We start from the raw sequence: 72089 nt of genomic DNA on the forward strand, positions 1-72089 counted from the left end.
CGTAACAAATGCTCCATTAATAACATTTGTACTAGCTCCATCTAAAATGGCTGTTATTTGAAAATTACAAATGATCTCCTTTACGGCAGCTTGCACTATCTCTCTCATTGCAGTTTTACACTTCTCTGATTCAACACAGAGTTTGTCTTTCATTTCTCTATCCTCGTTTTATCTTATATGTAGTTTCAAGTCTTCTTTATAAGAACCTGATGCTGTTCTGTAATTATTTCTATATCCCAACTATAAGTGTAGAGTCTGTTAGTGTTCTGTTTCGAACATGTAACATGGTTCTGCAGTTCTGTAACCCACACTCGAGCGTGCAGTGTGGCCGTTCTTAGTTTGTCAGATTTGAGGTAGATGGAAGTGGCTCAGTTTGTACGTCCACTACCCTTATTTCATGAGATTGTTGTTGTTGCCAGTGATTTGGTGTATTCTGGGATACACAGTTATTCCATATGCTGTTCCAACTATACATTCCACCAGGAGATGATCCATTATTTTTTGGCCATCTGCCTGGTTGCTGGTTCAGACTCCAGGTATTACCCTGGAAATTCCTTCATCATTTTGACCTTCATTATAATTCTTGCTATAATTACATAAACGATTTTCTTTCCTATACCTCTCGGTGTTCTGGTAGGAATGGTTCAGTTTATTACTATTTGCAGGTTGAAAGTATCCATTTCCTCTATTATTTGGAGACAGACACTGATTAATGTAGGGGTATTGTCTATCTTGTGTCTGTCCACCACCATTGAAAGTACCACAGTTCCACTTACCACTCTCGTTATGGGAGTTACCAATGGCACAATTCGGACCATGTGTGTTCTGATTACATTGAGTCACCTTCATACCCTTCCTGCATAAGGTCTATGGAATTGATGATGGACAGGAACTTTTCATGTCATTGTTCAGTATAGTTAACAGTTTCTCCTGTACAGATACCGGTAACCTGGACTTCAATATCTTGATTACATTTTTCGGTCACATACAGTCATTCGAGTACTTTGTCTAATTAATCTATCTCTCCAAAGTATTTTCACAAAGAACCTTTATTTTGTGAGTACATCTCTGAGTTATATAGTTTCTTGCATAAATGTTCCTGCATCACAGTGGTCGAAAATTTGTCTAAAGATGCACATTTGAATTGTTCGAATGTATCACACCACTCTGCTGTCTCCATAACCCACAATGTGGCATCGTTATGTGTAAGGGCACTACAAACGGTATCTTTTGACCTTCACTCCACAATCTAAAGATGACATCGGTAACGACGTAATGAAAACTACTAAATGTATTGATTTCCTATCTTGAATAAAAACTGAGTGTTACCTATGCTTTATGAGGATTTCTTCATCAAAGAGATTCGCCTGTTGACTAGCTCTATAATTTGCTGCTAGCGAATAACCATTTGATGCATTGGATTGTGACACATATTCCTGTGTCAGTAAAATAATTTGATTATTCCCAAAACACACTTCTCTATCATAATCCACTGATGGCTGATCCATGTTAACATGTGTCATGCTAAGCATTTCATTTTTAAGTTTCTTTGTTTGTTAAGTAATATGTAGAAACACTGAAGCTAGAGTTTCAACACTTTCTGTTGTATCTGATGTGATTTGTGCAACAGTGTGCACTGCCACTGGTAATTCCTGCTTTAATTTGGCTACAATTTGCTCATCTTTTTGTGGCAGCCACTGGTTAAATTGAGTGGTGACTTTTTGTTTGCAATTCTCAAACTCTGATTCAGTCTCCATTCTAGATTGCAGTGATAAATTTTGTACTTTCTCTGAAGTATTTCTTAGAGCTAACTTAAGACTCGATTGTGTCATCTGCACTCAACACAAATCTTCACCGATCTTGTTAACATTTTGTGGAACCTTATCATAATCGCGATTCTATTAAGTCAATACATTATATCGCTTAGTTTCGAACTGTGCTGCAAACTGACTTAGCATCTGCTGTGTTCTCTCAGCTTGCTGTTCCATGAACAACTTCAATGTATCATCTATTCGCAAAGCTTACGCAACTGAAAGGGTGGCTAATGCATGATTAACTTTCTCATGCTGTTGTTGCAACTAAGACTGTAAGGTTTTTTCTATCTTTTCTCCTTGCTGCTTTGCAGAAGCATGTAACGTAGATTTCATGTCATTGTCCTGAATTTTCGCATGTTCTTGAATTCTCCAGAACAAACTTTCGAAAGGATCTGTAGACAAGGTAGTCTCTTGCTTAGCCTGTACCTGCATTTCGGAATCAGGTGGAGGCGTATTTGGTACAAATCCAAACTGATCTAAACTTTCTTGTTCAGAATCACTTAAATTCTCATCGTCGCTAACGTTCTCTTGGCTGGTTTGTGCATCCGGATCCATCTTCGGATGTGTGCCGACTTTTTTCATAACCCAAGCAAAGTAAAATCTCTTAATATCTTCATGTGCACCCTTTCTTAGATTTAACACTCGACAAAACTCTCAAAGCTAACAGATAAAAATTATGATAATGCTTCATGCAGTCAGATTCTTTATTCTTCCCTAACCATTTCCGAAAGCAAACTAAAGTTGCATAGCGCCATCTTGCAACACATCGTATTTCACTACTAAAACCCTGTACTTTACACACTTTTTCAGCAAAACCCCTATGAAAAAAGGATCGTGAGTCACTATAGTTTCTGGAATACGATATCTTGTGATAGAACTCAACGACAATCTCCTTGCCTTAAGCCGAATTCTTTAAGTTCAGTCGTTTTTGTGTTCGATCTTACTCTGGGCTACACTTCATATTCTCTGGTTCCAGAAGTCTGTACAAAAAGAAGCAAACAATCATTAACAATTTCCATAAATATAGATTTTCCATACACACATATAAACAAACCCTAATTTCTTCAGTCCTGTCACGCTCGCCACTTACAATGCATTGGATGATCGATTATACACTGTGACTGAGAAAGATAAATATCTCTGTAAATGAGTGACCTGAAGTCTAATAATGTTCATCAAAGCCAGTATTTTAGCTTCATAAAATCCAACTATTACTATGCAAATGCAATTGATACCTTATTTACAATAATGTAAAAGTACTCCAACTATTTTGACCGTAAAGAGCGAAGATATGTTTCATACTTCACAACACTGAAAGCTGAATGCTTCCTATTTCGAGCTGAAATTAATTTCAGATATATTATGATGTGAATTTAGATTAAAAATTTATTACGTTACATTCAGCGTTGCTCAAGCCAATGTTAACCCGAGCTGCAGCTAATGTGGTCTGAAATTAATTTGTAAAACAAAGATAAAATTTGATCGTGAATTATTTTTACTCCTCGCAAGGTCAGTGATTAGGGGTTGCCATTTAACATAAAATGGATTTCTGAATAATTAGAAAACAAAGAATCACCAAACCACATAAACAATCACCCACACAACTACTGGCCACATTTACTAAGGATAAGGTAGTGGAAAGGTTCCTGAAATACGTATGCAGACTTTAAATAACAATTATCATTTAATAAAAAACGTGAACGCTTACATTACATTGTCTTACAATTGCAGTACGTAACAAATCTGATAATCCAGTAGTCTAGAAATCTGATAATGGGAATATCTGGGTCTCTGAATATCTGATAACATGAATACCTGATAATAATACAAATGAATCTCCAAATATCTAAGTGACTGAAACTCGGAGAATAGAATAGAACAGACAAAATTAATAAGACTACTGGGCCATGAATAGTCTGCTGAGGATGTTCTATTCCTCACTGAGAATAGACAATCATTCATCACTGGCCATAGTTTTCACATGTGCTGTGTGAGAGAATTAGTCTTATTATTGAGTATTACTAAAAAAAAAAAAAGGAGGCGTCGCAGACGCTATTAGTTACGTAAGGAAAAAAATTAATCGTTTAGTGAAACAGACTGTCTGTTCCCTCGTAAATATTGTTTGATATGCCTGTAAGTAGGGCCTATATATTTTCACCAGCAGGCAGATATCGATGTTTTAACGTGTTATTTCACTCTCAGCACTGTGCCACACAATTGATCAAGAGCGTGCGTTATTATGTTTACTTTGTCCATTAATGAACTTTATCATTGGTATTTCCTCAGTTCCGAAAATATACTACAACTTTTTATTTCATAGATCATATTTCGTAACCTCATTTTCACCGTTCGGAGCTAGGCTTCAGCGAACTGACGTGATGTGACGCGACGTCCAATGTAAATGCACCCTCGCATGGTGGTGACGTGATGTGACGTGCCGTGACGGTACGTTTACGTCTCGTGTGAATCGCCCTTTACTAATTTTTAGTATCAATTACAACAGTTCTTTTGTTTAACTTTCCTTCTTATGTATTTTAATGGTAGGATGCACTTATTTTTCATTTTGGCTGTGCAGTCCATTTTTAATTCATTTTTTCGTAACAGTGTCTAACGACTGAATTAATGATCACTTTAATTTCTCCTGTTGTTGCTTAATAGGTTGCAACTTTTAACTATTGATGAGTAATGTTTTAAAAGACTATGTCTTTTATCTTGAAATTACTCTCTTGTAGGATGATAGCCGCTGGATTTGCTACCATATATTGTTTTCGTTTGGTTCAGATGCTACACAGTTGATGTGTCAGATTTGTATTAGAATCTCAGGCAAAGAACAATCGATTGATATAGATATAGCTATTCGCGAAACACACTGACGTCGGCATCCTTGTGATGCAAATCGCACACTTTAAATGTGATGATACAAGTCTTTTAATTACTGTCATCCCCTAATTAACCTAGAGAACTGTCGATCACTTTCTACAGTAATATCTCCATCCCTTCAGGCTATAAGTCCTTGGTAACAACGAGGCAGATCTCCGCGTCGATAACATGTGGAGCTAGGATGACATGTGACTGTAGTTCCGTTTAAGATTTTTCAGTGCTCTTTGCTTTGTTTATGTTATATTCGTGCAGCCGAAGTAGTGACACCTGTTGACGTAGTTTTGATTCAAAATGAACAATTATAGACGTGTGTTATTTAAATTAGTTATCACTGTCATATTTGCTTTGGTTTTCTTCGGTTTACCTTTGGGTTGTTCGGCACATGAGGGCGATAGCCACGGCCATAGCCATGACTTATCGCAAGAATACTTCGAAGAAAGGCCATCTTACAAATATTCGAGAGAGGCCAACTTGCAAGCGGAAGAATTTGATCCCGAGGAACGTTTCCATAGAACAAAGTTATTGCAGGACATGTATACACTATGGGTGCAAGCTCTATGCTCAACGTTACTGATAAGTGCTGCACCGTTTCTGATACTATTATTTGTCCCGTTAGACAACAGTAAGGAAAGGGAGCCAATGCTTAAGATACTGCTGAGCTTCGCGTCCGGTAGTTTGTTAGGTGATGCATTCCTGCATCTCATCCCCCATGCCCTTTCGCCTCACACACACGGCGAAAGCGATGGTGACGATCACGAGTCACACAGTCATTCTCATGATCATTCCCATAGCCATAGTCATACAGAGGGGGGAGGAGAACCACACGTACATGATACCAGTGTCGGTTTGTGGGTTTTGCTAGGCATAATAACTTTCCTAATTGTCGAAAAATTCGTACGTTTAGTTAAAGGCGGGCATGGGCACACACACCACGTAGCACACAAAGAAAAACCGAAAATCCAGAAAAAGACAGAGTCAGATAATCAGAAAGTAGCCAAGAATGAAGGTGCTGGAGACAGAAGTAAAGAGAATGATAAGAAAATAAAAAAAGACAAACATGATATCAACGAGAAACGAGTAATAGATCAACATTCATCAGACGGTAAGTTTAATATTCCTTCCTGTATTAGTGCCGGCACTGCGGTCGAGCGGTTCTAGGCGCTTCAGTCCAGAACTGCGCTGCTGCTAAGGTCGCAGGTTCGACTAGGGCATGTGTGTGATTAGGTTTAAGTAGTACTAAGTCTAGGGGACTGATGACCTCAGATGTTAAATCCCATCGTGCTTAGAGCCATTTGAACATTTTTTTCTCTACAAGTGAAGTATTTTGAAACGCGCCCCCCCCTGACGAATGCTATCCTTCTACTGGGTAGCAGTATTTGTGAATTGTAAATAATGGTGACGACATGAGTTACACATTGATGATAATGTAGAATTTCTAATCTTAAGTAACTTCACCAATATGGGTAGCTGTATATGATGAGTGCTGCTGTCATTGAGTTACTTTCATGGATTCCTGTTAGCTGTATATGCATTCCATTCACTTTGCTGACACCTTACGCCTTTACACACACAGGTTGTTGTTATTTTGCAATTGGGTTTTGTATTAGGTGTTAGCAGTTACTTGTACCCAGTACTGCTACTGAAACCATATGCTGCTGATTTCAGTAGGCTATGTATATCATTAAAATATGTTTATATACATAAATGAGTACTGCTTTGAGCAGCTATTTGAGTTTTTTGATGAAGTAACGGACTTGGAAACATACAAAATGATAGTTTACGGACCTCCAACAGGAAATACATCAGATATACTTCATTAGGCAGTTAGAAAGGGTACTGGTAAGGCTTAGTCAAGGTCACTGTCTGTGGAGATTTCAATGTTGATTTCATCTCGAATAACACAGGTATTACAGATAGCTCACTTTGATTTGTTTTCCACAGTAACATTCTCAACAAGAATAGGAGGCTGTATTGCAACACTGCTTATAATTTAGTTCTAAATGCAGCTGTCTTTGATGAACAAGGTGTGAGCCCCATAGCAGTTACATTGTTAATTCACAGTCAAATGTGTGAATGAGAAAAGCTTGGTTTCACAGAATTATAAATGATGTTACTATTCAGAGAATGTGAAAGATGAAAATAGGGAATGAGAAGGAATGACATGTGGTACATGAGAATTCTGATTTCTTGCTAAAAGTATTCTTACAAGACTGTGTGTCCAGTTTACCTTTGGAACAGGTTAAGGACCATTACAGTGGAAGGCAAGAGAAAGGCAAGCTAATACTGTGGAATGGGTTAGTTAGTTTCATGTTCCATGGATAATTTTGCACAATAAATTTTAATGATGTGGGACGAGTCAATTTTACATTCAAATTAATTGTATTAATTTGTAAATATGGCTACATGCTGAACATTTATAAGTGTTTTTAAAATTTTATTTTACATTTTAAAATGTGCAGATGTGAGTTATTAATTCCTACCCACCACCCTTTACACATTACAATAATAGGAATTCTTCTACAGAATAGGAGGAGAAAGTTTTTCAGTTTGTTTCCAAATTTTACTTTGTCAGACAAACATTTTGTATCTCCAGGTAAGTGTTCAGAATTTTGCTGTAGCATTGTGTGCCCGTTTTGTTCTAAAGACAACCTGAAAAATGAGTAATGAATGTCATTTTTCTTTCTGTTATCCTTATGTACATCATTGTTCCTATTGAACCGTAATTGAGTATTTACAACAAAGTTCGTGAGGGAATAAATATAATATGAAGCAGTGGTCAGAATGTCCAACTCCTTTAACAGATGTCTACAAGGTGATTGTGGGTGAGCACATTTTTGTGTAATGAAGACTTACTGCCTTAAAGATGACTTACCCAAGAACATTATTCTGTATGCCAGTACCAAATGAAAATATATAGAATTGGTCAACTTTCTGATTTCTCTCTCCCCAAGATATGCCATGATTTTAAGTGAAAATGTGGTTGAACTAAGTTTCAAAATATGCTGCTTCCAGTTCAAATGCTCATTAATATGAACACATGAGAATTTTGAAGTTTCCACACTATTTATTATTTCTTTACCATGTGTCATGCTTATCACTGATGTAGTAACACTTGATGTGCAGAAATGAGTAGTTACGTCTTTAAAACTGAGGGTGAGACCATTCACAGAAAACTAGTTAGTGATATTGCTAAGGGCATTGGGACAATTTCTTCTGTTTCTGTATGTATGCTTGGATTGATTGCAATCCTAGTGCCATCTGCAAAAAGAACTAATTCTGCTTATATATTAGATGGAAGATCGTTTACACGTATGAGGAAAAATAGTGGACCCAAGATTGAGCCTTGGGAACCCCATACCTAATTTCTCCCCAGTCAGAATTACTTCCCTGGGCTATACTGGTTGAATTACTAAGTACAACTTTCTGATATACAATTCAAAATTTCTCAGTGGGGGTCTATATACAGTTAAAATTAAAAGTGAGCTATTTTTCAGTATTAATTTACAAGCACACACTTCTGTGTGCTGACCACTACAAAAGCTACTTGTCTCAATATTTCTGAACATGTGTTCCATTGAAATATATGTAACAACTGCTTTTCCCATACTAGTTCTGCATGAATTAGCTGCTAGAATGTAATATTTTATATGTAACTTAGGAGAGTAACTTGCACCAGGAAGAGATCACTTTATTTCACACAGAAGAGAGGCTATAATTATGACTTAAAAGTTGCACTACAGACAGTATTGAAAAATCCCTCACCATGTCATCAAACAGGGAAAAAAAACATACAAAGCGCACGCAAAAAATTCCTAAAGTCCAAGCACAAAGCAAAGCCACTGTGGAGTATTATTAGGTATGAAACAAATGAACAGAGTAAGGTAAATAACATTCAGTTTTTCTAATACAAGTAATAGCTTGGCTTGATGTTAATTTGAATTAAGGTTCACTAAATTTAATAAATTCTACCTAACAGTAACTGGAAACACAGGGCTATCAAAGGTAGATCCATTGGATGGGCACTGCATTCTCCACTACCAGAAAACAGTTTTGCAAAATCAATTATTTATTGAATTCTAGAAATCATTAGACCACTGAATACAACACTCTCTTCTGGTTATGATGCTATTCTGAACAAAGTACTAAAGTCATATACTGACTTTGTTGTGTACCCTTTATGTTTCCTTTGTTACAAGTGAATGAGTCAAGGTGCTTTTCCGGAAAAATGGAAGTTTGCAGTGAAACACCAATTTATAAGCATGGAGTTAATTATGTTACATATTTCCCTCCTTCCCTTGTTTTCAGAAGTTATTTGAAAACTAGATTACAACAGTATATCGAACCACCATACTGAGAATAACCTCTCAGTTTAGTTTTCATAAATGCAGAAGCACTGCGTTGTTGATAGGTACACAAACAAAAGGTACAGAGCTCTGCTAGCTTTCAGAATGAACTTCCTTTTCCAAGCTGGAAGGAAAAACAAACAAACAACCCCCCCCCCCCCCCCCACACACACACACACTCTTTGTCTTCCTACATTGTGCTTAGTTGACTCCTTGCTGGCTCACGATGAGTGTACTGAGATGAGGTGGGTGTGGTGTGGTGTGGAGGATGGAGAGAGAGGTGGGAAGCAGGGAGGGGGTTGGGGGCAAGTGTCTAGTGGCTTGTGGGAGAGTGGGAGCCATCTGTGGGCTATGTAGGGGTGCAGGTAGAGGGGGCAGGTATGTGCTGTAAGGATAGCTCCCATGTAAGCAACCCAGAAAAGCTGATGGTGGTGGGGAGGATCCAGATGGCATGGGTTTTGAAGTGCCATTGCAACCTCACATGTTGTGCTCTGCTGCACGATGTTCCACAGGTTGGTTCACCTTGTTTTTGGCAACATTTTGGTGGTGGCCATTCATTGCAGTTTGACGGTTGGTTGTTAAACCAGTGTAAAAAAACTGTGCAGTGGTTGCAGCAGAGCCGGTATATAACATGACTGGTTTCATAGGTGGCCCTGCCTCTGATGAGGTAGAATTACCCTGTGACGGACTGGAGTAGATGGTGCTGGGTGGGTGGTTTGGGGAGATCTGGGTCTTCCACCAACATCTGATCCCTGTGACAGGGTATGGGGGGTGTGAGTGGCATAGTGATGGACTAGGACGTTGCGCAGGTTGGGTGGGTGGTGGAACACATTCCTGTCATGGTGGTGTTGGGTGACAAGGGGGTCACTCCTTTGTGGATGGTTCTCGGAATGGATGTGAGGATCAGGTGTGTGTGAGGATGTGGCACAGGAAATTTATTTGTGAATTAGGTTTGGAGGGTATTATCTGTCTGCCAAGGCTTTTTGTGAGGCCTTCAGCATACTGGGCGAGGGAGTTGTCATCACTGCAGAAGCATCTACAACTGGTGGAGGGATTTTTTGGTGTTGAAGGGGTGACACAGCTGTCAAAGTGCAGTTACTATTATTGATTGGTGGATTTAATATGGACTAACGTGTGGATGGAGCCATCTCAGAGGAGGAGATCGACATCTAGGAAGGTGGTACGATGGGTGGAGGAGGACAACACCTGGCTTCATCCACACCTCGGTCCACATCGGACCCACCTATCACCAACAGTAACTGCACTTTGACAGCTACCATCCCTTCAACTCCAAAGAATCCCTCCCATACAGCCTGGCCACACGTGTGTTTGTTACTGTCTGCAGTTTTTGTAGTTAATAGATTTAATTAGTATAAATTAACGCTCAGCATCCGCTGCCCAGTTTGTCAGCTGTTATCCCATACCCTACTGTATGAAATCATGTGCTCAGCCGTCTGCCACCTGCCCCTCTACCTGCACCCCTAGCTAGCCCATAGACGGCTCCCCACTCTCCCACAAGCTGCTAGATACTTGTCCCCAACCTGCTCCCTGCTTCCCACCTCTCTCCGTTCCTCACCCCACCCTGTCCCACACCCACATTCACCCCAGTACACTCACCGTAGTGCAGGAAATAGCTGGCAGTCGACTGAGCACAATGTAGGGAGTTGTGTGTGTGTTTTTCCTAGAAGCTTGAGAAAGGAAGTTCATACTGAAAATGAGCAAAGCTCTGTACCTTTTGTTTGTGTACCTATTGTCGACGCAGCACTTTGGCCTTTTGGTGAGTCATCTCCTTTATTCCTAAATAATTCATAATTCTCAACCAGAACATTGTGTACATTATCATCTCTCCTGGGAAAGACATATGGGTCATTCCATCTCAAATCAGCTGACAGTCTGAACCTTGATATCCCAGATTTGGATGATTTTTTTTTCAGGTAATGTACCCACTAACACTAGTTTAAATTTGAAATTCCAAATTTTTCTGAACTTTGGTTTTTGAGTTTCAAGGATTTAAAAATAAAAAAAACTCAGTTTTTGATCAATTGATGATTGTTTTAAAATGCTGTAGCTCAAAAACTATACAACCTAGAGAGCTCAAACTTGCACTATTGTTTTCCCCTATAAATTCCCTTCAATTTGATATGTAACATGACTATGCTACCTAAATTTGAAAATTTTAAACTATTCAAAAAAAAAACATTTTTTGAAATTTCCAAAATAGGTACCCTAGGATTTTTTTATAAAAATTATATGTGTTGTCCAGTCTGACTGACTACATGCATGCAAAATTTCAAGATGGGATCTCAATGGGTTCTTGTATAAAATAATATTTTACTACCGCAGTACACACTAGTGAGGTTAAAAGCAGACTATTTCTGGACTATGAATACTAAGGTAGGCCTATGTAATTCTAACAAACTTAAATTATTATGTTAGCCTTTTTAAGAAATCCGAGGGTACGTATTTTGGAAATTTCGAAACATGTTTTTTTGGACTAGTTTAAAATTTTCATATTTGGGTAGCATAGTCATGTTACATATCAAATTGAAGGGACTTTTTAGAGGAAAACAATGGTGCAAATTTGAGCTCTCTAGGTTGTATAGTTTTTGAGCTACAGCATTTTAAAACAATCATCGATTGATCATAAATGGAGTTTTTTTTTATTTTTAAACCCTTGAAACTCAAAAACCAAAGATCAGAAAAATTTGAAATCTCAAATTTAAACTAGAGTTAGTGGGTACATTATCTGGGGAAAAAAAAAAAAAAAACCTCATCCAAATCTGAGAGGTCATGGTTTAAATCATGTAGTACAATTGATTGATTTGACATGGAATGACCCATATATGGTCAGACAAAAAAGTTTGTTAGAAAATTATCCTGTTCATATTTTCTGTAGTCTTGCCAGTGCGTGTGGTAGTATAGGTCATAAACTCCAAATAAATTAGTAAGGCTTTAAAGGCATTCTGCTTCATCGATGAAGACATGTATTAACAATAAAAAACAGAGGATCACTTTAACAAATGTTACAGTAGGAGTAAGACTGAATTTTAGAGTGGGAATACATTAAATACATTGTCTTGCAAGATCTTGTGTTTGACCCAGTCCTGTTTTAGGATTCTTAAAAAACTGTGTCTATGTTTAATATGCTGACTCAAATGCATCCATACCAGAAACACCAAGGATAATAGAATGAGCTTGCAACTGATTCACAGCAATCAGTTTAACTCTTTAATACTACAAAGACTTATACTGTGAATTTCCGAACAAAGAAAAACTTACAGGTACCAGTAGTAGAGATCAAAGAGCACACTGGATAAGGTGTCATGTTTTGAGTTTCCTTGATATCCAGGTGGATAATAAACTGAGATGGCACTGACATGTAGATAAGTTCATCTAAATGCTCTGCCTAGCCTGCTGTACATCTACATCTATTATCTGCAAACCACCTTGAGGTGCATGGCAGAGCATACGTCCCATTGTACTAGTTACTAGGGTTTCTTCCTGTTCCATTCACTTATGGAGTGTGTGGAAAGAATGCTTATTTGAATGCCTCTGTGCATGCAGTAATTATTCTAATCATCTCCTCACAATCCCTGTGTGAGCTGTACGTAGGGTGTTTCAGTATATCCCTTGAGTAATCATTAAAAGCTGGTTCTTGAAACTTTGTTAATAGACTTTCTTGGAATAGTTTATGTATGTCTTCAAGAGTTTGCCATTTTGGTTCCTTGTGTGTCGCTGTGACACTCCCATGGATTAAACAAACCTGTGACCATTCGTGTTGCCCTTCCCTGTATACGGTCAATATTCCCTGTTAGTCCTATCTGGTATGGGTCCCACACACTTAAGCAATATTCTAGGATGGATTGTGCAAGTGATTTGTAAGTAATCTCTTTTGTAGACTGATTGCACTCCCATAGTGTTCTACCAATAAACCGAAGTTTACCACCTGCTTTACCCATGACTAAACCGTTGTGACCATTCTATTTCATGTCCTGACAAAGTGTTAGATCCAGGTGTTTGTATGAGGTTGCCGATTCCAACAGTTATCTGACAGAATATTTACGTGACTTCTCTCAGATAGCACTTCACTATAGATAATGGCATCATCTGCAAAAAGCCTGATTTTACTATTAATCCTGTATGCAAGGCCATTAATATACAACATGAACACAAAGGGTACCCACACACTTACCTGGGGCATACCAGAAGTTACTTCTACATCTGACGATGACTAGGCTGGCATTGATGAGGTCATTCTGTTCAAGATACATCATTATATTTGAGCTCAGAATTATTCTAAGATTCTACAACTAATTGATGTTAATGATATTGGACAGTAATTTTGTGGATCACTTCTACTACCCTTCTTCTTAGACAGGCGTGACCTGTGCCTCTTTCCAAGAACTGAGCATGGTTTTTTGTTCAAGGGATCTATGATAAATTACAGTGAGAAGAGGGGCGAACTCAGCCACAAATTTAGTATAGAATCTGACGGGGATTCCATCGGGGCCTGGAGCTTTGTTCATTTCTGATGATTTCAGCTGTTTTTCAACACCCCTGACAGTAATACTTACTTCATTCATCTTTTCAATGGTTGAGTTTTAAATTGGGTAATTTCTCCAGAGTTAAGCATTTCAGCTTTTGTTTTGCTACTCTCAATTTCAGTTCCTGTCTCATTCGCTAGGGACTGGGCTCTAACTTTGGTGCCACTTTAGCTTTCACATAAAACCAGAATTTCTTTGCCTTGGAAATCTCTCTTCTTTTTACCTGTGGGTTGGATTGCTAGTGTGCTTGCATTGTTTCATTCAGTGCTGTCCTATGGCTTAATCTTTAAGGGCACAGTAGCTAAAGTTCACACAGTATTTATTGTACAGAAGGATGCAGTACAAATACTTTGTAAATTCAATACCTGAACATCTTGCACAATCTTCTTCAGGGGCCAAGGGATTCTTGCACCTACATGCCAAACACATTCTCCCTCATGTTTTTGGTTAATAACAAGATTGAATTTAGAATGAAGTGCCCTTTTGACAACCACAATACTAATTTCCATATAGATTATGCATCTCTATGTAGTGATGGGAACACTGGTTTCTCATGCAAAAATCTAACATGTTGCTAGCAGACATCAGACTGGAAACTGAAAACCATCAGACATTCAAGAATGAAAAAGGATACCTAGGCAGCCACTTCTCCAACAGTTCATGAGAATAGAACTAGGGATGTAAATTCTGTTAACTCTAATGTTTGTACTAAATGGAACTTTACTTTTCCATTAAATGTATATAGGCAGTTGGAAGTGTTCTTCGCAAAGTTACATAAATGATTTGTGTGAAATACTAAATAAAAAAAAAAAGCAAGTAAGTTGAGGGGAGGAGTGGTTGTTGTTTTTCACTAAGTGTACATGTAGGCCTACATATATAAATTTATTTAATTTTTATTTGCCGTCATATGTAAGATTTAATGTCTAGTGACTATAACAAAGCTATTACACAAAAAAGAAACTTGCAGTACTTTTATTGGAGTGTGAGACCAGAGAAGCTATCTGTTTATCCACATCTCTGACTTGCCTTAATAGATTTCTGTTAACCATACAAACTGTTTAGTAAATTAAAAGCATTTTTTGTCTTTTTTGGTACTCAGTTGACTAATTCATCTGTTCTGTTCATGAAACACCCTGTATACACCCACAGAATCATTTGATATTCTTTTATAAGTTTTCTTGTCATCTCATATGTTTCCTCCTCATTTCCTTGATCTTAAACTGTAGTGGTAACCCTTCGTATTGATCCCTATCTTCTTTCTCTGCAATGATCTCTGGGTTTCCATATCTTAAATTTCCATCTCTCACCGAGAGATGAAATTCTAGCTCGCATGATCCTGTCTTACTTGTTCAACATAACACATAATTATACCTCCGACTGTGTCATATTGGCTTTTGTCCCTCAATGTGCACCTTCCTTCAGTTGTCAGGTATCAGTGCATCACACCCTCCATGATAATAGCTCTGGCGTTCCAAGCCATTCGGTCACATACATCATTAATGTGTTGTAATCCATTACAGGTTCATTGGGTATGATCTGTGACTGGAGTGGTTTAACCACCGGGTTGGATGGATATCATCCATCAGTAGTCTTTCCTCAGTGTTAGGAAATATTTCATAAACATGTCTTTCGGTATTGCTGCTATTCCAAGCTTCCTGCCACTCTTTTATTAACTTGTGCTATATTTGTAATTTGCTATAAGTGTAATCACCCACAATGTCACAGAACTTTTCTCTGTGACAGCTTTGGAGATAGTATGCCACTCCTCTTTATACAGGCTGACAATTATTGAATTATATGAAATGAAATCAGCATAACTTCTGAACAGTTTGTGTTAGGACTTTCAAACTGCACGGTTAGCAGTGGGGCATGATGGGAATTAGTATGCTCGATATGGTTTGGTTTAGTAATGAAGCCAATTTCATTTGGATGGGTTCATCAATAAGCAAAGTTGGTGGGTTTGGGGAACTGAGAATTCGCTTTTCACAATCGAGAAGTCTCTTCACCCTTAACAGGTGGCTGTGTGGTGTGTAATGTCCAGTCATGGAATAATCAATGCGATATTCCTGGATGGCACAGTGACTACCGAACGGTACATGAAGGTTTTGGAAGCTAATTTCATATACGTTATCCAAAGTGACCCTGATTTCGACAAGATTTGGTTCATGCAAGATGGAACTTGACCCTATTGAAGCAAGAGAGTGTTTGATATCCTGGAGGAGCACTTTGGGGACCACATTCTGGCTCTGGAGGACCCAGAGACACGGACGTGGGCCTCAATTGCCCCTCATAGTCTGCTGATATGAGCGCATGCAACTCCTTTTTCTGGGATTATATTAAAGAAAAGATGTACAGCAAAAAGCCCAAAACCGTTGCCGAGCTGAAAATAGCCATTCGGGAGGTTATTGACAGCGTCGATGTTCCTACACTTCAGCAGGTCATGCAGAATTTCGCTATTTGGCTGCACTACATCATTGCCAATGATGGCAGGCGTATTGAACGTGTCATAACCTAAATACAGATATCTGTAGTGACGTTTACATGTTGAAGAAAGTGTGTGCACGCTGTAGTGCGTGACTAATTTACAGTGTTTCCCTATAGTTCAGTAATTGTCACCCTGTATTATGACATATTCAGTTGATTTTATTCCTAAAATCACAATGAGAAGCATTTCCTGGTGTTGTATGCTTTGGTAAGCCATAGCAAGACCCCTCTCTGTACCTGCACCTTTACCAGCATTGCCACCATCTGTCTATGAGCGAAAACACTACATCCTTATGCCACGATGCCAGTGAGAATGTACTCTTAATCTATTTGGATTAGCTGTAAAGGCAGTCTAAATTTATTTTGGGCTATATGTATGACTTTTTGCATTATGGCTGAGGCTCTGGTGCTTACATTTTTAAGCTGAGCCAGGAAGCCTTTGCTTTTCATCTAACGTGATGCCTTAATAACTACCTTTTTCTACTCTTCAGAGGCTTCTTGTTCAATCCTAATTGTAGGGTTTCTCATTGTAGATAATTTCCCATTTATTAATTAATTAATACAAATAACTGTTTCAGAGGGTATCATAGATCAACTTTAGTTTTGCTTCTTTTCATTTAACTATAATTGCTCCTGTACTTCCTTCATCCTTTGAGAGTGTCATTCCTTTTCTTCCTGTATCCACTTTCTTCCTTGTACAGACCTCTATCCTGTCTTTTGTGTTGCTTCTCTATAAAGTAGTGTATTGGTTATACCCAATGTAATTTTAGTGTTCCACACATCTTTGTCAATTTCAGTGAACCGTGTGGTTTGGACTTGCAGCTGTTTAGTAAGTTGGTCAGCTTGCTTAGTCTGTATATGTGTCTTTTAAACTGTAGTCTTCTTTTTCTTATTACAACAGTTAGCTTTTCCATTTTCAAACAGAACTTTCTGATTGATATTAATTTATATTCAACATTAATATTACTTCTAGGCCCCCAATATTTTTGTTAGAATTCTTCTTTTAACTTTTTCCAGTTTTTTAAGATCCCCAAACCTTGTTACAGTGTTGCAGGCCTTACCACTTGTTGATAGTGTCTTAATTTTATGTTCTAGGACAAAGTTTGTCATATATGTTTCTGTCATATGGAACGCACTTTCCATTTTATGTGCTCTTCTATGGCTATCCTTTCTTCTGTATTGCTTGTTATCCTTTCTCCTAGATCTTTAAAACTGTTTTAGGTGTTGTGTTATTTTGAATTCTAAGATTTAAGCTGAAATTATGATATTTGACATGAAGTGTTTTTCAAATTGTGTTTTTAGTCCTATATTATCTGCTTGTGTCTGTAGTTCTATGATTTGTTTTATGGCACTATCCAGTGAATCAGTAATTATTGCCAAGTCATGTGCAAAAGCTATAAAATTTTTTTCTTGGTTTCTTCCTAACAGAACACTCATAGTATTGATGGATTTCTTCCTTTCTCTCACTAGCTTCTGCAATATGCAGCTGAAAAGTAGAGATGATAAACCATCTCCCTGTTGTAATACTGATTTTATTTCAAAGGGTTTTGACAGTTTTCCAGAAATTTTACTCTCGATTTTGTGTTTGTTAAAGTTCCTTTGATTACTTCTGTTGTTTTATTGTTGAGTCCAAATTCCTTTATAATGTTGTTTAATGCTTTTCTACCAATTGAGTTAGCCGTGCGGGATTAGCCGAGCGGTCTAAGGCGCTGCAGTCATGGACGTTGCAGCTGATCCCGGTGGAGGTTCGAGTTCTCTCTCGGGCATGGGTGTGTGTGTTAGTCCTTAGGATGATTTAGGTTAAGTAGTGTGTAAGCTTAGGGACTGATGACATTAGCAGTTAAGTCCCATAAGATTTCACACACAATTTTTTTTTACCAATTGAGTTATATTGTCGCAAAAGAAGGTGAGTAGCCCCATCACTGTGGTGTAGCGGTTATGATACTAGACCTGTTGCATGGAGGGTTCTGAGTTCAAAACTCACCTGAACTGTAAAATATTAATTTCTATATTCGGTTTGAGGACATTCTAGAAGTATCCACAAATATCAAGAATCACTGTACTGGAATGTCCTGTAACTGTATATATACCGTATGTGTTCTCACCGGAGGCAGTTCGCTCTGCGGTCTTGTATGTGCAAGTGCTGAATAAACCTTTGTTAAGTGCAGTTAGTATTTGTCATTCATCTAATTACACCTTCTTCCACATGACATTATTCTGGTGGAGATACTGGGTATGCATCACTTCAAGGAACTCTGCAAATGACATCTTTCCACATTTTTCTTTCATATACTTTTTAAGTTCCTGAATTGTTGGGCTCATACCCAGCGATCTCATTATAATAGTTAACTCATCAAAAGTACAAATCTGTCCACTTCATGCGAACAGGTAGAAGCATTCACGAAATTCACCTATATCCTGCTGCCGGAAATATCGAGCCATATCGCTATTAAAGGGAGAGAAGGAAACATAGTAGGTGAATATGGATTGGGGGGAAGGAATGAAAGAGGAAGCTGCCTTGTAGAATTTTGCACAGAGCATAACTTAATCATAGCTAACACTTGGTTCAAGAATCATAAAAGAAGGTTGTATACCTGGAAGAATCCTGGAGATACTAGAAGGTATCAGATAGATTATATAATGGTAAGACAGAGATTTAGGAACCAGGTTTTAAATTGTAAGACATTTCCTGGGGCAGATGTGGATTCTGACCACAATCTATTGGTTATGAACTGCAGATTGAAACTGAAGAAACTGCAAAAAGGTGGGAATTTAAGGAGATGGGACCTGGATAAACTGAAAGAACCAGAGGTTGTAGAGAGTTTCAGGGAGAGCATAAGGGAACAATTGACAGGAATGGGGGAAAGAAATACAGTAGAAGAAGAATGGGTAGCTCTGAGGGATGAAGTAGTGAAGGCAGCAGACGATCAAGTAGGTAAAAAGACGAGGGCTAATAGAAATCCTCGGGTAACAGAAGAGATATTGAATTTAATTGATGAAAGGAGAAAATATAAAAATGCAGTAAATGAAGCAGGCAAAAAGGAATACAAACGTCTCAAAAATGAGATCAACAGGAAGTGCAAAATGGCTAAGCAGGGATGGCTAGAGGACAAATGTAAGGATGTAGAGGCTTGTCTCACTAGGGGTAAGATAGATACTGCCTACAGGAAAATTAAAGAGACCTTTGGAGAGAAGAGAACCACTTGTATGAATATCAAGAGCTCAGATGGCAACCCAGTTCTAAGCAAAGAAGGGAAGGCAGAAAGGTGGAAAGAGTATATAGAGGATTTATACAAGGGCGATGTACTTGAGGACAATATAATGGAAATGGAAGAGGATGTAGATGAAGACGAAATGGGAGATAAGATACTGCGTGAAGAGTTTGACAGAGCACTGAAAGAGCTGAGTCGAAACAAGGCCCCGGGAGTAGACAACATTCCATTAGAACTACTGATGGCCTCGGGACAGCCAGTCATGACAAAACTCTACCGTCTGGTGAGCACGATGTATGAGACAGGCGAAATACCCTCAGACTTCAAGAAGAATATAATAATTCCAATCCCAAAGAAAGCAGGTGTTGGCAGATGTGAAAATTACCGAACTATCAGTTTAATAAGTCACAGCTGCAAAATACTAACGCGAATTCTTTACAGACGAATGGAAAAACTGGTAGAAGCCGACCTCGGGGAAGATCAGTTTGGATTCCGTAGAAATGTTGGAACACGTGAGGCAATACTGACCTTACGACTTATCTTAGAAGAAAGATTAAGAAAAGGCAAACCTACGTTTCTAGCATTTGTACGTTTAGAGAAAGCTTTTGACAATGTTAACTGGAATACTCTCTTTCAAATTCTGAAGGTGGCAGGGGTAAAATACAGGGAGCGAAAGGCTATTTACAATTTGTACAGAAACCAGATGGCAGTTATAAGAGTCGAGGGGCATGAAAGGGAAGCAGTGGTTGGGAAAGGAGTGAGATAGGGTTGTAGCCTCTCCCCGTGTTATTCAATCTGTATATTGAGCAAGCAGTAAAGGAAACAAAAGAAAAATTCGGAGTAGGTATTAAAATTCATGGAGAAGAAGTAAAAACTTTGAGGTTCGCCGATGACATTGTAATTCTGTCAGAGACAGCAAAGGACTTGGAAGAGCAGTTGAACGGAATGGACAGTGTCTTGAAAGGAGGATATAAGATGAACATCAACAAAAGCAAAACGAGGATAATGGAATGTCGAATTAAGTCGGGTGATGCTGAGGGAGTTAGATTAGGAAATGAGACACTTAAAGTAGTAAAGGAGTTTTGCTATTTAGGGAGTAAAATAACTGATGATGGTCGAAGTAGAGAGGATATAAAATGTAGACTGGCAATGGCAAGGAAAGCGTTTCTCAAGAAGAGAAATTTGTTAACATCGAGTATAGATTTAAGTGTCAGGAAGTCGTTTCTGAAAGTATTTGTATGGAGTGTAGCCATGTATGGAAGTGAAACATGGACGATAACTAGTTTGGACAAGAAGAGAATAGAAGCTTTCGAAATGTGGTGCTACAGAAGAATGCTGAAGATAAGGTGGGTAGATCACATAACTAATGAGGAGGTATTGAATAGGGTTGGGGAGAAGAGAAGTTTGTGGCACAACTTGGCTAGAAGAAGGGATCGGTTGGTAGGACATGTTTTGAGGCATCAAGGGATCACAAATTTAGCATTGGAGGGTAAAAATCGTAGAGGGAGACCAAGAGATGAATACACTAAGCAGATTCAGAAGGATGTAGGTTGCAGTAGGTACTGGGAGATGAAGAAGCTTGCACAGGATAGAGTAGCATGGAGAGCTGCATCAAACCAGTCTCAGGACTGAAGACCACAACAACAACATCGCTATTAACAGCTGTTTCAAACAATATGCCAACAAATGTCAAATGGCGACTATTCAGATAAACGGATCTTATCTAGCTTATAAACTTTCCACAAGTAACATAGTAAGTGTTCTAACACGGTGGTGAATAAAACATGTCCATGGTTGAGAAAAACTTAGCCCCCTTCAGACAATCTAGTGTATCGTCAATTCGTAGAAGAGGGTAAACATCCTTTTTAATTATCTTATTATCCTGTAATCAACACAAAAGCACGAACTGCCACCCCTCTTCCTGACAAGAACCACTGGTGACGACCATGGGCTCTGCGAAAGCTGAATATGTCATTCTCTATCATTTTATCTACCTCGTCATGAATTATTTGACATTCCTTTGCTGACACACGGTATGCTCTCTGGCTTATTGGTTGATGGTCTCAAGTGCTAATCTTTTTGCTTCATCGTCGATTTGTCTAATTTCCTCTTCACCTGTGGATTGAAGCATGCAGAGAACTCTTGAAGAATGGCAAGTAGCTTCTTCTGTTGTTCCTTAGTGAGATCTGTGATAGTCGAGCTAGAAGATCTTGTCTCGTAGTGATAGTGCTAATTTCGCCCCCAGGCTCAGCAGGGGAAGTTTCTATGATGTTCAGCTGCTCTGCAATTAATGGCTTAGCGTTTCCTATGCACATGTGTCTTGGAAGGATCTGTGGTTCTCAGCGACAGTTAACTATCCATAATTCACTGAATCTGTTTTTAAATGAGACGACAGAGGCTGGGATGACCAAGTTATTCTTCAGTATTGTGCCTCTCTTACTTTCTACTACAAGATCCTTGGGTTGATGCATGGCATGACACGTGACAGTTACCTTTCTAGCGCTGACTGCAGGAATGATCAGTTCATCCAGCACACAGTCTCCACACACTCAGATGCGCATCTTCCCGTCCACAGTATCTCATCTTGTCTAGCATAATTTTTGAGCGAATGCAATCTATAATTGCCTGAGAAGCTTTCAAAAAGTCCCATCTGAGAATGACTTCATGACTACACTCTTGTAAGATGATGAATTGTAAGGGCTGTGTGTGGCCACTTAGACCATCACGGATGGTACATCTTCCTGTAGGTATTACATATTTCCCATTAGCTCCCTTCAGCAGAGATGTTTTATTGTCGACGAATACGGTTTTCTGCAACTGGCAACGGTACCTCTCCGAAATGACTGAATATGATGCTCCAGAGACCACAAGAGCTTGGGCTGGTCGGCCATCTATGAGGATATCGACGTAGTTTCCGATCATTTTTGTAGTGATCGACGGCAGAGGATTTTTCTCTTCAGCAGCCTCAACTCCAAGGAAGGTCGCACCCTTTAGTTTTCCAGGTTGCGGTGGCTAGGTGATTGGCTGGAGCTTCTAAACGGCGATGGAGACCTTGATCGGCATCTTGGGAAGCGTCCTCCCCAGCGGCTAGCTTGCGGCGATGGTGACCTTGATCGGCACCTTGGGAAGCGTCCTCCCCAGCGGCTAGCTTGCGGTGATGGTGACCTTCATTGTCCTGCACCCACATCTTGCTCATCTTCCTTGTCCCGGAGTTGGCATCGGCTGAGATCGGTTTGCTGTCTCCTGGTGCAGGCGTCATCAAATATCCGCCACCTTTCTCGACAATAGCACACCACATGTCCCGGTCATCCACAGTGGAAACACACTGGTTGGTTATCCTGAGTTCTCCAGATATGTCTTCCTTGGTGCCCAAACAGGTTCCTCATGCAGCATTGTAGGAACATAACTTCACCTGGGTCTCAACTTTTTCACCGTTTTAAAGGGAAATGAAGGACGAGAGATTGGGTTCAATGTCTGTCCCACTTCCTTCCTTATGACCTCTTGAAGTGTCTCGGTTTTCCGCTCGCCTTGCAATCCAAGTGCCTTCTGAACTTCCTCTCTCACGATCTGACGAACATCTGACAAATCAGTTTATTTCTCCATCACAGACATCAATACGACGCTTGGAACCCGTTCAAACTTCTTGCATGTAATTCTTTTTTGATGCATTGTCTTTACATACTGGCACCATTTTGTGGAGTTGTATGCTATTGAAATCTCCTTCAGGAGTAGTGCTTGATACACATCCTCGGCAACACCCTTCATGAGATGTGCAAGCTTATCTTCCTCCTCCATTCTAGGATCCACTATTTTACACAGCTCCAAGACATCTTGAATGTAGGATGCTGTAGTTTCTCCTGGATGCTGTGCCCTGCACTTTAATTTATCTTCAGCCTTGCACTTCTGTTGTTGTATCACCGAAATACTCGCACAGTTCCGCCTGGAATACTTCGCAGCTTGCGAACTTCTCCTCGTTGTTCTCATACCATTTCTTGACAGTGCCCTCCAAGTAGAAAAATACGTTAGCCAAGCACACCGTGTCATCTCACTTGTTAAATTTGGCTATACATTCATATACCTTCAGCCACTTGTTTGGATCTTGGCCATCGTCACCAGAGAACTCGAAAGGTCTTATTAAGGCATTTAGTAAGTCGGTTAGTTTGCAGATGGTAGGCAGTGGGTATGGGATTGGTGCTGTTCTGGTGCGAATTTTGGATGGAAAAGAGAAGATTATAGCCTATGCTTCTAGGACACTTATAAAAGCCGAGAGAAACTACTGAACTACAGAAAGAGAATGTCTTGCTGTAATCTGGGCCATGTGCAAATTTCGACAGTATCTCTATGGAAGGCCATTCACAGTTCTTACAGATCATCATTCACTTTGTTGATTGACAGGCCTTAAGGACCCAACAGAACGACTTGCCAGGTGGGCACTACATCTTCAAGAGTATGACGTTACTATAGTGTACAAAAGTGGAAGAATTACTAAAGTGTACAAAAGTGGAAGAAAACACCAAGATGCCAACTGTCTCTCAAGAAACCCTGTGCAAGACTATCAAGGCTTTGATGAAGATAGTGACTGTCTCACTGCACTCCAGGATCTCACTGCTGAGCAGGAGGAGGATGCCAAGATATCTCAAATTATATGCTTGCCTTAAATCGGTCAGAGGATGTGAAAGGACAATTTAAGGTAGTTAATGGATTACTTTGCAAGAAAAACTTTGATCCGTTTGGAAAGAGGTGGCTACCAGTGATTCCTAAACACATGTGCTTGGGTGTTCTATAGAAATTCCATAAAGACACCACATGATTTACGCCATTTTTCTTGGTGCTTGGGCGTGAAGCGACTACGATCATGGACAGTGTTTTTCTGTTACATCCTGATGATGTGGACGATGACTACATTGGCCAGGTGTTAACCAGAACTGAGGAAGCTCGGCAGCTAGCTCGACTCCGCACACTGCAGGCTCAAGAAAACGTTCGCCGAAGGTATGACGTGAGCCACTGCCCTGTTGTCTACCAGCTTGGTGACAGCGTCTGGATCTTCACTCCTGTTCGGAAGCTTGGTCTCTTTGAGAAGCTCCTCAGGCACTACTTTGGACCTTATAAGGTTGTAAGACAGTTGTCTGATGTTGCTTACGAAGTTGAAGCTTTCGACCCCGACACAAGACGACGAAAAATCAGATATATGGTTCACATCCTTCGAATGAAGCCCTATAAGGATCCTACAAACCAGGGTAAACTCGAAGCTCCAGCCACAGGCAACAAGCAGAAAGGTGACGAAGAGCGTAGTGGCAAAGGAAGTTCTAAGGAGGTCACTGCCAGGGTGAACATCAGTCATCAGTAGTCGGAGTATGCAGGACCAATGACTCGTTCCTGGAGTAGGACGACGTAACAACGAGACACTGTTCTCTTAAGGAGAGAGCAATGTCGCAGAAGAAGCTGAGTAGCACCATCACTGTGGTGTAGCGGTTATGATACTAGACTTTTGCATGGAGGGTCGTGAGTTCAAAACTCACCTGAACTGTAAAATTTTAATTTCTATATTCAGTTCGAGGACATTCTAGAAGTATCCACAAGTATAAAAAATCATTGTACTGGAATGTGATGTAATTGTATATATACCGTATGTGTTCTGGCCGGATGCAGTTTGCTCCGTGCTCTTGTATGTGCAAGTGCTGAATAAACCTTCGTTAAGTGAAGTTAGTGTTCGTCATTCATCTAATTACACCGTCTTCTATGTGACAATATGCCTTTTTAAAATCTTTGAGAGTTACTACATATTTCAAGTTTCTGATTTTCTTCATTTCTATTGTGTTCTTTAGATTTAGCATTTGTTCTGCACAAGACCTTCCCTTCGTAAATCCTGCCAAATATTCTCCTAGTTGTAGGTTGTGTATTCCTTCAAGTGCCACGCACAAGATCTTACATGTCACTTGCAAGAGAAGGATTCCTCAATAATTTCTAGGATCAGTTTTCTTTCCTATTTTATGCAGTGGATATATTAATGCTGATATCTATACTGATGGTAAGCTGTTTGTTGTCCAAATTTCATTAATGATTTCTGTTAGACATAGAAAGTGTTTCCAGAATTCAGCAACTATGGCTTCTGACGCTTCATTATTTTTAAATTACTTTATGATTTATCTGATTTTTTTTCTATTGTTGGTGGTTTTGAGTCTGGCTGTATTTGGATTACATCATCAAAATTAAGTTAATCCTCTGTGGATCGCCACCGTGTATTTCTGTGAAGTAATCTGCAAGTATTCTGCAGTTCTTGGTGTTATTATATGCAGTCTCTGTGTTTTTGAATCTATAAACAGTAAACTTGGCAATGTGTCGTTGTTTAAACTATTATTGAATGTTTTAAAAAATCCTTCTCTTGTTTTGCTTAAAATATGACTCAGTTGATATTATTTGATCTTTTCTTTGTCGTGCTCTGATCTTTTTGAGATTGAGAAATTATCTATAGAAAATGATTACAAAACGCAGTTGGAAAATAAGAATTACCCTTTCAGTAGCATATGCACTGTCTTATGAGCAGCAACTGTTAATTTATTTTGTAAACATCACATGTGCAGTATTTCCATTGCAATCTGTATCTTGCCTTCTATCTGTGCACTAGATTGTGCACTCATGAATGGCAGCAAGTTCTTCTGGTACTGCTGTCATTTTTTGTAGCAGGGGCTTCATGCCTAGATCCCCAAAATATTGGTTGTAAAGCTTACGACAGTTGTGGCTAGCAATAAGCAGAGACGTGACATTGGTGTGTGTCTGTGTACTCTGAATGTTTGCCACTATAGCTAACAATTGACAACTTGGTGTAATGTTCGGCCCCAACCAGAAACTGAATAACCTCAGCTAGCAGTAATCTTGAACTGGAAGATTGGTGCCCAGGTGCCCTCCGTTTATCACACCGTCCTGACAGCCTCCATTGCTCCGTGGCCTGGAGGTTCTTCATTGGTGGCGATGTTCAAAGTGCTGCTTGCAACACCTGCAGAAATGTTTGAGGTGTCAGCTCTGGCAGTATCAGTAAGTTACGACACTACTCTCCTCCCCCCTGAACCTCCTCACCATAATTGTGTAGTGATGATTGCAGCAGTGATGACGGTGGGTGCACTCTCTGCATCCAGTAACAGTGCAAGGTTTTCTGGTGGTCAAACCGCAATTGCATCTTGAAGTGGTGCGGTGGCCCCCTGGCTGACTGTGGAGGTGGGAGGGGGCGTGGTAGTGGGACGAACACCTGTGGATGTCAGCTGCCTGCTTTAGGGTCAAGGTCCATTGTTTCAGGGTCAGGTATTGGCTACGCAGAACCCGAGCTACCTGGAGGAGATGCAGGATGCATCATGCAGGCAGGCAATGAATCTGTAAACAAAGTGTCATTGGCAGGATCACATAGAATGAGATTTTCACTCTTCAGCAGAGTGTGTGCTGATATGAAACTTCCTGGCAGATTAAAACTGTGTCCCAGCCGACTAGCACTTCTGAGAGAAAGGTGGTAGAGCACTTGCCCGCGAAAGGCAAAGGTCCTGAGTTCAAGTCTCAGTGCGGCACACAGTTTTAATCTGCCAGGAAGTTTCATATCAGTGCACACTCTGCTGCAGAGTGAAAATCTCATTCTGGAAACATCCCCCAGGCTATGGCTAAGCCATGTCTCCGCAATATCCATTCTTTCAGGAGCGCTAGTTCTGCAAGGTTCGCGGGAGAGCTTCTGTAAAGTTTGGAAGGTAGAAGGTGAGGTACCAGCAGAAGTAAAGCTGTGAGGACGGGGCGTGAGTCGTGCTTGGATAGCTAAGTTGGTAGAGCACTTGCAGGCAAAGGTCCTGAGTTCGAGTCTTGGACAGTTTTAATCTGCCAGGAATTTTCAGGATCACATAATTTACAGGTGTGAAGTTGATTCAGATGCTGTCACTGCAATTTGCCTGGGCCCTGTATCAAAAACATGCAATTGCCAAACAAATTTATGACGATGCCAAGTTCCCAGTGCTTCTGGCCTCTGTATGACCTAAAAATAACTAGGTCATTAATGTGATACATTGCCTGAGGGGCCGGAGTAGGCGCCGTCCACCATCGTGAGCACAGAAACTGGAGCAAGATGCAGCGCGTCGTTCATGAAGCAACTCTGATGGCACTGCACTGTTGCAAGGCTGAGAGTGGTAGGACAAGAAGAAGAGTGACAAAGCTTGGTCTCACATGTGATGCGTGCTTAATTTATCCATCTGCTGCTTAAGAGTGTGAACAAAGTTTTCTGTTTTTGTATTAGACTGTGGATGGTAAGGCACACTGGTGCTGTGACAAATTCCTTTGGCTGTACAGAAGTCCTCAAATTCTGCAGACACAAATTGAGGTCTGTTGACTGTCACAAGCAACTCTGGTAGGCCCTCAAGACAAAATATGGATTACAAGGCTTTGAAGGGTGCAACATGTCATTGTAGAGTGCATGGGAACCACAAAAGGAGACTTGCTATGTGCGTTGATGGGAATCTGCCAACAAGTTTTCCTATAGGGTCCAGCAGAATCCAAATGCAAGAGCTGCCAATGCTTCAGCCAATCAAAGAACTGTTGAGAAGAGGGTGCATGGTATTACTCTCGAGCATGGTACTGATCTATCATATACTCTAGTGTGAGTCCATGTCAAACCATGTGCAATGTCGGCAAGCTAATGGTTTGGTGCGAACCATGCCTCAGTGACACTGATGAAGCAAACTAATTGCAAAACAAGATTGTTCAGATTCAGTGCATGGCAATAGGACACTATGTAACATAGACAAATCATGTCAATGTGCAAAATATTGGCAATCCTCTGGACTAACAATTTGTTTCACAGTATGAGGCCAGTCAGTGCAGACATAGTGCAACAGGATCTGCAGGTCCAGACCCGCTGCTGTGGCCTGGTTGATCATCCAGTGACCTAATGGAAATTGGTCCAGCACGTCTTGAGTCCTGTGCAGCAGTGCAGTAACAAGATGCTTCTGAAAAGTTGAAGTCTGCATCCAATCTCAGATGCGAAAACATGTCTGCATTGGCGTGCTTAGTCAAAGAAAAGCAATTTCACATTCCTGGGACCGTGCAAAAAGTACCCTTTTGTGGCAAAGGCAGTGCATTGGTGCCACAATCTGAGCTACATTTCGAATGAAGCAGGTACATTATATCAGCTTCCCTAGCACTGACCATAATTCAGTGACATTCTTTAGAGGTTTTTCGTTACCCCAAATATTCAATTGCAGTTTGAAAGAACACACACTTGTCTCTGTTGCATTTAATGTGTGCAAAGATTACTAAGGTGCTCATCTGATGTGTGACCTGATACCACTGTATCATCTAAATAATTTGTACATGAAGCACAGATGCAGTTAATTGTTCCAAATAATGCTGGAAAATTGCTAATGTGAATGCACTACCGAAAGGCAAACTAACAATTTTGGAGTCCACTGTGTGTATTAACAACAAACACTTCCTGTGATTAGTCATCTAAAGGGATGTAGGCATCACACAAATCAATCTTAGAGAAATAACGATCAGCTCCCAAATGGTCCATAAACTTATCAGGTTGAGGTAAATAAAATGAATCAGTCACAGTTTAGGGGTACACTATTGCCTTAAAGTCTGCACAAATACACGATTTGCCTAAAGGCTCCCTGACAGGTACTGATGGAGATGTCCACTGACTGGCTGTGATGGGTGCAATGGCACCACTGTCCTGCCACTGTGCAAGTTCCTGAGCAACCTGTTCATGGAATACATGCCCCGAAGAAGCAAGAAAATTAGAAGCTTTGTGTGAGCCATCAGCATACAAGCCTTTGAATTCAGCACACAGCTGAGCAACACTGTCCTTCAAATCAAACGGAGTAACTGAACACATTGTCTACCACTAGCAACCCAAGCAAATCGAGGCCAGGTATATTTCCATGGTTCTGTAAATGCAAAATCTGGAATGTCATATTCTTTTGAAAATTCTAGTATATGGCAGGAAGGCTGTGCAAACTGAGTGCTGGAATGTCTTGTCCATTCTATGCTGTAAGCATACTGTGTGACTTCTGCTGCTCAGTGTTGACAAGATCATCATAAGTACTGCGATGGAGCAAGGAAACTGAGGCACCCATTTCTAATTGCAACTTAATGGTTTGATGAGCTATCACAAGGTCTACAAAGAGTTTGTTAGAATGGCATTTCACCAAAGAAGCTACTAATTTCTTGAATAAAGAACTACCAGACTTCTGCTCCACACTAGAAGATCTGTTTGGTTCAGAATGCACAACATGTAGAGTAAAGTTTGGTTTCTGTGGATGTATTTTAGGGGAGAGAGCCTTCTTTTCCTGTAAGCATACCACTTGAAGATACCCATTTCTGCCAATGAAAACGAAGTTGCATTTCATGATACGAGTAAGTAACTCTTATGCACTGAGAAGCAGTGTGGGCAAGACTTCATGCTGGTACTTTACTGGTCTAGCTGAGCTCTGGTGGGCCAGTGTGCACTCGACTTGGAAACAGACTGCTTATGCAGCTGCGCAATGATATTGCTAGACGCTACATCACAACTGTTTACTGACTGGGAACTGTCTATGGCACTGTCACAAGAATCTTAATAGTTAATATTTTGCCTGACTTGCTGCAAAGGAGGGCCGGGGTACTTAATAATCTGTTCCCTTATTCGATTATCAGCCACATTCTGAGTAATGGCATCACATATCATGAAGTCTCTGCAATACTTGCCATAGTCACAATAAACATACACTGCCTAGTAAGCCCGTGTAAGACTGTTCTGTCACCTACTGTCTATGACTTTGTCCTGACTGCTTCTTTAGTCTGAAACATTTAAACCTGGCAGTCTCCCCACATGGACTTTCGTGTCACAGTATCTATTCAAAGCGTGGATTAATTCTTCACAGTCCACAGGGTCTAGCTGTAAGGCAGGGAACAGATTGCAGAACGTCATATACACTAACACACCCACCGTTGATAAGAAAAAATTATTTAACATTACTTGATACTTGGTGTGTAGATAGATGAGCTTCAAACTGGAGCAATTATTCAGTCCAGTCCTCCTTGTCCTCCTCAAATGAGCAAAACAGAGGCGCTAATGATGGCTGCATTAAGCTTTGGTGCTGCAGTAGCTGGTGGCACCTGATTGTGATTCTCATTGGTTGCCATCTGCATTTGACTGAAGCCCTTTATCATCTCAATAAGTTGTCATTTGTTGCACCTGTAACTGAAAAGCTGTGTTAGGTTGAACTTTGGTGCCAAAGGCATGTGCAATTGTGGCACTCCTTAAGTGTGAGGCGGGCATGCGTGGGCCGTGGGGTAGCCATAGCCCAGCAAAAAATACTAAAGTTAATCAATATTTGACAGCACAAACAAGTAACCTGAACAAAAATCGCAAGCATCGACCTGAAACAAATACTCCCAAGCACATATGGTAAAAGTACAACAAAAAGTCTAGGAAGTGATTAAAAAATGGCAACAAAGGAAGTAAAATGATGTGGTGCCATAGTTTCAATAAGGTTTGTCACCAGATGTTACATTGCAAGTCGGTAACTGTTAAGTTACGAGGAGCCAAATGTTACAGCCTTACTGCTAATGATAAGTGGGTGGAAGGTTGCTAAAAGGAACTGGGAAGACAAGAAAAATGTTAGTTGACACAAGTTGTTTTTTAAATAAGTATATTGCACTCAACTTGTGGGTGAAGAAGTGCTACACTGTTGACAACTTAAGGCAGCAGGCAACCAACATATATGCACACTGAATGTTAGCCGGTAGGGCTTACTATCAACAATTTGGTTTAACATTTGGAACTGACTAGCAACTGAAGTAATGTTGGAGTAGAAGACTGGTGCTCAGGTGCCCACCTCTTATAACACCGTCCTGGCTGGCTTTGTCGGTCGGCAGCCTAGAGATTCCTCATTGGCGGAATATGCAAAGCAGTGCTTGCGACACCTGCAGGAATATTCGAGGTGCCACCTCCGGCAGTACTGATAAGCTACAATACTACAAAAGTTCTCCTCCATTATGCCATTTATGGAATATGATGTGTGAATGGATTAATCGATGATTAAATGAATCAAAAATGAGAGTAATTCTGTTTCAGCACTGAGACTGACTCTGTGAACATGACAGAGCTACAGGAAAACCTCTGCCAGATTTGAAAGAAGTTGGGAGATGACATTAATACAATGACGTTTTGAGTCAGTCTGTATAGCAAGTCTGACTCCCATGCTGAGGAGCTGGGTTTGATTCCTGGTTCTGCAAGGGATTTGTGAGCAGATTGGAATGGGGCTGCTCACAGACCTCTAAGGCCATTTGACAAGGTATCTGAATGAGAAGCTTGTCTGTATAGGACACAGTTTTCATTTGGCATGTTGTTGTATTTAGTTCATAGACTGATTTGATGTGGCTCTCCACACTAGTCTATACTATGCTTCTCTTCATCTCAGCAAAACTATTACCACCTACATCTGCTTAACCTGCTTACTGTATTCGAGCCTTGGTATAGTCTTAAAATGTTTTCTCTCTCACACTTCCCTCAATTGCCAAATTGACAGTTCTTTGGTGCCCCATGATACCTCCTATCAACCAACCCCTTCTTTTAGTTAGGTTGTCATAAATTTCTTTTTTCGCTAATTACGTAGACGTAGTACCTCATCCATAGTTATTCAGCCTACCCATTAAACTTCAGCATTCTTCTGTAGCACCACATTTCAAAAGTTTCTATTCTCTTCTGCTCTGGACTGTTCAGTAACTATGTTTCATTTCTGTACAAAGCTAAGCTCTAGAGAAATACCTTCAAAAATTACTTCCTAATATTTAAATTTGTATCTGATGTCGATAAATTTCTCTTCTTCAGTAATGCTTTTCTTGCTATTGCCAGTCTACGTTTTGTATACTCTCTACATTGGTCCTCAGTGATTACCTTGCTGCACGAATAGCAAAACTTATCTACTACTTTTAGTATCTCATTTCCAGATTTGATTCAAATCACTGGATTTAATTTAAGTACATTCTGTTACCGCCGTTTTATTTCTGTGATGTTTATCTTATAATCTCTTTTCAAGATAGTTTTCATTCCATTCACCTATCCTTCCAAGTCCTTTGCCACATCTGACTGAATTACAATGTCATCAGAAAACCACAAAGGTTTTATTGACTCTCTCTGAAGTTGTATTTCCTTTCAATATTTCTCTTTGGTTTCTTTTACTGCTTGGTCAATGTACAGATTGAATAAGATTGGGTAAAGGCTATAACCCTCTATAACCTTTTTCAACTGCTGCTTCCCCTACATGTCCTTCATCTCTTTAACTGCATTCCAATTACTGTACAAGTTGTAGATACTCTTTTGCTCCTTGTATTTTATCCTTACTGTAATCAGAATTTCAGAATGTAATCCTGTCAACATTTTCGAAAACTTTCTATAAATCAAGAAGTCCTGTAAATGTAGTTGTCTTTCTTTAGCCCATATTCTAGGATTATTAGGAAAATTAAAGAGACCTTGGAGAAAAAAGAACCACCTGTATGAATATCAAGAGCTCAGATGGAAAACCTGTACTAAGCAAAGAAGGGAAAGCAGAAAGGTGGAAGGAATACATAGAGGGCCTATACAACAGAGATGTACTTGAGAGTGATATTGTGGAAATGGAAGAGGACGTAGATGAAGATGAGAAGGGAGATATGGTACCGCGTGAAGTGACAAAGCACTGAAAGACTTAAGTCGAAGCAAGGCCCTGGGAGTAGACAACATTCCGTTAGAGCTACTGATAGCCTTGGGAGAGCCAGCGATGACAAATCTCTTCCATCTGGTGAGCAATATGTATGAGACAAGCGAAATACCCTCAGACTTCAAGAAGAATATAATAATTCCAATTCCAAAGAAAGTAGGTGCTGACAGTGAGAAAATTACCGAATTAACAGTTTAATAAGTCACAGTTTGCAAAATACTAATTCAAATCCATTACAGAAGAATGTAAAAACTGATAGAAGCTGACCTTGAGGAAGATCAGTTTGGATTCCGGAGAAATGTAGGAACATGTGAGGCAATACTGATCCTATGACTTCTCATAGAACATAAGTTAAAGAAAGACAAACCTACATTAATAGCATTTGTAGACTTAGAGAAAGCTTTTGACAATGTTGATTGGAATACTCCCTTTCAAATTCCAAAGCTGCTGGGGTAACATACAGGGAGCAAAAGGCTATTTACAATTTTTACAGAAACCAGATGGCAGTTATAAGAATCAAGGGGCACAAAAGGAATGGAGTGGTTGAGAAGGGAGTGAGATAGGGTTGTAGCCTGTCGCCACGGTTATTCAATCTGTATATTGAGCAAGCAGTAAAGGAAACAAAAGAAAAATTTGGAGTGGGAATTAAAGTCCGGGGAGAAGAAACAAAAACTTTGAGGTTTGCTGATGACACTGTAATTTTATCAGAGACAGCAAATGACTTGAAAGAGCAGTTGAACAGAATAGACTGTGCCTTGAAAGGAGGATATACGATGAACATCTACAAAAGCAGAACGAGGATAATGGAATGTAGTTGAATTAAACCAGGTGTGGTGAGGAAATTACATTAGGAAATGAGACACTTAAAGTAGTAGATGACTTTTGCTATCTAGGAATCAAAATAACTGATGATGGTTGCGTTTCTGAAGAAGAGAAATTTATTAACATCGAGTATAGATTTAAGTGTCAGGAAGTCCTTTATGAAAGTATTTGTATGGAGTGTAGCCATGTATGGAAGTGAAACATGGATGATAAACAGTTTAGACAAGAAGAGACTAAATAGAAGCTTTTGAAATTTGGTGCTACAGAAGAATGCTGAAGTTAAGATGGGTAGATCATGTAACTAATGAGGAGGTACTGAATAGAATTGGGGAGAAGAGAAATTTGTGGTACAACCTGACTAGAAGAACGGATTGGTTTGTAGGACACATTCTGAGGCATCAAGGGATCACCAGTTAGTACAGGAGGAATAAAAATCATAGAGGCAGACCAACAGATGAATACAGTAAGCGGATTCAGGGGGATGTAGGTTGCAGTAGTTACTTGGAGATGAAAAAGTTTGCACAGGATAGAGTAGCATAGAGAGCTGCATCAGACCAGTCTTTAGACTGAAGACCACAACAGCAACATCTTCTAGGGTAAATCATACAGCAAATATTGCCTTGTGTGTTCTACATTTCTCCAGAAGCCAATCAGATCTTTCTAATGGAATGGTTGGTATCTCATCAGTTTTCCATTCTTCTTGTAAACAATTTGTGTCACCATCTTGCAGCTATGACATAAAGTGAAAGTTTGCTAATCTTTGAATTTTAGAATTATTACATCCTCCTAGAAGTATGAGGTTATTTTGCTATTATCATAAATCCTGCACTCCAGGTGGATTAGTTTTTCTGTGATTGGCTCTCAGTAATTCTGAGGGATCATCACCTACTCCTTATTTCAGCTTAGATCCCTTTGAACGCTGTCAAATTCTTCTCACTGTATCATATCTCCCTTGTATAGTTCTTCTGTATATTCCTGCTCCCTTTTAGCTTCCCCTTTTTTCTTAATAATGACATGCCATCTGATATCCATACAGCTGCTTCTGTTTTCTGCAAAGGTCTCTTCAATTTCCCACAGGTTATGTCCATCTGTACTGTGGTCATGCATGCATTTTGCAGCATTGTTATCATCAACCCATTCCTACTTTTCCCATGTTTTACTTTAAGTCAGTCTCATTTTTAGATATTAATATTCCTTTGGCATTCTTCACATGTTTTGCTTTTATATTTTTTTTCTTTCGTTGATTAAATTCATTATCTTATGTGTTATACAAGGATTTCTACAATACCTTGTGTTTTTACCTATTTGATCCTTTGCCAGTTTCACTGGTTCCTCTCTCAGAGCTACTCTTTTGTCTTCTAATGTATTTCTTTTCCTTGTTCCCATCTATTTCTACCTAATGCTTTCTATGAAACTTCCAGTTCCTTTGCCTTATCCAGGTCATATCTCCTTAATTTCTGAAGTATCTCCAGTGTTAATCTCCAGTTCATAATCAATAAATTATGGCCAGATCCCATATCTACGCCCTGGAAATAATCTGCAGTTTAAAATCTGGTTTTGAAATCCCTGTCTTACCATTATATAATCTATCTGAAACCTTCCAGTGTCCCCAGTTATCTTCCATATACAGAACTTTCTTTCATAATTATAAATAAAGTGTTTGCAATGATTAAATAATGCTTTGTCTAAAATTCTACCAGGTTGCTTCCCCTTTCATTCCTCTCCCCCAGTGCTTGTTCTCCTGCTATTTTTTCTTCTCATTCTTTTCCTACTGATGAATTCAAGTAATCCCATTACAATTAAATTTTCATCTGCCTCAACTATTGTGATAATTTCCTTTATCTCATCATATATTCTGTCAGTCACTTCATCGTCTGCGATACTAGTAGGTGTATAAACTTTTTCTATTGTGGTAGGTGTTTGCAATGTGTGCACCTTGGCTGACTGCAAGTCCCAATCTTTCCGCCATTGCACTTCACTGATTCCCAATATATTTATGTTCAACCTAACCATTTCACTTTTTAAATTCTCTGACTGACCTACCTGATTAAGGGATGGTGATGTTTCATGATGCAACCCATAGAATGCCTATTTCTTTCTGTGTAGTCCCCACCAGACAATCCAAATGAAATCTCTGGAATATTTTACCCAAGAGGATGCTATCATCATTAAACCATACAGTAACACTATTGCACTTGGGAAAAATAATGGCTTCAGTTTCCCCCTGCTTTCAGCCATTCACATTATCAGTACATTTGGATTCAACAAATACTGGGTAGATTTTGACTGCAACACAGGTCCAATGGATGGTCTGGAATATGTACTCCAAATGTAATACTGCCCTCAGCTGTCTTTGTTTTTGAGGTGGTGCATGTTTCCAGCAGCCAACCACCTGGATGACAGTGTATCTGGACTGGACAGTCAATCTAATATAACAACAAAAGTGATCCATCGGACCAGGCAACATGTTCCTATTAACCCACAGTCTAATCTCTATGATGCTGTGCCTACTGCAGTCATAATTGATGGTGTCACTGGGTCAACATGTGAAAACAGAGAGATCATCCACTGTGAAGCCTCATGTTCAACAATGTGCACAGAACAGTGTGTTGCAAAACACTTGTAGCTACACCAGCATTATACTCTGTCATCAGATCTACCATGGATTGCCACCCATACTGTTTTACATTGTGTGCAGGTCTCCGATCTCCACCTTCTGTAATAAGATGTAGATGCCCAGCACCTTGTCACTTACTAAGTTTTGTAATTCTTCAACTACTTTTCAAAAATGCTGGAGACAGCAGTGTGCAAGCAGCCAACCAGCTTTGCCATTTTCTGAGTGCTTGTTCTCATGTGCAGCCCAAAACAATCTGCCCTTTGTCAGAGTTGCGTTTGTTTGTGGATTTCCTCATTTGTGACCCAAATTGTCACTAGAATGATTTCCCCATTCATCTCTGCTCTGCTTATATACTTTTCTTACCACATCACATGCCCACAGTGCCTGCACAACTGTCCTGATGGACGGTAGTTATAATGTATTGGCTTATCAGTGCAAGTGTTCAGTTTTAAGTAACCCGCCCCTCTTCAGTCCCTATAGATGATGTGAGGGAAGGATAACTATCTGTTTCCACTATATGATTCTGAATTTCCATAATTTATTGCTTTGATAAGTTTGTGTGTAGTACTAGCAGTCACAAGAAACTAGGTGCTCCCATTTCTAAGGAACTATATGCCCTAGTGTGTTAGTGCACAACTATTTTTAGACTTTGAACAATGTCTGTATTTTCAACATATTGGCATTGAATGAGCAGTCTGTTACAGATGTGATCATGCCCTCTGCCAGAAGACAAAATCATTGGAACTCATTGTTGCCTTAAGGAAAATTACATGCAGAAATGTTTGGAACAATCTAAGTAATGGATGCAGGCCTGTGTGAACTCATTGGTCTTTAACGGTGGTTGCCACTGATAGAACATATAGTATTACAAGCAGGTCCCCCCTTCCCAGTATACGCAGTCTTTTTCCTCAGTAAGTAGATTATTGACATTTTAAATGTAACACTTTTTGTTATGCACAAAACATAGTATCTGCCACACACATTTTACTGAGCTTATTAGGGATACTGCTGTGGCTAAGTTTGGTCAAACTAAATACCAAAATGTAAGTAATTGAACAGATAAAAAAAACTACTCACCAAGCAGCAACAGGAGAACACACATATAAAAAGTATTACAATTTGCTAGCTTTCGGAGCCAGTGATTCCTTCTTCTGGCAGAAGGGTTGAAAGGGAAGGAAGAGGGCTGAAGGAAAAGGGCTGGTAAGTTTTAGGAAAACAGGTGTAATTCAGTAAAGTTGCCCAGAACCCAGGATCAGGGGAGATGGACCAGACAGGATGAAAAGGAAAGTAAGTTTTTCAGCAATACTTTTTACCAAATTACACAAGCCATTTGGTGCAAAACTGTTGTACAATTTTGATATGTTCAAGTCTACATCCCATCTGCCCTGATTTAAATCCCCTGGATTACTATATATGGAACGTGATTCAAAGGGTAACAATGAATCTAGTGCCCCAGTGTGACACCATTAAGGATTCCAGTAAAGTACATCTTGCTTTTATGCATTTCAGATCAACACTGAAGGTTTATATTCGAGCTAAAGGGGATATGTAGAATGAGTGTGCTGTATAGGGGTCTCACATGCACCGTGTTAAAAGGATTTTTTGCAGTATTTAGTACTTCACTAATGAAATTTCTCCTGGTGATTTTGGTGATTGTTTGTGTGAGACAAGAGAGACTCTGTGACATTCTGCACCAGATAAATTTAATGAGACACTTTTTTGATCATAGAGTGGGAGTAGAAAGGAAAAATGTAAAAAAAAGAACAGTCTCTTGTGAAGTAAGGAAAGAGCAGAGAAAACTGAAAGATTTATAACTAAGTTGTTTATTCCACAAGTTTCCAATTCCCCCCGTCTCATAAGACAGTCATTCTTCTCTCATAATCGTTGCTTTGTGGTAAGGTAACTACTTTTTCTGCTGCAGCTAATCAATATGATCTGTTACTTGTACCTATTTTTATTCATGCTGGTGCCACTTTGGTTCAGGGTTCTGATCAACTTTTTCTTTTTCGTCACTTGTTTCAGCAACCCATCATTTTTCCCCTTGCTGTAGAGAAAGGAGTGCCTGGTTTCAGTTTGCTCAAGATTCATGATTGTGGATTGCTTATAGTTATGTATAAGGGAAGGAATAAAGGTATAATCCCATCGCGGTACTGAGTGGTTGATAGACATATGAATGGTAATGAAAGTGTTCTTGCTTAGGTGCCTGTTAAACTCACAACAATTCAGTGTATATACTGAGTTTTATCTTCACTCCTTCTGTGACTTATATTTCATCAAGGACTTTCTGTTACCTTATTTATTTGTAATTATCTTTGTTATCTCTGACACTGCCTTCATATATGATAAATTTATACACTCCTGGAAATTGAAATAAGAACACCGTGAATTCATTGTCCCAGGAAGGGGAAACTTTATTGACACATTCCTGGGGTCAGATACATCACATGATCACACTGACAGAACCACAGGCACATAGACACAGGCAACAGAGCATGCACAATGTCGGCACTAGTACAGTGTATATCCACCTTTCGCAGCAATGCAGGCTGCTATTCTCCCATGGAGACGATCGTAGAGATACTGGATGTAGTCCTGTGGAACGGCTTGCCATGCCATTTCCACCTGGCGCCTCAGTTGGACCAGCGGTCGTGCTGGACGTGCAGACCGCGTGAGACGACGCTTCATCCAGTCCCAAACATGATCAATGGGGGACAGATCCGGAGATCTTGCTGGCCAGGGTAGTTGACTTACACCTTCTAGAGCACGTTGGGTGGCACATGATACATGCGGACGTGCATTGTCCTGTTGGAACAGCAAGTTCCCTTGCCGGTCTAGGAATGGTAGAACGATGGGTTCGATGACGGTTTGGATGTACCGTGCACTATTCAGTGTCCCCTCAACGATCACCAGTGGTGTACGGCCAGTGTAGGAGATCGCTCCCCACACCATGATGCCGGGTGTTGGCCCTGTGTGCCTCGGTCGTATGCAGTCCTGATTGTGGCGCTCACCTGCACGGCGCCAAACACGCATACGACCATCATTGGCACCAAGGCAGAAGCGACTCTCATCGCTGAAGACGACACGTCTCCATTCGTCCCTCCATTCACGCCTGTCGCGACACCACTGGAGGCGGGCTGCACGAAGTTGGGGCGTGAGCGGAAGACGGCCTAACGGTGTGCGGGACCGTAGCCCAGCTTCATGGAGACGGTTGCGAATGGTCCTCGCCGATACCCCAGGAGCAACAGTGTCCCTAATTTGCTGGGAAGTGGCGGTGCGGTCCCCTACGGCACTGTGTAGGATCCTACGGTCTTGGCGTGCATCCGTGCGTCGCTGCGGTCCGGTCCCAGGTCGACGGGCACGTGCACCTTCCGCCGACCACTGGCGACAACATCGATGTACTGTGGAGACCTCACGCCCCACGTGTTGAGCAATTCGGCGGTACGTCCACCCGGCCTCCCGCATGCCCACTATACGCCCTCGCTCAAAGTCCGTCAACTGCACATACGGTTCACGTCCACGCTGTCGCGGCATGCTACCAGTGTTAAAGACTGCGATGGAGCTCCGTATGCCACGGCAAACTGGCTGACACTGACGGCGGCGGTGCACAAATGCTGCGCAGCTAGCGCCATTCGACGGCCAACACCGCAGTTCCTCGAGTGTCCGCTGTGCCGTGCGTGTGATCATTGCTTGTACAGCCCTCTCGCAGTGTCCGGAGCAAGTATGGTGGGTCTGACACACCGGTGTCAATGTGTTCTTTTTGCCATTTCCAGGAGTGTAGTTTCTGCGCGATTCTGTGACAAAGTGAATCTGTGTTGCGAATAGTTATGTTTTTTCTCCTTCATGTGCTTAAAAATCCAATTTAACTTCTACACTAATGAAAGTGGTAGTTTAGTTTTCACTAGTTTTCATTATCTTCAAAATATATTCTACAACTTGTCATTTTTATTGTACAAATAGGTGAAATTAAGGTGGCTGGATATCTGAATCTTGCTGCAGATTTTACACACAATTTTACTGATGGTTTGGCTATTGGAGCTTCATATATAGCTGGAGAACAAATTGGTGTTGTCACGACTTTTACCATTCTGTTGCATGAAGTTCCACATGAAATTGGTGACTTTGCAATATTAATACAATCTGGATGTGATCGGAAGAAGGTAAGATAGTGTTGCTGTAACTGCTGATGTAAAATGAATTGATAATTTGATAGTATTTCTGGTTTCTTTATGGATTTTGCTGAACATAATGTTTCTTAAATATTCTTGCAGGCTATGTTATTGCAGTTGCTGACAGCTCTTGGTGCTCTGAGTGGAACTGTTGTCTCTCTCTTAGCTGAAGGTGTGGGTAAGTATCAAAGAGAATTCTGAAAGTGATTTGAAGAGTTCCAGAAAGCAAATCTATATTTTGTCATTTATGAAATTCATTAGAAATAAACATACAGAACAAAAGATAAAACATGTACATTAACATTATGCTAGAAAACAATATACTGTCAGACAAAAGTGTTCTACATTAATACTGGAATGCCATTAATTGAAAAGTGGAGAAATTACCATGAAAAACAGTCTACAGTCTGTAGTTTAACAGAGAAAATAAGTTACTGAAGTAATAAAGTAAAAGTATTTCACCCAGCTGTAAAAACATTGATGAAAAGTAGGAGAGGTGGAGGGAGGAATGAGAAAGAGGTGGAGATTGAAAGATTATATAAGATGGCTTATTTTTTATTGATCACAATAAGCACATATTTAAGTTCCGGTACAATGGTTTTTTAGTCACGTAAACTGCGCATAGCTAAATAATGGACATGTGAGTGCCTTTGTACAGCACAGGCTTTAGGTTTTCTTTCTTTCTTTCTTTCTTTCTTTTCCTGTAACACAGACCAAACTGTTGTATTATGTTGTACAGTCATTGTCTAAAATACCACCATTGAAATTATTGATCAGTTTTGCTTATTCACTCACCATGGATGAAAGACTTAAAAGCAGCAAATATGTATTCACCAAAAGAGGTATCTTGGTTGATATTTGTCAGTTATTTGCAGTATACCTTCTGTTGCACATTGCAATTCTATGCACTCATTATAGAATGAAGTATAATGCTTAACAAGCTGCAACACATTACTTTCATTGCCAATATGGTTCATTTCAAATTCTTGATCCTTATAACTAAGATACTTGGGTGGATGGGACTTATCACATAACAATTCTGTGCTTTCAGTTGAGTCTGAGCACTACACCAATAAGGTTTTACAGCTCTTCGTGAGGTATTAATTTTAAACATAATAATCAGAATGTACCACTATAGTGGTTTGAAGTTATAAAGAAATGATTTGTTATTAACACCTATGTAATATCTTTATCTTCAATTTACATGTGCTGTTGTGTCTGACAGTGTTCTAACAATGTAGTGTGTCTGCTGTGAATTCGTCATGAGCCGATTGTTAGTTTCATGCCTTATCCAAAGAAAAATATTTAATTTTATCAAAAAATGAAGTACATAAAATTTTGGGGTAGAAGATAGGTAGAGAGGGTCTTCAGAAGCAACATTAATTTGAATTTATTTACAGATCCTTTTATTCCTCAGTTGTGTTTGTGTGGATGAATGTTGGTATGCCTTGACCACCTAACTGGTATCCTCCAGGCTGGTAGCACAGAAATTGGATTGCAAAAACCTGTTGAATAGCATGTCGCCACAAGAGCTGTTTTATGGAGTGGGCAGGTGTCCATTGAACAGTCCTTTTGCGTGAGAAACTACCATATTTTCACCAGGGATTCAAACAAACTTAATGGCAGCACAAAAACAGCTTAGCATGATACCTGCTTTTGGAAATAAAAATATGTAGGTCTCAACATATTTAGCATATTTCCACTAATTACTGTCTTAGGAGTGTGTAGCATGAGAAGACTCAATAAAAATGTAAAAATTTTGCAAACAATAAGGGTGTGAAAAAGATGTAACATTTAAGACAGTGCAGCAACCAATAAGACAGAAGACTTCTTTAAATGTGTGTATAATTTATGATGAATCTACAACACAGACAGTAAAAATAAAAACAATGATGTTCTGAAAATAATATCAGGGGCAGTGTATAAAGCCATTTGAGGTATGAAGGAAGGAACTGTACGTGTTCATGTAGAAATGGGTAAGGCTGGGGACTAAGTAGTATTAAAGGAATGTGAAAAATAGTTCACAGAATGTCTGTAGAGGAAGACAATTGTTCAAAACTGGAACAATGGTATCAACCAAGATACCTTTCTAGGTGACTACAGGCTTCCTGCTTATAAGTCTTTCATCCATGGTGAACAAATAAGCAAAACTGATCACTAAGTTCATTGGTGGTGTTCTGGACAATGACTGTAGAACATAATACAACAGTTTAGTCTGTGTTAAAGGAAAAGAAAGAAAGAAAACCTAAAGCCTGTGCTGGACAAAGGCACTCACGTGTCCATTATTTAGCTTCACAAAAACAGATAGCAGGCAAAAAATGCTATAAACATGTCAGCCTCCTTCTCCGTAATGTACAAGATGTTTGCCAAAAGTATCACAGCTACGTGGGAGGAGGGACTTCAGATTTTAATCATGCAAAGGAACAATCTACGGCTTCAGAAGTGGACATAATGTACAGAACCATTTGCAAGTTTGGAACAAAATTGTATAACAGAACAGTAAATGTGAATTACTACTTTAGAAAAATGTTTGCTTACTTACTGATGTCAGGTAAGCCTTTGGTACCTGTAATGCTGACACTGTGTAGGTAAGAAATTGGCCACAATCAAGTAGGATCACATTCTCAGGGTTCCGTTCAAACTTAATAGTGTATATAGACATTCATCCATTCCATGGATTAAGAATATTGACAATTTTTGCCTGCTGTCAACATTTGACACTGGCAAGAAATCAGTGCTGGTGGTTCCAAGACTTTGAAGAATGTTTTAATTTCAAGTTTGAAGTTGGATAACAAATGACAAAATAATATTTTTTTTCAATGTTGTGACATTAAGTTGCAGACAGATATGTACACATAAACCTTCAGCCACAGCCTTCAACAGAAAAAGAAACATACACAAGCAAGCACATTTCATGCACACAGTATTGCCATCTCCGGCAGCTTGGACCAGACTGCAGATATTGATAAGAGTGGAAGCATCAATCTTTTCCGTACATTGTTGGTATTCCAACCTGAAGTTTTCATGTGATATAATTACAAATTAACAATTTTTCTGATTTTTGTCCTTTACTTGTAGTGTGAAACCTACCTTCGTGCCAAATGCCACGATTCTGGGCCAGCAGGAAGTATGATATAGGTTTTGATGGGCGATAATGTGAATACCAAAATGTTTGACACGAGTGGCCATGTCTTTTGATTGCATTGACTTAGAGGCTTAAGTTTTTTACACCGTAAAGGGACCGTAGACCTTAGTATATGACATAATTTAGTTTCACTAAAAGCATACGGTATCTCTTCTCGATGGCTATACTATTCACTCATGTTATGGCTCTTCAAATGACTATGGAAGCCATATCATCATACAAACAGTGTATGAGGCCAGATTTTCACTTGATGGCCACAGTTGGAACTAATTTGTTTTCCAACATAAATCAGTTCCATATTAGCGTATCAACCAAGTTTTGCTCCCACATGATAATTACAGCCCACACAGGACCTCAATGAGTAGCTGCACTTTAATTGGTACTGAAATTGAGATTAGGCAAGCAAGATTTCTATAATCTGACTTGATGACAGTCAGCAAACTGAATGCACAGGCCGTAGTCAAAGCCTTTCAGGTGAATTCCCCTCCCATTGACGATCAACTGGCTGCAGCCCACATTGCTTTGACAGGTGAATGGCTCCCACACTACCTTACAAAGAGAGACCCAAGAACATCATTGTAAAACTTTGGCAGAAGAATTTCCCCAGCACTTCATGCTCTCAACACCAGGAAGGCCACAGGATGTGATGAAATATACAGTACCTTTTTTTTTAGGTAGATGCCACCAGCTACCGTCACTCATCTGGTTGAAGTCATTAATGAGTTGTTCCAGACCGACTACATATCACCTTGTGTGGAAATTGTGCCTATTTTTAAGACTGGGAAACATCCTCACCAGGTGCAGAGTTATTGCACGTCAAGTTTATTGACTGTCATCTCTAAAGTTTTGAGAGGGTGTGTGTCAAGAGCCTGTAGCATCACATCACCACTGAAGCAATGCTACCCAAGGAGCAGATTGCTGCAGCCATTCGATGCTGCATCAGCTCTTGTGACTAGTAGAAGATCCTTTTGAGATGATGGAGCATCATGAGTACTTCGGTACGATGCTTCTGGGTGTATTGCGCGAGAATTTGATAATGTGCTGCACAGCTGCCGCTTGTCCAAGTTACTTGAACCAGGGGTGCTGGTGTCACACAGTTGCCTCGTCCATTCTTAGCTTGACAGGAGGATCTTTTGTGAGGAGACTACAACTAGGATGTCCACAGTATCTTGCATCTGTACTGGCGTGCCAGAGGTCTAGGTTTTCGAACCAGTCCTGTACATGTTGTATGCAGCTGATACATCAAAGACAGACCATATGCAGCTCGTGCTGTATGCTGCTGATACAGCAATTTTCAACCAAAGCGTGAATGTCAACATTAGGTTGTTAACAGTATGTTGCCAAAGGTCTTTGGTTTAGGTCCGATCCCATACCCGCTGTACGCAGCTGACACATCAAGATAGACCATTTGAGGCTGATGCTGTATGCTGCTGAAACAGCAATTCTCAACCGAAGCATGAATGCCAACACCCTACAATGTCCATTGCAGCTTGCCTTTGACTATCTCAACACCTGAGCTGTCAATTGGTGCCTGACCTTCAACAATACCAAAATGCCGTTCCGGACAGTTACTCGCTTTATCGTCTCTGCAGCACTGGCACTTATCACTATGGAAGGCAGCCCTGTCATATGGACAGCTGCAGCACAATATCTTGGCGTAACTCTGTACCAACAATTTATGTAATATCAACATACCCATGATGTGAAGAGCAAATCCAAGGGCCACCTTAGCAAGTTGTACCCCTTGCTGAACTGGCTGTCACACTATACAAGGCACTGCTCTGCCCTGTCCTCGAATATGCTACTGTCATCAGGGCCAGGCTGCTGAAATGCGTCTGCAGTCACTCCAAACTGTGGAGAACTGTACACTCTGCTTGGCTGTATGCTTACCAACACTTTCCTATAGCTCCACTGCATGAAATGACAGAGGTCCCACATCTCTGGGACCATCTTTGGGTGACTGCCCCCACCTTCCATGTGAAGCTACGGCATTCACAGGACAGTGAAATCCAGAAAGTAGGTCATAAAATACAGTGCAGCATCACCACAGGAGAGCCAACACCGGGTTACAAGAGGAAGCCGAAAGGCACGCGTTTTAGCTCACGCAGGCTGGCGTGAGGTGTGGAACAGGACAAGGAAATTAGAATTTAGAAAAAACGGACGTAGCTGGTGGAATACTTAACTTTAATCCATAAATGGTGAACGTCGCTCTTGACTGTACATTATTCACAGTACCAATAGTAACTGGTAATGGCGCCTTGCTAGGTCGTAGCAAATGACATAGCTGAAGGCTATGCTAACTATCGTCTTCGCAAATGAGCGCGTATTTTGTCAGTGAACCATCGCTAGCAAAGTCTGTTGTACAACTGGGGCGAGTGCTAGGAAGTCTCTCTAGACCTGCCGTGTGGCGGCGCTCGGTCTGCAATCACAGATAGTGGCGACACGCGGGTCCGACATATACTAACGGACCGCGGCCGATATATATATATATATATATATATATATATATATATATATATATATATATATATATATATATATATTAAAAAACAAAGATGATGTGACTTACCAAACGAAAGCGCTGGCAGGTCAAAAGACACACAAACATACACACAAAATTCAAGCTTTCGCAACAAACTGTTGCCTCATCAGGAAAGTGGGAAGGAGAGGGAAAGACAAAAGGATGTGGGTTTTAAGGGAGAGGGTATGGAGTCATTCCAATCCCGGGAGCGGAAAGACTTACCTTAGGGGGAAAAAAGGACGGGTATACACTCGCACACACACACATATCCATCCACACATATACAGATACAAGCAGATTATATATATATATATATATATATATATATATATATATATATATATATATATATGTTGCAAACTGCACCTCAATCAGATATTTACAATCCCTCCATTAAGATCTATGAACTGCAATTCAAAGGTGGGTAGCAGTGGCACTTGGGGGTGTCTTGACATGATATCGATGGGTTTAGCAAGCAGATTCATTTGTAGATAGAGATGTACATGTTTTTAAGATGGTGCTATATTGTTTTTGTGTAGTGTGAAGGCGACAGCACTGACCGTGAGATATTGCTGTGCATCATACTCGTTTATTATTTTTGTACTGGACAATAACAAAGCTTTTGTTTGTTATTTATAAATCCAAGGTCACCTCAGCAATACAATGGATCTATGGTTATGCAACTCTTAACAACCACTGTCCAGAAGATAAGTATATCTACAGGAGTTGTGGATTAGGTGTTCTATGTTATTGGCTGGGGCCCGTAGTAATGCTGTTTCAAATAAACAATAACTATATCTCAGAAGGACAACATTAGAAAACATGCAAGAGCAACATGAATCCATATGGTTGAAGGCCGTAATGCAAAGTCGAAAGGAGCATATTTGTCCAACAGTGGACATTAGATGGCTAATGATCATAAAGAATCACTTGGGGCATAATTTTCTGAGGTAATTCGCCACTTAAAAAGACGTTGTTGACTGCATAAAAGTGATAATGAGAATAATATGTTGTATTCACTAACAGTCATTAAGTAGATAGTAAATGAGAAATTGGTCAAAAGTTTATCATTACCATTTGAGAATAAATAATGATGATTTGTACAGTTATAACACTAGAAGTGAAAGTGACCTCGATTATTTGTTACTAAAGCCATGATTCTTCAGAAAACTGTTTAATTATGTAGCCACAAAAATATCTGACCATTTTGTTAAAACCTAGAATATGTAACGGGTAGCAAATCAAATTTTAAATCTAATCGTGAATTGCTTGTTTTGAACTACTGCTACTGCTCACTAAACGAAATTACCTCTGATACAGTCAAAACACCATTTCATATTAATGTAATTTCTTGTATCAGCTTTTTTACTGTGGGCATTTTGTAGCTTGCTGGTTTAATTTTGGTGCAAACCTATTGTTGACATTAGTACAATTTGAGCTAACCAGTCTTTGATTAGCATGAACAAAACTGATTCTGAATGTTTCAACACAACAAAAATTCCTTATTATGGTAACAGTGTCTGCTGCGCAGATTGAACAAGCGGTTACTGCCTAAGTTGAATGTTTAACTCACAGGTGCATATAACAAAGGAAGAAGCGAGTCATAAAAACGGTTGTTGACACTGTGTCTTGGAGTGATAGACATAATTACAGCTAACTTAAAAACATGGAACATACAAAATCATATAAAAATTCACAAGCCAAAGAATAAGCAATACAAGAGACCATATTATGAAACACACCGCTCCTGGCAGTCGGTGTAGAAGCTGTTTGACAGCTGTGACTCATTTGTTATTGCCAACCACATACACAACAGTGCACCACTGAACACAGTAACATCACGAGTTGGTCCAAACTTCGTAGCTGTTGGTACATTAGCCCGCACGGAAATGGGCCAGTGTGTGTATGAGGCAGCTGTAAAGAGTTGTGCACTCGTCGTCAGTCGATGTTGGCCACTCGTTACTCCTATGATAGAGATTGTGGAACCAGTACTGAACACTGCTGTAATCCCAGTCCTGTGGATGGTGGCTCTTTGAAAACATGTGTAGGTCTGATGCAGTTAATGGCATCAGTTGTAGGCTTACTGTTTAATACAATGTCTAATGCCCAAGTGCTTTATGGTAGGACACAGTACAAGCCAGTGTATGGCAGTTGCAGCAGTGGCTTAACTCTCTCCATTCAAAGCACCACATGGGTACAGGTTTCCAAGTTGCAAGACACAAAAGTGATTGGCGTATCATGGCTGGAGACACTGGGCGTCATGTGTGTCCAACATGGTCTCTTAATTGTTAAAGAAGTTCAGGCTTACTTTGAGTTGTAAATGTAGTGAGCTGGCTTCAACAAATTCCTAGGGAAGACACAGTGGTTCACTGTAGACTAATTCCACAGCTGAGGAGTCTGAATCTTGCTTATAAATCATTCCTAGGCCCAGGAGAACTATCGGAAGGGTGGAAGTTCAGGATGTACCAGGGCACATGGCAACTACCTTCAGAGAACCAATGCCTTCTCATGACCAGGCTGTTACTAGCAGGATGGTAGATACTAGTTTTTTTTATGTACATACCCACAGAATCTAACAAACTGAGTGAACAATTCCAGTTCAAACTGCCTGCCTCCATCAGTAGTTAACAAGGAGCGGGCAGCTTAGCATAGCTAACCAAGTTGACTTTAAGGCAGAGGCTAAGGTTTCCACAATGATGTTGCTCCCTGGTGGCAGAAAACATGAGTACGTCATCCAGGTAGGTGAAGCAAAATGGTAGTCCATATAGAATGGAGTTGTTAACACTCTTCCAGGTTTGCGCAGCATTCCATAACCCAAATGTCATAAATTTGCTCTAGAAGAGCCCGAAGGGAGTGATTATCGCTGTCTTAGAATGTCCTCTTCTGCCACAGGTATCTGCATATATGATTTGGCAAAGACTAACATGCTGAATACAGTCATGCTGTGTAGCACGTAATTGTAATCATGTAGCAGTGGTACTAGATAGTGATGAACCACGGTTCTTGCTTTGAGCATGCAATAGTCGCTACACAGGCACCAGGCTGCTCCTTTCTTCTGGACAAGGTGTAGTGCAGATGACCATGGGCTAGTTGACAACCAGATTATGCCTTCTTTGAGCACTTCATAGAATTAGCACCACATAGAATTCCACATTAGCGGTAGACAAACAAGCTTGTGCCAATCTCGCAGGTCCACAAGACACTGGTAGACCATCTGTGGTTTCTATATGGTGTACCTTGTTGTATACCATGTGCATAGGTGTGGCTGGTGGTCTGGTCAAGGCTGGATATTGCCCCAGCAGTGCAGTGTACTCCTGGTCACATGCATGTATTGGCTTGGCACTATGCAACAATGTGTTGCGGTGGAAACAAGCTGCCGTCAGTCTGGTAATGCTGTTGACCAGTCTGGAGTTGACTACATCTCATAAAAGATGGTAATGTACCAGAAGATCAGCTCCTATTATTGGCTGCACAACATTGGAGATGGCAAAGTCCCAGATGAATACACAACACAGTCCCAAATTTAACTCGATCTGCTGCATTCCATATGTAGAGATGGGTAAGTTGTTTGTGGCAGATTAATGGAATGCAATTGGCAGTCTACAGTAATGGACTGAAGTTCTTGACAAGATGCTTAAGCCTGAGTTGGTTTCTGTTAAATACTTTTGACCAGACCTCCTATAATTAAGAAACAGGCACCATGACTTTGTTGGGCAGTCAGTTGCACCTACTACTGGCTGCTGCTGACATTTAGGTATGAACATGGTGCTGTCCATTGAAGCACATGTTCACTGAACCTACAGTGATACCAGCATATAGGGTGTTCCATGGGTGATGACGCAGCTTTGTTGATGGTTAGCTTCTGGATCTCCCACAATTATGCCCTCCATCATTCCAAGCACCATCCTGGGACAGTAGCACACCAATCTGTGTGCATAGCATGTCTACTTGTGCCACAAGCAAGTTGACTGTTGGTGCCGCTGTCATATTACTGCCTGGCGATGTCACTGCATTAACCTGTGCACTTGTGATGGCCTTTTGAATATGATCCAATGATATTTCCGTATGAAATGCGAGAGTTGCTTTGACTTGGGTTGGTAGCCGACTGCTCCACAGTGTAACTGTATCAACTTTGCTCAATAGATGATGCATATATTGTAACGGCTTATGATTAACATTGCCTTCTTGTGTCAGTACCTGTCCGATTCACTTTTCGTGTGATGCAGTGACTCTCCAGATTCATTCCGATTTAAACTTTTCACATGAATTTTTGTGCGGCAGCAGAGGGATTACATCTTTTACCTCTGCAGCGTAGTGGTGGTAAAGTCTGCTCATGACGAGGGTAAATTTTGTCAACTCGGCCATAATTCCTGCATAGCTAAAGCTGGTTTTGACTTGAGAAAACCTAGGATCACATTGTTCAGGCAAAATGGAGGTAGAGAGACCACTAGTCTAGACATTGTTGACGCATCTGTATCTTGCTTGATACTTAAATTCCCTAGTAATCACTCAACCTCCTTCTTCACCCCAGATCATGTCGAGATTACCCATTGTCGGAATCAGCACGATTTGGGCTGGCTCACATTTGCTTAGCATGAACAAAACTGGGTCTGGAGGATTCTTCCAAACCAAAATTCTCTATTGTGGTAACTGATTAGACAAGTGGTTACTCCTTGAGTCCAGTATGAATCCGAACATTTAACTTGCAGGTGCAACGTTCTGAATGTGGATATAACTAAGGAAGAAGCGAGTCGGAAAAAATGGTTGTTGACGGTATATCCCAGAGTGATAGACATAATCACACAAAAAGATGGAACATACAAAAGTCATGTAAAAATTCACAAACCAAGAAATAAAGAGTACAAGAGAACATAAAGACATATCCTGAAACAGAGCACACTTGGCAGTTGGTGTGGAAGCTGTCTGACAGCTGTGACTCTTTTGTTATGACAGACCCCACACACGACACTGCACCACTGAACACAATAACATTGCTGTTTGGCACAAACTTTGTAACAGACACTACACTTAATTGTGTTAACCAAGTTTCCTACATAACAATGACCACAGGCCCAAAAACCTAGTTAAAGGATCATTTCTGGTAACAAGCCCACAATACAGTGAAACTAGAAAGCAATTGTGATCATCAGATTCAACAAGAAGATAACTAACACTCAAATAAATCAGTGTAGTTATTTGAAACTGGAACTGTTTGTCAGAAGTAAGTCATGAAATAAAGAAATCTGTCTTAATGTGGTTTTCTTGGAACTGTTTATAGAAGTTTTCTAAATTACATGTATGCACTTACATATGATAACAAAACATCTGTTTTTCAACCATTAGATTTGTGATTTTTTTCTAAATCACTAATATTTTCAATAGCTTTCATGTGTAAGTCACATAACCCCATCTAACTGTTTAATTCATTGTTATACCATAGGTACAGCACAAATCGTGTAAGAAAGTAAGTGATATTGACTTGAGATATTGTATTTGTCTGAGAGTAATTACCTTTGAATACTGGGAGCTGTAAAACAAATGTGGCAAATATTTTTTTTAAAACACAGTTTCTTAATTAATTTAACTAACAACATACCAGTGAAATAATGGCTCTGTTATAACTCTGCTTGAATTAATTTCCCTTCAGGCCAGAAAAGAGCTAATTCATGTTCATGGACCATCACACACACTGTCAGATATTTGTAATCAATTTTCCTATGTATTGTCTATTTACTAATAAACACTTTGTGTCCCTAAGATGAGGTTTGTACTAAAATATTAATTTTGTTTTCAGATAATGCTGCTTCATCTTGGATTCTGCCATTCACTGCTGGGGGCTTCATTTACATTGCAACAGTGTCTGTGATACCTGAACTGTTAGCTGATACAAAGTTCTGGCAGTCTGTAAAGGAAATTATTGCACTTTTGTTTGGTGTTTACATGATGGTTATTATTGCACATTATGAATGAATGTTGCATAGAAGTCTATTACATTCTTTAACAGGTGATCATGTTTGGAATGTGAAATGTTAACTGTATAGAAATCCCCCATTGCTAAAAGAAAAAGCGATCTCTCTGCAAGATAAACACAGTTATTTGGAAGGGGTGTATCCATTAATTTTACAAGTAAAGCCCAGTTAATGGACGCAACATACTCAATGAGGCAGTTGTCTCATTAACGTATCATACCTCTCAGTTCCTTAACTATGTGATAGTGGCAGAACACATTGTTCATTTCTTTCCAGTCATCACACTGCTTGATGTGCGAAAGAGAAATTATTTCTGTTATCACCTTTGCTGGTTTTTTATTCTTCTTTTCCCACAAATCGTGGGCATAAAAATTCACAAATCTGATTTCAGTTTGAAGCATGTTCTATAAATATTATTTCATCTACATTCTTAAAAGACAACTTCTTGCTCTTACTGTTTTTGGCAGTGAAGCTTTCAATTTAACATTTTTCATGTATGTAGTGATGTTTCAGATTGGGTGTCACGTGCTTAACCTCTGCAGATGCAGTATGTACTTAACTCTCAGTTAAATCCAATGGTTTTATTTAATTATTCCTACACCTTGCATCATTAATCTTTCTATTAGATAAAGTGTAACTTAATGTTATACACTTTTCTTGATACAGTGATGGTTAAAAGTTACTGAAATTCAAGATGTATTATTGATGTATTAGGTGTATTGATGTATAGATTGTTGCAGATAATTGATTTTGCTAAAATGCTATTAGTTTAAAAGATCCCAGTACTGGCACTCTGTTGTTGGGCTTACAGTATTCCTCTGAATATGTATTTTCTTTTCATGTACAAGAGCTTATTGCTTAATTAGGTGCCAGTGCTTGGAAAGCTATCAGTGTCAATTAACTAATGAAACAAGCTTATGAATGTGGAAATATTTAGGTCAGAGATGGAGAGAAACTATATTCGTAATATACTTCTGCCGAACTGGTAATGGACAATGGATTCATAAACAGCTTGCCCACTTGAGATGATTGCCGCAGTAACAATGAACAGTGTTTCGCATAAGAGACAATATCAGACTTTTCATTTTCTATTACAGTCAGTCAGTCCCCCCCCCCCCCCCCCCTCTCTCTCTCTCTCTCTCTCTCTCTCTCTCTCTCTCTCTCTCTCTCTCTCTCTCTCTCTCTCTCTCTCTCTCTCTGTGTGTGTGTGTGTGTGTGTGTGTGTGTGTGTGTGTGTGTGTGTGTGTGTGTGTGTGTGTGTGTGGGGGGGGGGGGGGGGGCACACATGCTGCTATATGTGTCAGTGTTTTCCTCCAATCTTTGTTGTAGGGCAAATTTTAGTTCATGTGTGTAGTGGCCCGTACCTGTAATAATTGTGCTTGACCTCTTGTTAAAGCATAACGTTTATTACCAAACTAGGTGTTTTCTAGCATAACATTCCATTTTTTCTGAAACAGATGTATTGCTGTAATTTTGTATGTATCATTTGACTCTTGAACAGACATCACATACCAATAAACCAGCAAAACTACGGCTGTAGAAATAATTAATTCTTCAACTGTGTCATTAAGTGGGAGTAAAACAAAGGACTTACATTCTCAGTTAATGGAAAAAAGTCTTAACAAATCTAAAAGTTGAACTCCAGGGTGCTAAGTAGAAAGTAACACATCTGTTTTACTGACATTAAATACCTTGCTGGGAATTGAGAGAAGTCTTGTATTTATTCGGATTTTTTTCTGTCACTAGTATAATAAATAAAATGGTGATTGAACATGAGGAACTGAAAAGTCGAAGTAAAGTGGCCATTGTGATGGAATTTAATCATTAGCACACCATTGCAAGGTGTAGTAAAAAGTATTAGCAGAAGATAAGTCTCCATTACTGTTTACAGGGACAAATTATAACCAAAACTTATGAAATTTTCATTGCGGGAGTATCTTTTGTGTGAAATTTTTTTGTTGATGCCCACATACATAGGAAGATGATGATCATAATTTAAATACAAGATTAAAGTGTTAGTTTTCCCCGCATGGTGTTATAGAATGGAACAATGGAGAAACGGCTTGAAGGTGATTTGGCGAACCCTATGCCAAGCACTTAAGTGTGAATTGCAGAGTAATGAAGTAGATGTAGATGCTTTCAAAAATCTAGTTTTATTTGGATTTTACTATACATACCTAAAAAAAATTTTTGTCAGTGTTTGGATGAGAGCAGAGGTGACACCAGTCTACAAGAAGGGCACTGCAACAGAAGTGATGTACAAAAATAACGTCTATGTTTCATAAATTATGACTGTATTCTGAGCTCAATGGGGATATTGTACATATACAAAGAAGGGCAGCATGTATGTCTCAAAGAATGCATAGATAACATAAATGAGCCCCTAAGAAACATTATTTAGTCGTTCAGTTCAGTTATCTTTCATGAGTACTTAATGTAAGCCATAATTTTACCAGCACACAAAAGGGTGATACTGAAAATATGGAAAACTATTGTGTAGCATCTCTGTTATCTTCATTCTCAAAGATAATAGAAGTAGTTATGGGAGATATTCCTATCCACTACCTTAATTAATGTAACTTTCTAATGAAGTCACAAATTATTTTCAGACAAGATCGTAGTACAGAAGCACCTGTGTCAGAATTTGCTAAAATCATAATGGAGGATATGGAGAAAGGCAATCGTGAAACAGGAATAATTTTAGGTGTTTCCAAGGCATTGGACACAGTACATCATAAAACGCTCCTCCACAAACAAGAGGCTGTAAGAGTAAAATCAATAGTGAAAAGTGTAGTTTAAATGATATGTCATGATTAGAATACACAGAGTTGAAATTTCAGAGACCTATACAGATCTCAATTGCATAGACGAACATCTATTACATATTAACATAGGAGTCCCACTGGGGAGTATATTGTGCCCAGCTCTAGTTTTGATCTATATTAATGGTGTCCCAAAAAGTGTCATGCAGGAAGACAAAATTCTGTTTGCCAACAATATCAACATAAAAATTATGGATAAGATACCAAAGCTATTGCTGTTCAAAGCTGATGATTTCCTCTCTTACTACAACCTTCTGCTTGACATTATAAATATGTGACTAGTCTACAACAACACCTGACTGACAATATCAGGATTCCAATGTAATACAGCCATTCACTCCTCCAAGCTTACTGAAGTTACAGACGGTGAGTATGCCATACTACTCCATGATTTTCCAACTATGATGAGGTCTCTCAGTGACCTAAGGAAGTGAGACACAGCACCACACACTACATCAAGACCACTGAAGGACCACCATATCTTATAGACCATGATTGTTAGCTCTGGATCAGCTAGTGATAGCCAAGGCAGAATTCGACTGCATGATATATGTAGGCCTCATGTGGACATTTACCCATTCCTGGGCTTCACCATTGCATTTGGTTACAAAGAAGTGTGGTACATGGTAGCCATTCGGCATCTACAGATCACTCAATGCTCATACAGTTCCAGACCTAGCTGCCAGTACTCCACAACTAAAACTGCCCATTGCGAAGGCATGCAAGCAAATACCAGTCTCTGAAGAAGATATTCCAAAGACAGCCATAATAGCCCTCTTCGGCCTGTTTGAGAGCAAGTTCATGTTGTTTGGCCTCTGGAATGCCACACAAACTAGGCATGAGTTCCCAGAATGAGATGGTATATGTTAATCAATTCTGTATTACAAGGCCTGTCCTTCTGTTTTGCCTATTTAGATGATATACTGGTATTTTCAGCCTCGCTGGAACAGCTTCGCCAGATCTTGTGGAAGTACTCAGATGACTAGGTCAATATGGTGTGGCACTGAACACGGCAAATTGTATCTTCTGTCAACCACAAGTGGACTTCCTTGGTCACTGCATTTCCCCATGAGGCTGCTTACTATTACCTCACAAAGTGGAAGCCATCCTCCAGATCTCTCGGCAGACCACAATAAAAGATTTATGGGATTTTATTGGTATGCTGAACTTTTACTGCTGCAACCTGCAATGTGTGGCAGAAATACAAGAACCCTTAACAGGTCTAAATGCAAAAGAAACACAGAAAATTTGTGGACAGTCTGCATGACAAAGGAATAGAAGATGCTGCATTAATAGCACACATGGAGCCGAACGCAATGCTAGCATTGGTGGTGGACATGAGTCAGACAGTGGTGGGTGCAGTGTTCCAGCAATACAACAATAGTATGTGGCAACCTCTGGCCATTTTCTCGTACAAACTGTCGGTGTTACAACAAAAATGGAGTATGTAAAACTGCGATTTACTGGTGATATGTGAGGTGGTTAAGTGCTTCTGCCCTATGCTAGTGAGTTGAGGTGGCACAGGGGTTAGTACATTGGACTCACATTCAGGAGGATGATTGTTCAACCCACATCTGGCAATCCTGATCTAAGTTTTCCGCAATTTCCCTAAGGCCGTGTCCTATGTGAGTGACAGAAGTGAGCGACAGTGAGCAGCTTCTGGATACGTGACACTCCAGCGACAAGCAGCAACATCGGGCGAAAACCTAGGGTGTCCTGCATGCGAGCGACCATGTCGCGCCACAAGATGGCTGCTTAGAGCCATCCAGCTGTTTCTATAAAATGGTGTCCTTAAGCTATAGAATACTTTAGGTGGAGAATAAGGATACAGAATTAGTTTTACTTAAGAAAATAAAGCGAAAAGGAATACTGTGCATGAAATTTGCAAAGGGAGGAATCTCCATGGAGAATTTCATAAGTATCGTCAACTATGAAGATCACCAGACAAATTCTTCGAATACACGTGAATGAGCAGAGGAGCCTTTGACTATTTCATCAATAAATTAAATATGAATGTTTTTTTACATGATCAAGAACTTTTAACAGGCAATGAATGTGGAGGAATGACTAGTACATGACTAACTACACTAAACTCAAAGATAAGCACAGAGATTTAGACCACTGAATGATAGCTAGCTGTGGTGTAGGGGTAACATATACAGTTAATAATCACGTTTGAGGAAAAGGTCCTGCATACAATTCCCAGCCATTCTTATATTTTTACTGACTCAGTTACAATTCTGTATACTAAGTTTTATGTATACTGTTTACACTGCATCGCTAAGTATATTTTTAAGGTCTTGCCAAAGAACTTGACCTTCACATCTATCCCAGTATATCACACACATTTAATTCCTAATAAATTACGATGAACCATGAAATTTTTCAGATATTTGATGTTGCGAACGTAATTCATCAGCAGTCAGTGTTAAGGCCAAGCGTTTCAATTACTTTAAATAGTCTGTAAAAGTAAAGCCTACCAAATTTTTGAAAAGAAAGTCAAATGTTTTGTGTAATGATTTGTCTAAAAGTCTGAAATAAAAAATTTTAGGGAAACGCTTGGTGTACCTCATTTTCTGTTCATAATTTCAAGCATCATTCAAAAACACGTAGAACATATTGTTTGACTGTTTTCTTCCATTTTTGGATTTCAAGTTTTATTCAGAAAGCATGATCTTACTGACTCCTCATTTGCATTCTTAACGTACTTGATTTGAGGAAGCCTTTTTGACATTTAAATACCGCATCAATGTATCTTTTTATGTGCAAAATAGCTAGGTCTTGAACAGATGACATTTTTGACACTTTATTTACAGGAGCTTTTCGTGAAATATTTCAATTTTTCCTCAGCTTATTAATTAAGTTTTCATTCATTATCCTGATTACTTTCAAGGAGTTAAATATTTTCATGCCAAGCTAGACCTCACACTGGTCACTTTGGTACACCATTTACCTGTTTCTCTCCCTTTGTTTGACTATGAAAATTTGGACAAAACCTCATGGTGTAAGTTATAGGGAGTCTTGTTTTTGCTCTGCTCATGCGTTTACAAAAATGGATCGAGTGTTAATCACATGATAAAATAGTCCTTTCTGCATGCTGTCATTTCCAAAATTCGTTGTTTCGATATCTTGAACCTTTTATGAGACACGTTGGTTCCCGAAGTGCAGGAAAGGTTCGGACGCGCGGCGAGCAACCCGTCTGCGGATATAAAAACCAATATCTCAAGAATGAAAAGAGATATCATCCTGGTCTCAACTTTAAATACAATTTAGATATATTGGTTACGGTTCATATGCAATAATGTATGGCCTTAACTGAACTATACGGACAGTCTACATACACAATGTGATTTTACCTCTGCAAATTATTAAAAATTTCATGCAGCCATGTACTCAATTTTGTGCAGCACTGTAACTATGATGAATAAAGAAAATAAATTCTGACCTTTATCATTTAAGAATATCAAGCTATAGGTTGCAGAAGAATCAAATTTTTTAACCAAATAGTTTTCTGAAAATCACATGTGGAGTAATTCATAGCTGCCGTCGCGTCCGCTCCACTGCTTTGCCGAGAAGACATGTGGCTGTCGCTTTGTGTCGCGCGTGCTGCAGCGACAAAATTCAAACAAGTTTGAATTCAAACATCGCCAGCTGCAGCGGGAGACAGGCAGCGACACAGGTGTTGCTCACGTAGGACACTTCCATAACTACACCTATGGTTCTGTTTTGTCACCTGAAGCTGTCGCTCACACAGGACACGGCCTAAATCGCTTCAGGCACATGCTGGGACGATTTCTTTGAAAGGGCATGACCAACTTCCTTCCCCAATCTGATCTGATGGGACTGATGACCTTGCTGTTTGCCCCCCCCCCCCCCAAACCAACCAACCAATCAATCCAATGCTAGAAGCTCGAGATGGACCACAAGCCGTTAATGTATGCTTTCCACCAAAACAACTTCAATTGCTCACCCAGACAACCTAACCAATTGATATACATCACGCAGTTCAGCAGCAGTACTTGACATATATCTGAGATTGAGCACATAGTCGCATACTGCCTCTCCTGTGCTGGGAGTGTTTCTACCACATACTACGACAAGCTCAGCAAAGCATAACTAATGGACTGAGACTCTCAAATTCTGTTGTGGGAAGCAACATCTTCGTTGTACCTACAATTAATAATGTTCAGGGACTGACAACACTATACTGTGACATGTCCAATGCAAAACCATGTATGTATCTACAGTCCACCTTTAGAAAAAGTATTTTTGAGTCCTTGCAAACCTGTGCCACACTGGCATGTGCCTAACAATACATCTGGCACTGGATTTTTTGTGAGGCCGAATTAAGAGAGACTACCATGGGTGGACAGGATGCTGCATCCAGTGCCAGAACAGCAAAGTCAGCCATTATGTACATTCACCAGTTGGTGATAGTCCGGATACTAACCCTTGTTTCACATAAACGTCATGAGACCTTTGCCTCCTTAAAACTGTCAGTTATCTGCATCATTTCACACAATGGCCAGAAGCAGCACCTGTGGACAACATCTTGAAAGAAACTTGGGAATACTACTTCATGCTTAGCTGGGTACCACGATTTGATTGCCTGCTTCACACCACAATGGACACCAGAAAACAGTTGAGGTTGGATCTATTCGCCGAGCTCATGACATTCTACTGCACATGCCATCGTAAAATAAAGAGCAGCCACCCAGCCAAAACCAATCTGGACACCACCTCCACTTAATTGGTGTATAGAGAAGCATTGTGACTACCTGGTTGGTTTGTAGATGTGACTACTCTGCTTCATCCATACACATCAACCTTTGTCGGACACCTGAGAGGTCACATGTCAAGAATATGACCTCAGCAAATGTCAGGACAAGGAAGAGCTTTTATGTTCATCCATAGTGATCTGAGTACATGTGAAAATGTCATGTTGCATACTGACAACATTAGACAAACTTTCAATCACCATACACCAGATTATGCCAAGTCGTCAATAGGAAGAAGTGTACACTACAGATTCCAGTTAATAGAAAGCATGCTACAGTCTGATCAACATAATCAAATCGGAGTGTCTTCAGTGGGCTGCCCTGTGCTGAGACTCCATGCATGCTGGCTCGCCCAACACCCACTCCAACAAAAGCAGCTCTCTTACACCACACCAGTCTCCATGTCATCATTAGGAGACAAACACACAATGAGGTCTGGTCGATGCATCCATTTCCTGGTCATTACCTGGATGGTGCTCTGCTTCAGCCGAGTGGGCTGTTGTAGTAACCACGGCTGTCAGCACTGTTTGTACAGTGTGGTCTGTATATGTTGTGATGCACGTGTTTATTAACTTTTCACTGTTAAAAATAGTTTTTGCGCCAACTGTGAGAGCATTGGGTTTCTATTATATTTTTTATGTTCTTTTTATTCTTAGGTCCATAGAAGTTTTTATGTTTTGTGTTTGCTCTTTTTCTTCTACGATTTGTCATTTTCTTGTGTTGGTTTTAGTTACAGTAAACAGAATAGTTTGGTTTGTTCCTGACTAGCACATATATTTGCATTTGTGACACTCAGATGGTATTGCCTAGTTTTGACGATGAATACATGGAATTTACAGGTGGACGAGTAAGATCACAGCTCAATAGCTGAAGATCTTTTAGACTAATCAACAGTGAGAATCTGGAAACTGTCAGCAGGCATTTGAGCTGTTAGAATGGGACACAATCAGGATGGTACTTTTTGATATTCTCTTATGAAATACAGACTCAAAAATGTCAGTGATAAGTTTAACCTATTCTCGAATTGTTATCCATTTTGAAGTACCAACCTGAGTGATTTCAGGAGATGATGTCTTACTTGGGGAATCAAAATATCTGGCAAAACAAAGAGAATGCTTTACATTTCACTCAGAAATTCTATCTAACCGCAGGATAGGAAGCACTACAAATTATACTGTAGCATCCTAAAGAATGAGCTTAAAAAATCCAGGAGAATGCTTATTAAATCTGAAACGGACTCTTCAGATAATAAAATAAAAACAATCTCGAAGGTGCTAAAAATGAGACAGAAAATTTCAGAAGATAGACTGTCGAAGTGTGTCATAATGGAAGCATGGTAGACGAAAGAGAGAGAGCACCTAATATCTTTAAATGGTAGCAGGTCATATTGGTTGCAAAGGTGGTATGGTTTAAGCTATGGACCTTGTATAGAAACCAGTGGAACAATAGTGAAATGCATGCAACATACATCACAAGAGATGAGACTGAAAAGGTAACAAGTCAAATGAAAAACAAAGATGCCACTGGGGTGGGCTATACGTCTATCAAAAGGATCTCTGTTGCAAATTTATTCTTAGTCTGTCACACATTTAAGTAGTCTCTAGATCAAGGTTCTGTCTTTAAAAGCAATCATTAAACCTTTGTCCAATGAAGGTGGTAATGCAGATGTTTTCAACTACTGGCCAGTTTCATTGCTTACAAACATCTCTAAAATCTTAGAGAAATTAGTGTTAGAGAACTATGAATCATCTTAGAAAATATAGCATCCTTAATAAAAATTAGTGTGGAATAAAAAACGGTATTTCAATTGAGTAGTCCATTTTCTTATCTGTCAATTGATTCCTTCAATCTATAAACAACAAAATGTCATCTACTGGAACCTTTTGTGATCTATCCAAAGCAATCTACTGTGTGGATCACATAACCCTACTTAGGAAGGCTGAGCACTGTGTCTTAAATGCTTAACTAGGGATATGGCTACAGTCATATCTAGATGACAGAAAGCAGAAGGTAGTACTGAATAATTCTGCAATGGCCTCCACCTGTGTGGGGTACTGCATGACTCGGTGCTTGGTCCCTTTCTTTTCCTAATCATCATTAATGACCTGCCGGGGTGGACACACAGAGCACTCTTCTCTTTATTTGCAGATGACACATCCATTATGATTGACAAAGTACCCAAATGCTGTCTAGAGTATTGTGACTATTATATTCAAAGGAGCTCTAGATTGGTTCACTTCAAGCAATCTGCTCTGCATGTTAACAAGACTTATTTCGTTCAGTTTCAAACAGTAAAGAAAACATTGAAATAAAACTTGGTGACAAATGTTGAGAGATGAGTCATCCAAATTCATTGGATTACATATTAACAACGACCTAAGCTGATCAGTTCTCATCACCAAAATGGGTAAAAGATTGCCATTCACTCTGATTCATCTGTGTGTCTCTTGGAAACCATCAAAGCTCCATAACTTGGAATTTCTATTCACTGATGACAAGTGACATCACATTCTGGGGAAACCAGTGACAAGCATATAGTCTTCAGTAAGCAGAAAGGGATCATCAGAATAGGTTTTTTTCCTATATTAAAAATATGGTTCAGATTGTTGATATTCTGATTTATTATAATATTTTAGAAGGATTTACGGTCAATGTTCACACAATGTGTGTTATTTTATGTAATTAAAGCTTATAAATCATTATATATCAAGATCTGGTCACATGAACAAAAACACAGTTATTGGCAGGTACTCTGGCGATGTCACAGGCTAGGAGTAAGAGGAAGCTGTCAAGTGTGTTATAGGAGCATTAGCCTAAGTTGTGAGGTTTTAAAGTACTTTTTTGGCAAACAGTTTAGCAATTAAGTGATAGGAAAGGCAGTTAAACAACTTTTTAGTACCGTATTTACTCGAATCTAAACCACATTCGAATCCAAGCCGCACCTGAAATTTGAGACTCGAAATTCAAGGTGAGAGAAAAGTTTTAGGCCGCACCTCTAAACCGAAACAAAATTGGCCCGTTATAATATGAGACATAATTTAAGTCGAATGAACGACGATACAGCAACAGTAGTTTGGTTCGAGTCGTAAGCTTAGCAGTTCAGCTTTACCAGGTAGCCATTGCCGTCAGGCGCTCCGTCCTTATTTATACGGGTACCCTTCAGTGTTGCCAACTCTAGAAAACGCGAGTCGCTAGTTTCAATATCAAAAGTCGCTAAAACTGATTTTACTAGGGGTGTACTGAAAATTTCGTGCTGTATATGGTGCAATAAGCCAGGGGGGGGGGGGGGGGGGAACAATAAAATATTAATAAAAATTGCCTCATACGTAATTGCTATATTGTCTTAATTAAATGACGCATCACTTGCAACAACATATATATAAAATACGCTAACTTTTAAACATGTTATCACAATTGACGCAGCACATGAATTGCCGTTTCAATCACAGTAGTCAAATATACTAGAGATATAGAACTATATTTGTAACAAAAGAAAGCAAGAACTCAAATTAGATTACAAAATACACTCCTGGAAATGGAAAAAAGAACACATTGACACCGGTGTGTCAGTCCCACCATACTTGCTCCGGACACTGCGAGAGGGCTGTACAAGCAATGATCACACGCACGACACAGCGGACACACCAGGAACCGCGGTGTTGGCCGTCGAATGGCGCTAGCTGCGCAGCATTTGTGCACCGCCGCCGTCAGTGTCAGCCAGTTTGCCGTGGCATACGGAGCTCCATCGCAGTCTTTAACACTGGTAGCATGCCGCGACAGCGTGGACGTGAACCGTATGTGCAGTTGACGGACTTTGAGCGAGGGCGTACAGTGGGCATGCGGGAGGCCGGGTGGACGTACCGCCGAATTGCTCAACACGTGGGGCGTGAGGTCTCCACAGTACATCGATGTTGTCGCCAGTGGTCGGCGGAAGGTGCACGTGCCCGTCGACCTGGGACCGGACCGCAGCGACGCACGGATGCACGCCAAGACCGTAGGATCCTACGCAGTGCCGTAGGGGACCGCACCGCCACTTCCCAGCAAATTAGGGACACTGTTGCTCCTGGGGTATCGGCGAGGACCATTCGCAACCGTCTCCATGAAGCTGGGCTACGGTCCCGCACACCGTTAGGCCGTCTTCCGCTCACGCCCCAACATCGTGCGCCTCCAGTGGTGTCGCGACAGGCGTGAATGGAGGGACGAATGGAGACGTGTCGTCTTCAGCGATGAGAGTCGCTTCTGCCTTGGTGCCAATGATGGTCGTATGCGTATTTGGCGCCGTGCAGGTGAGCGCCACAATCAGGACTGCATACGACCGAGGCACACAGGGCCAACACCCGGCATCATGGTGTGGGGAGCGATCTCCTACACTGGCCGTACACCACTGGTGATCGTCGAGGGGACACTGAATAGTGCACGGTACATCCAAACCGTCATCGAACCCATCGTTCTACCATTCCTAGACTGGCAAGGGGACTTGCTGTTCCAACAGGACAATGCACGTCCACATGTATCCCGTGCTACCCAACGTGCTCTAGAAGGTGTAAGTCAACTACCCTAGCCAGCAAGATCTCCGGATCTGTCCCCCATTGAGCATGTTTGGGACTGGATGAAGCGTCGTCTCACGCGGTCTGCACGTCCAGCATGAACGCTGGTCCAACTGGGGCGCCAGGTGGAAATGGCATGGCAAGCTGTTCCACAGGACTACATCCAGCATCTCTACGATCGTCTCCATGGGAGAATAGGAGCCTGCATTGCTGCGAAAGGTGGATATACACTGTACTAGTGCCGACATTGTGCATGCTCTGTTGCCTGTGTCTATGTGCCTGTGGTTCTGTCAGTGTGATCATGTGATGTATCTGACCCCAGGAATGTGTCAATAAAGTTTCCCCTTCCTGGGACAATGAATTCACGGTGTTCTTATTTCAATTTCCAGGAGTGTATATACATACCGGTATGTGAGCTATTCATCATCGTCACTCAGAAGATCGAATAACTCTTCTGTTTCATGCTCTGACAGAACTGTAGTTGATGTATAGGGTTGAACGTCGCTCAAAAGATGCTGTTGCAGTTCGACTGGTTTTGTCGCAAAAAAGGAACTTTTGTTCGTTCCAGTAAGCTCCAATGCGTCTGACGGTATGTCAAAAGATGCACAATCTTTATTTTGTTTCTTCAGCTGGTCTCTCAATATGATCAAAGCATTAATTGTCTTTAACGATAATCTGTTACATTGTTTAGTTTTTATAATGTTCATAGAACTGAATATTCTTTCCACTTCTGCATTTGAATGCGGTAGGCATAGAACAGTCATTGCTATCTGTGAAATCAAAGAAAATGGATTCTCCCCTGCGGCATTTTTATACTGCAAAACCTCATTCGAAAATCGAACAGTGTTAGTAGTGTTATTCCATCTAATGAAGTTGATATTATGCCATTCTTGCAGCATACCGTCTATGAAATCGCCACTAAAACTCAATTCTTTAGCTGCATCCGCTACAGCATTATTTTTATTCACTTTTAGTGTTTCTTCAACATTCAGCATTGACATTTTTTTCAGGATCGTAACGTTACTTGGCACCCTTTGTTGAATTTCTTTTATGAGTTTCAGACTAAACTGAATGCATCTCATCTTCAAATAAAATTTATTTTCTTCAGACAAACTTGACTCAGACAATTTCTGTTCAAACATAAAGCCAAGGTTCGGATTTGCGTATATACATTCGCTTGGAACTAGTGTTGTCAACAAATCAACAGTTGGAAAAACTGTGTTTTGTCCGAGTGACTGCATGAGAAAGACAAGTGTATCTAGTAATTTAGTGGGGTCATTGTCTTCTCCTTCAAAAGCTTTTATTGCTGTTTGTACGTCTTTTAAAGCATGTTTAAGGTAAAACATGTAAAGATGATTTGAGTCGTCACAATACATCTTGTACAAAATATCGGCAGTGTAACAGTTGTCTTGAAACATGGCAAGCGAAAAATGTAGCTTTAGTTCTTCCCACTGCTCCATAATTCTTCGTATTGCTGGTTCAATTGAAAGCCACCGTGTTGCACAGACCTTCCAAATTGTTAGTGGCTGTTTTCCACAATTTACTGTCTCATAAACCTTTTTATATTCCTCTCGTTTTTTGGGTGAAATGGAGAACCAATTGTGGATTTCCCGTACAAGAAACTCTATGTTTCTAGGTATGGTATTCACTGAGGCGTGCGAAACTGCAAGCTGAAGAGAGTGACAAATGCAACGGATCTATACCAAATGTTTCAAACCATATTCTCTCTTGAGTTGTTCGAAAAGCCCATTGTTTATTCCAACCATTGCAGAAGCATTATCTGTGATAATTCCTACCATATTGGCGATTGGAAGTTTGAGATCTTTCAAAGAATTCACAAGAACAGCAGCCAGATTTATTGCATTTGCAGTTTCTACTACAATGAAAATGCTGATCTAATGGTTTGGTTGTTTACACTATAGTACCGTATAACGATACCTAGCATTTTAGATATTGATACATCTGTGGATTCATCTATTAGTACACTGTATTTTTGGTTACCTATATCTTCAACCAATGATTGTGTAAAATATGGAGCCAGAACTTCAGTTATAATGTTAGTGCACTTTGTACGAAATAATTGCATGTTTTTAGCGCCCTCATTACCGGAAAACACCTTCTTCCACAGTATTCCTAAATGATGTACAGCTAAAATAGAACAAGGTTCAGCAATAAATAAAGAAAGAGCGCCTTCTGCTCTGCTTGCTATTCTAACTGTAGTTTTCGGAACAATTTTCACAGGTAAGGTGGTTTGTGTTTTTTTTAAATCAATTTTTTGTTTATGCTTAATAGTTTCGAATGCTTTCTAATATCACACAATTTAGCATAAAACTCTGTTGCACATACTCGATATCTTGCCTTGGATAAGTCTCCAACGACTGGTTTCAGCCACCCATTTAATTCAGGTTCTGCTACCCACGCATTCCGATATTTTTGAGTGTACTGCTTCTTCTTCTGCGGTAAATCCATTATGTAAGCCACCACAATAAAGGTTTCAGCAATTTATAATCACTGAAAACACATTAAAACTTATGCGAACTAGAGGTCATGAAACAATCTACTCACTCAGTAACTCGATATCAGTTCTATTGTTCATTGTTTAAAACGTAATAATGTCTGAGATACCCCCACCGAATTGTTCTTGCATTAGCACTGTGCATGTGGTAATAATTTGACTGCGAGTTAACATTTCGAAAAATTAGAGGTTGCTGGACAGAAATGTATTTTTTTTATACTTAATATTACGTCCCCCCCATGAACCATGGCCCTTGCCATTGGTGGGGAGGCTTGCGTGCCTCAGCGATACAGATGGCCGTACCGTAGGTGCAACCACAACGGAGGGGTATCTGTTGAGAAGCCAGACAAACGCGTGGTTCCTGAAGAGGGGCAGCAGCCTTTTCAGTAGTTGAAGGGGCAACAGTCTGGATGATTGACTGATCTGGCCTTGCAACTCTAACCAAAACGGCCTTGCTGTGCTGGTACTGCGAATGGCTGAAAGCAAGGGGAAACTACAGCCGTAATTTTTCCCGAGGGCATACAGCTTTACTGTATGGTTAAATGATCATCGCGTTCTCTAGGGTAAAATATTCCGGAGGTAAAATAGTCCCCCATTCGGATCTCCGGGCAGGGACTACTCAAGAGGACGTCGTTACCAGGAGAAAGAAAACTGGCGTGCTACGGATCGGACCATGGAATGTCAGATCCCCTTATCGGGCATGTAGGTTAGAAAATTTAAAAAGGGAAATGGATAGGTTAATGTTAGATATAGTGGGAATTAGTGAAGTTCGGTGGCAGGAGGAACAAGACTTTTGGTCAAGTGAATACAGGGTTATAAATACAAAATCGAATAGGGGTAATGCAGGAGTCGGTTTAATAATGAATAAAAAAATAGGAGTGTGGGTAAGATACTAAAAACAGCATAGTGAACGCATTATTGTGGCCACGATAGACACGAAGCCCACACCTACTACAATAGTACAAGTTTGTATGCCAACTAACTGTGCAGATGATGAAGAAATTGATGAAATGTATGATGAGATAAAAGAAATTATTCAGGTAGTGAAGGGAGACGAAAATTTAATAGTCATGGGTGACTGGAATTCAAGAGTAGGAAATGGAAGAGAAGTAAATGTAATAGGTGAATATGGATTGGGGGAAAGAAATGAAAGAGGAAGCCGTCTGATAGAATTTTGCACAGAGCATAACTTAATCATAGCTAACACTTGGTTCAAGAATCATAAAAGAAGGTTGTACACATGGAAGAATCCTGGAAATACTAGAAGGTATCAGATAGATTATATAATGATAAGACAGAGATTTAGGAACCAGGTTTTAAATTGTAAGACATTTCCTGGGGCAGATGTGGACTCTGACCACAATCTATTGGTTATGAACTGTAGATTAAAACTGAAGAAACTGCAAAAAGGTGGGAGTGTAGTGAGATGGGATCTGGACAAACTGATAAAACGAGAGGTTGTACAGAGTTTCAGGGAGATCATAAGGGAATAATTGTCATAAATGGGGGAAAGAAATACAGTAGAAGAAGAATGGGTAGCTCAGAGGGATAAAGTAGTAAAGGTAGCAGAGGATCAAGTAGGTAAAAAGACGAGGGCTAGTAGAAATCCTTGGGTAAAAGAAGCGATGCTGAATTTAATTGATGGAAGGAGAAAATATAAAAATGCAGTAAGTGAAGCAGGCAAAAAGGAATACAACGTCTCAAAAATGAGATCGACAGGAAGTGCAAAATGGCTAAGCAGGGATGGCTAGAGGACAAATGTAAGGATGTAGAGGCTTATCTCACAAGGGGTAAGATAGATACTGCGTATAGGAAAATTAAAGAGACCTTTGGAGAAAAGAGAACCACTTGCATGAATATCAACTCAGATGGAAACCCAGTTCTAAGCAAAGAAGGGAAAGCAGAAAGGTGGAAGGAGTATATAGAGGGTCTATACAAGGGCGACGTACTTGACGACAATATTCTGGAAATGGAAGAGAATGTAGATGAAGACGAAATGGGAGATACTATACTGCGTGAAGAGTTTGACAGAGCACTGAAAGACCTGAGTCAAAACAAGGCCCCGGGAGTAGACAACATTCCATTAGAACTACTGACGGCCTTGGGAGAGCCAATCCTGACGAAACTCTACCATCTGGTGAGCAAGATGTATGAGACAGGCGAAATACCCTCAGACTTCAAGAAGAATATAATAATTCCAATCCCAAAGAAAGCAGGTGTTGGCAGATGTGAAAATTACCGAACAATCAGTTTAATAAGCCACAGCTGCAAAATATTAACGCGAATTCTTTACAGACGAATGGAATAACTAGTAGAAGACAACCTTGGGGAAGATCAGTTTGGATTCCGTTGAAATATTGGAACACGTGAGGCAATACTGAACTTACAACTTATCTTAGAAGAAAGATTAAGTAAAGGCAAACCTACGTTTCTAGCATTTGTAGACTTAGAGAAAGCTTTTGACAATGTTGACTGGAATACTCTCTTTCAAATTCTAAAGGTGGCAGGGGTAAAATACAGGGAGGGAAAGGCTATTTACAATTTGTACAGTTATAAGAGTCGAGGGATATGAAAGGGAAGCAGCGGTTGGGAAGGGAGTGAGACAGGGTTGTAGCCTCTCCCCGATGTTATTCAATCTGTATATTGAGCAAGCAGTAAAGGAAACAAAAGAAAATTCGGAGTAGGTATTAAAATCCACGGACAGGAAATAAAAACTTTGAGGTTCGCCGATGACATTGTAATTCCGTCAGAGACAGAAAAAGGACTTGGAAGAGCAGTTGAATGGAATGGACAGTGTCTTGAAAGGAGGATATAAGATGAACATCAACAAAAGCAAAACGAGGATAATGGAATGTCGAATTAAATCGGGTGATGCTGAGGGAATTAGATTAGGAAATGAGACACTTAAAGTAGTAAAGGAGTTTTGCTACTTGGGGAGCAAAATAACTGATGATGGTCGAAGTAGAGAGGATATAATGTAGACTGGCAATGGCAAGAAAAGCGTTTCTGAAGAAGAGAAATTTGTTAACATCGAGTATAGATGTAAGTGTCAGGAAGTCGTTTCTGAAAGTATTTGTATGGAGTGTAGCCATGTATGGAAGTGAAACATGGACGACAACCAGTTTGGACAAGAAGAGAATAGCTTTCGAAATGTGGTGCTACAGAAGAATGCTGAAGATTAGATGGGTAGATCACATAACTAATGAGGAGGTATTGAATAGAATTGGGGAGAAGAGGAGTTTGTGGCACAGCTTGACTTTGTAGGCAATTCACACATTCAGGTTTACTAAATGCTGAACAATGCTACATGATCTGCTAAGAACTTAATTTAACTTAGTAAATGTAGAACAAAGTCAGTGTAGTACCCATTCTATAGTTAAAATCTTATTTTTGTTAATGAAAATACTGGCCCAAAATAGTTTTGATTTGTACTTCAAAAGTCGTCAGTACTCCAGAAGTCGCCAGATAAGTCGCTGAATAATTTTTGTCGCTAAAAAGTTCTTTTTGTCGCTAAGACGAAGGCAAAAGTCGCCATTTCTAACGACAAAGTCGCTAAATTGGCAACACTGGTACCCTTCCATTTTCACGTGCTTCGTCTGGTTTTAATTGATTGCTTATTTTTCTTTGATCTGATAAGTCGTTCTCTTTGTTATAGGTGTTCACATCATTCTAAGCTGAAAATGCATTACTGTATTGTGCCATGCATTGTTTGTCACTTTCTGGTAATGAGTGTTTACGGCCTGTCGCCGCTCGCCGCATGGCTTGCTTTTGTGCACGGTACCGCCGCTTACAATTTAAAAAGAAGAGAGAGAGGAATCGTCTCATTAGCGAAACAATGCCAAGAGACTGCTATTTGTTGTTACTTACACTGCTGTCTTTGATAATGATCAACAAGAACCAAATAATAGACTTCGTATGATAGATGTTCTGAACGACAATTTAGCGAAAATTTTTCTCCGTTTGAAAATCTTTGCAGACGCCTCTTTTCGTACATTACATTCTGCACCGAAATTAGTCATATTAGATTTAAAAATCTAGTCAATTGCCGTGCTTTATTTCTCTCTGTATCACTATTACGCATAAGAATAATACGAATATAAACATGACATGATATGTATATTCTTCCGCGTTTGCTGTTGTCTCCCTCTAGTTTCGTAGTTCATTAGGCAGACAGGATTTAAATGAGATAGCAGCAAACACGAAAGAATACATGACAAAATGTTTATATTCGTATTATTCTTATAGTGAAGAGAATACTGCATGTGATTCACAATTCATAAAAGTTCCTATTAGCAACCATCTCTTCTCACAGGTAGGAAAAAAATTCAGAACGTGGTTTTTCCCATATGGACGAACATCCCAAACAGTCTTGCCAGTCGGATTTTCGTATTACATTGAAACGCTGCTACATTCGAAGATGAACAATACGAAATTTGTATTTCCTTCGTTGGATAATGTATGAAAATGTAGTGGTCGAAACTCGGGGCGAAGAAAAAAAGCTTGTCTTCCACCTTTTTTTTTTTAATTTATTTACTGACGCAGAGGTTTTGGCGCCAGTATTTATCTTTGTGCCTGCAAAGCATGCCTGTGTAGCGCTACATATATTCGACTGCAGAAGTTAGTTGTGGCGGCACCTACCAACGTTTTTGAGAACTTCTGTTTACTTTGCACTCGATTCTAAGCTGCAGGCGGTTTTTTGGATTACAAAAACCGGAAAAAAGTGCTGCTTAGATTCGAGTAAATACGGTAACTATACAAACGAATTTTTGTGAATGCTGGAAGTCTTGCGAAAGCTGATGCATTTATGCTCCACACATTTCGAGTGGCGATATGTGCAGCGATGGTCATTCCGAAGCATAATAAAACTGGCTCAGAACTAAGGAATTGTAGAACTTTTACCAATGGATCCTTGTGTTGTAGCTAGATTGTCGACTGTGAATCATGGGCTCGGACCCAGTGTGCAAAAAATTATACTTTGCAAAACTTAATGCTGATTTCCTCTGTAGAAGGCACTCGGCAGTGCCTATTTCTAGCAGGCGTTCGGCCGCACAACAGGTAACGTATCCGACTGCTGAGTAAGAGGTCACATGTTCGAATCCTAGCAGGGTCACACAATTTTAAAGGTTTTACACGAAATACGAAGATAGCGTTAGCAAGAGAACATTGTACCTGTTGTTTCGATTGTGGAATGTGTTATTTAT

General features: G+C 40.0%; 1 protein-coding gene across 1 annotated transcript; it reads left to right on the forward strand.

Moving 5' to 3' along the window:
• The first annotated feature begins 4642 nt into the window (after positions 1-4642).
• Positions 4643-53296, forward strand: LOC124615329 (protein catecholamines up). The gene is made up of 4 exons (XM_047143128.1): positions 4643-5796; positions 40383-40582; positions 40694-40769; positions 52052-53296. The coding sequence occupies exons 1-4, from the start codon at positions 4986-4988 to the stop codon at positions 52225-52227; spliced, it is 1263 nt and encodes a 420-aa protein (XP_046999084.1). The 5' UTR covers positions 4643-4985; the 3' UTR covers positions 52228-53296.
• Positions 53297-72089: the final 18793 nt, after the last annotated feature.

Source organism: Schistocerca americana, chromosome 5, assembly GCF_021461395.2.
Source record: "Schistocerca americana isolate TAMUIC-IGC-003095 chromosome 5, iqSchAmer2.1, whole genome shotgun sequence".
Taxonomy (NCBI): domain Eukaryota; kingdom Metazoa; phylum Arthropoda; class Insecta; order Orthoptera; family Acrididae; genus Schistocerca; species Schistocerca americana.

What these genes read in the sequence shown, in the direction of transcription:
- LOC124615329 (XM_047143128.1), top strand. Translation starts at nt 4,986, where the DNA reads ATGAACAATTATAGACGTGTGTTATTTAAATTAGTTATCACTGTCATA. An exon ending in CTGGATGTGATCGGAAGAAG is followed by an intron (nt 40,583 to 40,693) that starts GTAAGATAGTGT and finishes ATATTCTTGCAG; the next exon opens with GCTATGTTATTGCAGTTGCT. An exon ending in TCTCTTAGCTGAAGGTGTGG is followed by an intron (nt 40,770 to 52,051) that starts GTAAGTATCAAA and finishes TTTTGTTTTCAG; the next exon opens with ATAATGCTGCTTCATCTTGG.